General features: G+C 36.5%; 4 protein-coding genes across 14 annotated transcripts in view; 1 reads left to right on the forward strand and 3 right to left on the reverse strand.

The window, feature by feature from the left end:
• Positions 1-268, reverse strand: part of LOC103911277 (protein rolling stone) — a 19,400-nt gene extending 19,132 nt beyond the window's left edge. For all 7 annotated transcript variants that reach the window (XR_015494354.1, XR_015494351.1, XR_015494352.1 and 4 more), the window contains exon 1: positions 79-268. The gene's annotated coding sequence lies outside the window, so the exon portion shown is untranslated. The remainder of the gene's footprint in view (positions 1-78) is intronic.
• Positions 269-2,317: 2,049 nt separating this feature from the next.
• Positions 2,318-24,116, reverse strand: rbm5 (RNA binding motif protein 5). Its single transcript, NM_001100138.3, has 25 exons — positions 23,952-24,116; positions 23,017-23,054; positions 21,841-22,057; positions 21,365-21,520; positions 19,488-19,557; positions 18,847-18,920; positions 18,067-18,150; positions 16,449-16,509; positions 15,922-15,987; positions 15,377-15,537; positions 14,528-14,625; positions 14,341-14,428; positions 12,675-12,743; positions 12,525-12,594; positions 12,328-12,416; positions 10,278-10,389; positions 9,859-9,950; positions 9,610-9,777; positions 7,798-7,938; positions 7,608-7,676; positions 7,349-7,522; positions 4,694-4,768; positions 3,062-3,162; positions 2,837-2,966; positions 2,318-2,690 (listed from the first exon to the last, which is right to left on the reverse strand). Exons 2-25 carry the CDS (start codon positions 23,031-23,033, stop codon positions 2,565-2,567), a joined length of 2,508 nt encoding a protein of 835 aa, NP_001093608.3. The 5' UTR covers positions 23,034-23,054; positions 23,952-24,116; the 3' UTR covers positions 2,318-2,564.
• Positions 24,117-30,246: 6,130 nt separating this feature from the next.
• cysltr3 (cysteinyl leukotriene receptor 3) lies at positions 30,247-38,074 on the forward strand. 4 transcript variants are annotated; one of them, XR_015494345.1, is made up of 4 exons: positions 30,247-30,486; positions 35,125-36,765; positions 37,250-37,418; positions 37,847-38,074. XR_015494345.1 is itself a non-coding variant. In XM_087258218.1 (2 exons), exons 1-2 carry the CDS (start codon positions 30,480-30,482, stop codon positions 36,294-36,296), a joined length of 1,179 nt encoding a protein of 392 aa, XP_087114344.1. In that variant the 5' UTR covers positions 30,247-30,479; the 3' UTR covers positions 36,297-38,074. The 4 variants fall into 4 exon arrangements, 1 of the variants encoding a protein (XP_087114344.1); XR_015494344.1 differs by having other exon boundaries at positions 35,125-37,418; XR_015494343.1 differs by having other exon boundaries at positions 37,250-38,074.
• Positions 38,075-48,712: 10,638 nt separating this feature from the next.
• Positions 48,713-72,089, reverse strand: part of gnb1b (guanine nucleotide binding protein (G protein), beta polypeptide 1b) — a 27,768-nt gene continuing 4,391 nt past the window's right edge. Inside the window, exons 2-11 of one of the 2 annotated variants that reach the window (XM_087255367.1) lie at positions 68,647-68,754; positions 66,705-66,743; positions 66,476-66,582; positions 65,983-66,046; positions 62,657-62,819; positions 61,989-62,055; positions 60,085-60,286; positions 57,960-58,176; positions 52,848-52,963; positions 48,713-51,074 (exon numbers count right to left, since the gene is read on the reverse strand). In XM_087255367.1, the coding sequence (XP_087111493.1) occupies positions 52,857-52,963; positions 57,960-58,176; positions 60,085-60,286; positions 61,989-62,055; positions 62,657-62,819; positions 65,983-66,046; positions 66,476-66,582; positions 66,705-66,743; positions 68,647-68,703 (1,023 nt within the window). In that variant the 5' untranslated portion in view covers positions 68,704-68,754 and the 3' untranslated portion in view covers positions 48,713-51,074; positions 52,848-52,856. 2 annotated transcript variants of the gene reach the window in all.

The raw sequence follows: 72,089 nt of genomic DNA on the forward strand, positions 1-72,089 counted from the left end.
TACAGTAATTTCATCATAAAGTGGAAAGTTTTGCAGTGAAATAAATCTGAATTCCTCGTTTCCATTGCAAATACTTACTGATATTAGTGCTGTTTTCCTGTAAAACTGAGGGAACTGCTGGGTCAGGTAGAAACCTGAGAAAATCTAACATATGGAATAGTTTTATTACATAAATTGTTGTCAATATCTAACGGGTTAAACGTAAAAATTCATCGACTGAAGAGTTTGGCTGCAGACTTGCGCTCTCAAAGGCTTCATCTTGTCATGTGACGTCAACAAAAACAATTATTTAAATCGTGCTACATCTATATATGTCAGCAGTTACATCTGCTTTTTGCAGCGGAAATCGGATAGATTGCGCCGTGGTAATTAGTTAAGAGAAGATATTCGCTTATTTTGACCCTTAATACAACAACAAAGCGGACAAAAAGATGCGTTGTGGTATGAACACGCATGTTGCCATGTTCGCTGTTTTCAAGTCTGTAATTTCTTACTTGGGCTTGCCTCAAATATCAGGTTAAGTTTGTTAGTTAAATTTCATTTGTGATCACATACGAATGGCAACGTTATGGTATTGTTTCTTATATGAAAGTTTGAACTGACTAGACTTATAATGGAAGTGTTTTGTTTTTACGTTAACATCTGGCAACACAGATGAGTTAACACTTTCCCCGTTATGTACTGCTCTGTCAAACTACGCGTTGATAAAACCGAATTTATCATCGCCGTTACAAAATTTTCATACTATTTTTACATATAAAATCAAGGTTATTCCATCAATGATTAACTGTGTGGTTTTACCAGACCTGAAAGAAATGGCATCTTATTTGTTATTCTGATTGAATTGGATTTACAGAATATAGCTGTTCCTATACTCCATTGTTGTTCTGCAAACTAATAATGACATGTCAAAACTGACACCGGTTAAATAACATTTATACAATATATTACTCAAGTGCAAAAAAAAAAAAAAAAAAAAAACTCTCTCTTAATCTTGTTTGCATTGGTTGATTTGGTGTTTGCATTGACATGACGACAACTCCACCCAATCTATCAACAGACACATCACAGAGAAGTGTATTGTTGAAATAAATAAAAAATTCTCTTGAACACGGTGTTGTTCTTGCAATACTTGCAGGAAAAGTCATGCCACAGGCAGCAAGTCAACAAAACCTGTTCAACAACCGTGGTCATGTGCAAACACGCACAAGTTTGAGCAGCCACAACTTTGACAGACAAAAAAAAAAAAAAAGATATGAGAATAAGAAGTTCTTCCTCTGTTCAGCAAACCTGGTATTTCCAGAAGTGAAAGGCGTTGCGGTAAAGAGAAACTGGTTGGTCTTTTCCAAAGAACTACTTTCTTGCTTTCAGCTCATCAACTATCAGGAATCCCAGACTTGTAAATATTTGGCGTGTCCAACAAAACAACTAGTAGAAAGTATTGTGACAAACAACTCATCGAATCTCATTCATGAAATATTTTGTGAAAGACTGAGCTACGTTTTCAGATTATTAAACGGTAATGTTTTAGGGTGCTTTCACACCTGTGAATCGATTCAGTTGTTCCGAAACAGAGATTAAAATTGTTACATTGTTGCTCTTTGCTCTTGGAGCGGTTCGCTTTCACACTGCAAAGTTTCTAATCGGACTAAAAGAGCATAAACAAGTCACGTGCGAGTAAACTCTCCTCACATTGGTCAGTGTCAGGGTTTATTTTGCAGCGTCCCGCTCAGCTGTCAGGAGAGGTGGTGGTTTGGTGGTGATTGACAGGGTGTGCGCGCGTGACGTGTCTGAGGAGAGACACGGTGGGGAGGGGTGAGAAGGGTGCGCGACGATGCCTATTTGAGGACTGGGAGAGAGACGCGAGATTACCGGGAGATCATCACTCGTTTGCGGGCATCCGGAGACTCGCGAAACTTCCCGTCCTACTCATAATTCTCTCTTCATATAGCCGTAAGCCTATTACATATCCATAAAACACTGTGATATAACCGCGCTCGGATCGGACCGCTTTCTCACTGCAATCGAACCGCTCCAGGGTTCGTTTCAATCGAGCCGAGACCACCTAATTAAAGCGATCTCGGAGCGATTACTTTGGCGCGGAACAGAGCGCGATTGCCCTGTTCACATATGCCAATCGAACCGCGCTAACTGGGCAAACGAGATACGTTCCGAAACAAAAGTGTAGGTGTGAAAGCACCCTAAAACAGTTTATACCCACACATACACACACCCATACCCAAAATGCTTTGAATTAACTTACAAAAGTTTCATGAAAGGGAGTTCATTGTCTGAAAAAAGCAGCGTCGTCTCAAGCTCAGGTCATCTCATTTATTTTCTTATGTACAAAACTGAGATCATATATAAACTTTACAGTTTGAAATCTATTTTGGAAAAGCAAACGATCAAAATCAAAAAAATTTCACATTTCTGGAGGACTCTGTACATATGTACACATACACACACACATCTCCTGCTCATCAACAGTTTCTGATGTCAAAATAAATACAAACACTGCGCAGTGCAGAGGACGACAATCACCGCTCGCATGACATCTTACTCATTTACTCGATTTCTGTAAAGCGGGCAAACATGGCTTTCCGGACGGCATCCTTGTATGTGTCAGAAGCCGTGAGATTGTAGCTGCTTCCTTTAGTTCCCAAACCGGCTCCCTTCGCTCTCAACTGAGCCTGCAGATGACAAACATTCCTGTTAATAACCGCTTGATTATCAGCCCTCTGCTGAGCTGAGAGCTGGTTGCATAAACTAGCTGTTATTAGTCTGGTCATAAGATTTTAATATCAGTTTTGTAAATCAATTGTATTTATTTTAATACCTCAATAGGTGTTGTGATGCCCTGCTGGTTTCTACCCAGACCTTTGCCTTCCTTCCACCCCATAGCCTGCAGCATCTTATTGCCGATATTATCACTGTTCAGGCCGTCCTTCGTGGGCTGCTCGTAATTTCTGCAGAATTGAATAGCACTGTTATATTGACACAGCAATCGTAAACACACAGCTGACTGAAGCAGAACTTGATAAGGCAAACACTTCAAACTTACACTACAGGTGTTGGTGCGGTGTATTTCCTTTTCTTAGGCACGGGTGGTTCAGGGATGCCGTATTTCTCTCTTCTTTCAGCAGCCCTGTCCCTGTACTTCATCTGTTCAGTGATGTAAAGGGAACAAACACATCAGTAAGGGCTAACTGTTAAGGATTTTTAATAGTTCAATTCAAATGTATTATTTCTAAGCTATCTATTTTAAATAATGTCAAAACAAGCATGCCCTAGTTCTATAAATGCAATTTTTTTCCAACATAAAAAAAAAACACGTAAAAAAAAAAAAAAAAACTTCAAAGATCATTCTTTGGGTCAATTTTCTGAAATTAAGATTCATGCTTAGTCTGAAGTAGTGTTGTCATGATATTGGAATTTGGTACAAATGGATACTGAAATGTTAAAAACGTCCATTTCCTGCAAACGTTTCTGTTGAGCACGTTCTTAAACCCTGCTGTTCACGTGCTCAACAGAAATGACTGTGATTGGCCGTGAAGGTCGTCAGTTTACCGAACTCACCTCCATTTACTAGTGTAACCAGCCACGGAAATCAGCTGGTTTGTCTATAAGCAAACATACGATCGATTCATCGATGAATCACAGCTTTAAAACTATATAGCTTAAACTTTAAAAATAGTTAAGGTTTAAAGTAGTTCTAAGTAGCTTAAAGTTTCAAATTAGTTTTATGTAGTTCTGTTATAGGTAGCCTGAAGTTCAAAAATAGTTAAGCAATTAAGTAGCTTTAAGCAATTAAGTAGTTTATAAATATTTTCGAGGTTTAAGTAGTTCTAAGTTTTAAGCAGCTTAAAAGTAGTTTTAAGTAGTTCTAAGTTTAATATAGCTTAAATTTTTTAAATAGTTTTAAGTAGTTCAATATTTTAAGTAGCTTAAAGTAGAAAAATGGTCAAATAGATCTAGGTTTCCAAGTAGCTTAAAGATTAAGCAGTGAGTGTGTTCGGTGAACTGATGATCTTCACGGCCAATCACAGTCATTTCTGTTGAGCATGTGAACACAATAGCAAACCGGCACTGTAAGAACGTGCTCAACAGCACTTACAGTATTTGGTTGAGATGCAACTATGGTACACATCTGAAATCCGAGGGTTCAAATAAATCTAAATACTGAGACAATGACCATTAAAGATGGCAAATACTTAATTTGGACAAGAAATATTACTAATCGAAAATTAGGATTTTAAACATTTACAGTAGAACATTTACTAAAAGTGTAGTGTTATTATGAACATCTTATTTGTTCTGAATTTATTAATATCTTTATTACATTTGGTCAAGCATAAAACCATCAACATGTTGTAGTGCCAGTTTGAGAGTTAAGAATTTTACCATTCATTTACACACGTGTAGCTCAAGATATAGTGTTGCAGGGAGATCTCAATTTACAGTAAATGCATGAAGTTGCTTTTAGAAGCGGAAACACCATGTCATGACTAGAATGCATTTAAACAAACACTAGTGCAGAGTGAAAACAACAGCGAATACATATCTATATAGTTAAGATCAATCATTTTGACCCATACAATGTATTTTACCTAATGCAAAATAAAAAAACACCTGAGCATCATAAGACTATTATGAATAGGATAAAACACTGAAGAGTGGCTGAAGATTTTCACACCTCTGTCTCTTTTCTTTCCAGCTCCTCCAGTTCTGCTTCACTCAGTTTGGATCTCCTCATAACCTCCAAGTTTTGCTAAAAACAAACAAACAAACAACAACAACACAATTGTGTAATTATTGAAGCATGCCAAGAAATAAAAGCTTTCAGGGCATTTAAAGACTTGTACATTCTCTGCTTTGTACACAAACAGGAACTTAATTTGTACAAATGGTTTGGTTTCCTTTCACAAGGCAACATTTTAAAGTGCACCTATATTTACACCCTGCGTCAACCATGAGGCTGGATTGACAAGTTCTCTATGGCCTTATTATGGCTTTATCTGCAGCTGTCACGGCACAGATATGTAACAGTCATTCCCACTTTTTCTGATGACTCATTATTAACTAAACATGAAATTGTAAGGTGTTTTTTTTTGTATTTGCCTTTTTTGTATTTATTTATTGATATTGTTTATTTCTTATATCTTATACCCCCGTAAAGTTCTGCAAGGACCTCTTATGTGTGTTTTTTTCTCTCTTTTATTTAAATGTATTGTGTTTAAAACAAATGCAAATAAATATATTTTGGAAAAAGAAAAAAAAAAACATGAAATTGTATATACCATGATTAATACAGCTCGCACTGCACAGAGAAAGACACTAACACATCACGACTGCTTTGATGTAAAATATGTACCACAATAAATTAAAATACTGCTTTGTTTGTTGGTCAAAGTATATTTTCAATCAATCAGACCAAGATTAGGACAATATATCATTTCAGCATCAACATAGCAATGTGATCTTCTGCAATAGTCACATCACATGCTGATTCTGGATTATAATTTATCATTTATAAAGTCTTTTCTGAAGAATGTCAAAGTATGAGGATTTTAAAAGCATTTAGGCACAATAAATTGTACTGTTTGTAACCTTAAAATGAATCTTTATCAAGTTTATTGAATTGTTTATACCAGTGTTTCCCAACGCTTTTTCTGAAGGCACACCATTTCAACCTCTTCCTAATTAAACACACCTAAATCAACTCATCAGAACATTAGAAAAAACTTGAACCGAACAGGTCATATAATGGAGACATTCATAACATGTACAGGAACAGGGTTGGGAGACACTGCTTGTGGATTGTTTGTTATATTTCATGCAGATGCACTGCCCTACAAAAAAATCCCAATCAATGTTAAATGATGAACTCTTTCAAGCAATCTAGTGAAATTGTGTTTATAACACAATAATCATTTCAGAAAAAATAAATAAATAATGGGAAATGTTCGATTTTTCCAATATTGTGCAGCCCTAATTGCTCTGATCATATATACCTAAACAAGAAAATGCAGCAGGCTCCAATGTGTCAGCAGTTAAATAAGGTTAGTTTAAAACTTTAATTATAGTTTAATATAATAACAATGATTAATGTTGATGATTTTTAAGTTTATTGCCATAGCTTCTCAAGTTTAACATTTTAAAAATATTACTTTTCTATAAATATAAAAATACTTTACCAATAAAATGTAATCAACGTCAATAAATGCATATGATTAAAGACATAAATAATGATAATAATTAAGGGTGTCACGATTTAAAAAAGAAAAATTCAACAAAATCATAAACAAATCATACAGTAAATGAATAAAGATAAGTTACACACATAATTGCCACCTGTCAATCGCTTTTTCCGCGGGACTCATGAATAGGCAGTGATCTGTGTCCTTATAATGGCGTCGGTAAAAAAAGGTGCACAACCAACAGGAACCAGCCAACAGTATCTGAGGTTTTCGCTAAAATTACCAAGTACAAGTGTGAAAGTGAAAGACTGAAGCAGTCTACTGACCCGCTGACTGCCTGGACCCGCTGTCTCGAGCGCATGACAATGTGTGCGCGTCTCTGTGTGCCTGCCTGTGTGTGTGTGTGTGTGTGGTCACGTGATGTGCATTTTCAGTGGTAGTGAGGAAGGAGGGCTGCTCAGAAATGCAAAACGCCATTGTGGATGTGGATCGTTGTCGTTATAAAATGCCATTTAAAAACTAAGACCTATTAATGTAAACAGGGCCTGAGTGTGTATTTTTCGCGAGCAGATTTGCAACGGAGGCGGGGCGGAGGATCGCCATGCCGGTGTTGTCTATCGGCCCGACCCTAATACATAGCAGAGCTTGCAAACTGTTTTTTTTTTTTTCCGATAACGCAAACGTTGTCAACATAACTCACTGGAAATCCACAATACTTTCACACAAGCGACTTCATTGAAAGAGGAAAGGGTTTAAGTTCTGTTGACGGGTCTCCTGCGTCTGCAGTTCAACAAGCTCTGCAACAAGCCTGTTTTTTTTCACATGACATGGGGGCGGGGCAGCATCGACGATTCCATTTTTTGATTCGATAATCGAAATACAGCATGAATTTTGATCGATTTCGATCCTTAAAAGTAATCCTTCAACTGTTTTTAGATTATTATTTTGTATATTATTACTTTTGATAACAATTGCCCAATTCTGGAAGGATTCACATTGTAAAATATTTCATTTAAAGTCTCTCCAGCTAAAAATCATCTGATATCTTTAAAAATAGGGCATTGCACAAGTATGTTTAACAATTTGGTATTTGTTGCAATATTGACATGACGAGGGTTTAATAACATCGATTACAATCCAACTGTAATTACCCTGTGTAGGTCTGAGAGCTGCTGATGGCGAATCAGAGCTTCTTTACTGGGAAACTGCCTCCGGCACAACAGACAAGCGAGCTTTTTCCAGTCTGTCAGCTTGTCCTCTCTGTCGTCTCCATCTATAAGCTCCTCTGGTTCACTGTCGCCACTGTACGCAGCCACCAGTCCCACCTGCAGAAAACACAGAGTTCAGAGATTAGCCAACATGCCATGAGAAGTTCATTTATTTAGAAAAGAGACACAGTGTGCGCGAGACCTTTGATGAACAACTCTCTTCTTCTGCCATTTTGGATGCTTCTGTTACAAGCCTCTCCAATGCTCCAGGCTGAAATGAAAACATTATTAATCTTAATGTTACTAACGAATTAATCTTATGTATTGACAATCAATTATTATTCATTGACAATCATCATCATCACCATAAGACAATGCGATGTAAGCCGTACCTTCTTCTCAAACAGCGTGAATCCTGCATCTGCCGCCGCTGCCTCTCTCCTCTCCTCCTGACTGATGGGCTGGAAGCTGCTCTTGAAGTTTTCTTTCTGTTTGTTTAGACTCTTGGCCCAGCGCTCCATGTCCTTTGCAATCTGATGCACAAAGAGGTAGACATTTTTAATTTTCATTGATTGAGTTTTTGTATTTTCTGAGCATCCAAGTGGACAGCTTGTTAGTATAATCGCCAAGATGCTGTAAATCAGGGGTGTCAAACTCAGTTCCTGGAGGGCCGCAGCCCTGCACAGTTTAGTTCAAACCCAACTCCAACACACTTACCTGCAGGTTACAAACAAGCCTGAAGGACTCAATGAGTTTGATCAGGTGTGTTTAATTAGGTTTGGAATTAAATTGTGCAGAGTCTGACACGTGTGCTGTAAATGAATGCTACGGAGAGCCGGTTATAATGTGTTGCTACATTTTTAAGAAGCTCATTGGTTGTTTACTTTGCTTATTACAAGTCTGTACAGATAATTAATCAATCCATATTTTTAATAGAGTAACTTACTGCACTAATTCATTTACTTCTGCCCGTTTACATTTCATTGCATGGCTAAGGGCATAAATGACATGCTGTGAATACGCAATACTGTCATTCAGATTAAGAACATGCTTACACTTATTTTATTATTCTAATTTTTTTTTTTTTTTACATTTGTTTTTTTTTTTTTACATTTTGTCAAGGGCTAGCATTGTTGGGAGTGTATAAAAATACAAGTAAATATACAAATATTTACTATTAAATATACAAATATAAATATACAAGTAAACAGAAAAAGAGTCAAGTTCAAACTACTTTTAGAGCTGAAATACAGGGCGAGAAATCTTTGTACATGTCACATTCTAAGCCTTTTCATTGAAAAGAAAATACAAAATTCTAACAAAACGGTACAACTGTATTTTTGTGCAACATCTTATTTGTTCCCAGTTTACTAATATCCTCATTAAATTTGTTCAAACATAAAACCATCAAAAGATTTTAGATTGAAATTCAATAACTGTGCAAATGTGAGAAGTTTACCATTTATTTACACATGTGATATGGTGTTGTAGAGCAGGGGTTCCCAAACTTTTCAGCCAGCGACCCCCAAAATGACAATGCCAGTGACTCGCGACCCCCAATTTCCTCTCAGGTTGTTATATATACAGTGGTTATAAATGCAATGGCACACACACACACACACTAATAGACACAAGTCTATTCTTGTTTTAATTTTTTCAATGTATATCAGTGCTGTAAATGGGCCAGAAAGTTTAACCTGGTGTTATAAAATCAATCTGCTGCTTCTGACGCTATTGCTGTGTCTTTAATATAATGTAATTACCCCAGGGGTCACTTTCCAATAGAACTAGTAACTATAAGCTACTATAGTAACTATATAGTAACTGTAAAGCATATAGTATCTATAGACAACAATTTTTTTTCTCTTCAGGAGGTTATGGATAACCTATGGTAATTCTTATAGTTTAAAAAAATAGATTTTTTGAAATCACCAGGCGACCCCTCTTGATTGTCCCACGACCCCTCGGGGGGTCCCGACCCTCACTTTGAGAACCACTGTTGTAGAGTATCACAATTCACAGAACATGAATGAAGTTGCTTTTAGAAGCAGATACAACATATGAATAGCATGCATGTAAACAAACATTCACTCCAGTGAAACCAGAATAAAAAAATTTAAATAAAATAAAAAGTGCAAATCTGCATAATTAAATTACATACAGCCTTTGCAATTTGATTGACCAGCATAATGAGCTTTTATTACCTGCTGAGCAGTTTTGCTCTTAGGTTTCTCCTTCTTCTCTTTGCCCTCTTTCTGAGGAGTGGAAGTGGAGGCCATGGCATTTTGAGCGTTACTGTCCACAGCGGGTAAATACGCCTGCTTCTCTCCATCCCAGTACAGATACTGCTGAGTCTGAGAGTTGTAGTAGTACTAAAAGATAGAAATAACAAAGCTTAGTACGTTGTACGTGCAATTGAATAGCACAATTGTTGTATAAAAAAGTACTCCTACTTGTGTGTTTGGGTCATAGTAGAGGCCAGTGATGGGGTCGTAATAATACCCAGAAGACTCATCGTACTGATAGGAGGAAGTGTCTGGGACATCTGAAGAAACAGGAAAATGACAAAAGAATCAGATAATGGCCTGTAGTATTAGTTTTTCTGATAAGTATGTGTGTATTTAATAGTGGTATAATAAAGAATAATAAGTCATGTAATTTATTTTGTTTAAACCTAAAGCTCTAAACATCAAACAAACAAACGAATGAATAAATGAATATATATATATATATATATATATATATATATATATATATATATATATATATATATATATATATATATATATATATATGTGTGTGTGTGTGAGTGTGTGTGAGTGTGTGTGTGTGTGTGTGTGTGTGTATACAAAATAAGACAAAGTAATCTTACTGGCTTGATTTTCCTGAGAGGTAGATGTTGCTGTGGCTGTAGCAGAGACTGCAGAGGTTGCTGGGGCAGAAATGGTGGCAGTGGCTGTAATGCACTGGGCTTTGCCTTCAATCTTTGCCAAAAAAAAAAAAAGATTATTATGGTGATGTCAGAATCGAACAGTGGTTCTCAATCTTTTGGATTTTCACGGCCACTATTGTCAAAAAAAAAAAACATGTAAAGATATTTCAGCTGCTTCTGATTTACACAGGGTTTCTGAAGGTTGAGTCAAATTTAAGATTTTTTAGGATTATTAAGAATGAAATTGTAGACTTTTACGGGGTTAAACACTAATAGTTATTTCTAATGTCCAGGTATTATCGTAAAAAATCGTGTAATTATTTTTAGTATTCTTTCCCTGAATTCCTAAAGGATTTAATGAGAAATTTGCTGTAAAAACATCTAACAGCTGTTATGAATTGTATCTCTGCAATAAAACACTTAAACATATAAAATAAGGTTTTATTGAGGTGTATTGTTGATCCTTGGATGATTTGGACCCAATTAAGTAGCTTTAGTTGTACTGAGAAAAAATTAAGATCAATCAATCAATCAATGAATTTAAGACTTTAAGGCCTAAAATTCTGTTTTAAACCGAGCAGACACCATGTTAAGAAAATAGGAGAAACAACAGAGCGCTGAAAACGTGACATCAAAACATTATCCACTAATTCCTCAGACATTTTCCTATAGGTTTTTTTAGAAACAAATTTTTGCATTTATGAAAATAAAAACAAGGACTGTGGTAAATAAGCTAGCAATACTTTTAAAATGACACACCCAGCTTGCAAACTTGATTCTGAAACAGGTATGCTTATTTTTTAGAAAGTATCTACATGAGAACATTTGAGATATGAGAGCAGTTCATACTGCAGAATAATGCTGCTTTCATTTTATTGCTTCTCTGCATTTTTGAGTTACTAGCAATGTGGGGTCATGAAAGGGGTTAAAGGTGCAATAGGTGATTGTCTTCAGAAGCATTTTTTGTTGTGTTGGTTAAAAGTCTCTTCACAGTCTAATAGTAATGATTAAAGCAAATGATCTAAATGTGTTTATATGTATTTTTGTATTTTGGGTAAGGCATAAAACAAAAATATGTTCATCCAATTAAATATCGCGGGCCGACATCTCTCATAATTCTGATAAGTAGCCCAATCTGTCTGTCAGCAAATGCAGATTTGAACAACTACGCAGCCTTTTGTACGCAGCTTCACCGACGGTGATTGGTAAAAACCTGCTGAATCAAAACTTTTTAAAACCTGAATCAATATTGGAGTTACCTTTGCACGCTGGAGAAAGGATGACACAATGTCTGAAGGATTTCTCTTAGACAGGTAATGTTGTTTTAAAACTGTTTTAGCTTCACGCAAAGCTGATGTAACGTTAGATGTTGTTGTTACAAATGGGTCATATCTGCACAAAAGTGTTGTTTAGCCACTAAAATCTTCAGATGAAAGATTGATAAGACTATTTTCAGTTTCATAAGGGACCTTTTACACCATCAATAATGTAGATTTTAAATAGTTTAACAACAAAACACAAGTAAATACCGCTATTCCGCCTAGTCTTTCCATATAGTGTTTACCATGCAACTCTAAATATTTGCTCTGAAATAGCATGTCAGTTTGGCTTGGACAAGCACTAGTCTCTTACAACACATGAGAGAGGGTTCTTTTGCTGTGCTTGTGTTTAAGGAGGCGTGGCTCTAGACAGTATGGGAGGGACTGTGATTAAGAGATTTATGCTAAGCAGTTAGCATTGTGGAAGATCACCTACTGCACCTTTATTAATGAAAGATGTTTTGTGTTCACCTAGATGTCATTCAACCAGACTGGTTTAGGAAAGTATATGTTTTAATATAAAAGCATTTTTTAATAGTTGACATTAATGAAAAACTTAAAGTAAAAGTAAAAACATTTCAGTACTCTCACTAAGGCCTTTAAAAACAGATTGAGAACCATTTTTTTTAATTAAATAATTAAATAAATTATAATACAGCAAAACCAGTCACCTGAGCAGCTTGCGGCGACTGATAGACTTGTGCACTTTGAGAGATCACCACTCCTGTAGCAGCAGGAACTACTTTCACCCCTGGAGCTGCTGTCAATCAAACAATCAGATTTTCACTTTCAATATGCTAAAAAAAAATGCATAACATTTAAAACGTCCCATTGCAATCTAATAAACATCACACTATGCTAATGTTACCTCCAAGTATGCCATTAGCCAGGGATGGGTCTACAGCTCCAGCCTGCTGCTGGTAGTACGCCTGATACTCCTAAAAACAACAAACAATCTTTACTTGGCTCAAACAAATAAACACCATACTGCACATGTTTGCGGATGCCGTCAACTGACCTGTGAACAAGGCACATATCCCTCCTGTAGATAACTGTACTCTGATGTCGGCTCCACAATCTGCTGAGGCTGGTGAATGAAAAGTCATCAAATCAATCAATCTTGAATGCCTAATTCTGCTTTACTATGTCGCAAGAAATTAAAATAAGGTTGTTTTGAAATTACTATTATAGTTATTATCATGAGTCTGTTAGTCTTAAGGATATTTATAAGCCAGTGTGCTCCAAAACACTGACAATTTGGCATTTAGAAGATACAAAGATTGAATGCTATATTGTCACTTCCACCTAAATGGATCATTCATTTGACATCACCTAATCAAATCTTAAGACCAATCAAATGGTCTGAAGAATCTGGCCCTGCCCCCCTCAAAACACTTCTTATATGCTTTCAATCTGATGCACTGAAGATCAACCACTGTCACTGGCAGAGCTGCAGTCAACTAAATGCTATTGGCTTTTTTTTAAAGGAGGAGGAACTATTATGTGTCGCACCCTGTGATAGATTGAATGGCTTGTTTCATATGCAAACAAGTTTCTGCATCTGAAAAGGTGTAAATTGGCCTACGGGAACTCAAGAGTTGTGACCCAACCAAACCACTTGGGTGATCTCCTGGGGGTCATATCCTTTGCTATAAAGTGTCTCACAGACAGTACTTTGGGCTTAGTTACTTGAGGATGACAGGTTAACAGATGCTGAGGAACTGCACTATTCATTGTCTGCAATAGAGTCTTCTCCTCCTAAGAACATTGGTTGGTTACTTAATGTATTAGGCCCCGTTTACACTAACGCGTTTTCGTTTTAAAACGCATAAGTTTTGCTACGGTTACGCCATCTGTCCACACTACGCCGGAGTTTGAGCGCCGAAAACGGAGCGTTTTGGAAACGCTGGAGAGGCCATTTTCATTCTGAAACGCTGCTGCTCTGTCTCAGTATGGATGAGGAAAAACGGAGACATCTGAAAACGGAGGCGGGACTGCTGAGATTCGCTACCTGATTGGGGCTTTTGTGTCATTGCGTATCCTTTCCTTATTCGTCAAGCCCCTATCACATGACTATAACACATGGCTTTAACGCTAGCGGAAGACAGTACTACAAACAACAACATGGGCACAGAAATGGGAGCGTTGTTTGCACTATTGTCTGTTTTAGGCGCCATTGTGCAGTTATTCATTTGTTACGTTTAGTAACAACTCGACCTCGTCGTCCGTCCACAAAAATACCTCTCTTGCTTTCTTCGCCATTGCGTTCATTGTTCAACCGGCGTTTGTTGACTAACAATAACCAAATGCCGAGCGAGACGCATGCTTTGTTTATACTAGAACGTGCATGCCCAGAGTGCGCGAATGGTCAAGCTTTATACGTTTTTGGTGGCGTAGTGTGGACGGAAATATGTTCAGAGACGCTAGGTGAAACACTAGTGTGGACGCAGATCGTTTTTGATCTAAAACACTGTTTTAAAACTAAAACGCACTAGTGTAAACGGGGCCTTAGAGTCGTCTAATACATTGGCGAGTAACCCAAGAACGGTTAAGCCAAATACTGCAAAATCTAACACCTCATGTTTCAGTTTCAGAGTATGTCAAACATCAAATAAAAAAGAAATTTCCATTTCAAAGCACTTCACAAGACCTTTTACAGTGAGGCATGGTTAAGATGTTCATACCTGACTAGAGGACCACTGAGCAGCTGCAATGGCTGTGCTGGCAACTGAAAAGGCGCTAACACGGTTTCCATCTGGCAATAACAGATCCCTGAGGAAAGAAAAAAATTAGGATGAATTATTAATCAAGCTGGAAAAATGCCATGGAAAACTAGACCACAGCATGAGGATATGAATGACAGGTGCGTACTTTCGAGCACTTTTGGCATAGTCGACACCAATAGTCTTGCCATCCAGTTTAAGTGGCGGCTGTAGGCCCTGGAGGATAGTTAGCAGCTGTGACGCTTCCTGCAAAACACAAACAACATCAGCAGAAGGTGATTAAAAAGTCTGCAGGTTTAACGTTAGTGATTTTGCACTTGTTCAAGATCAGCTTTGATATAAAATACATTTCAAGAGTTCACACATAGCTGATGATTGCTTATAAAGCTTGTTTGGAATTCTGTCCCAGGAGAGCCCTGAGCTCTTAAGACCCTCGTGCCCGGGGCTCCCTCCCATTTGCGAGGTAAGAGGGGAGTTTAAACTCTAACTCGATCTTAACTTGATCTCAAGAACTCCCCTGCTGTAGTAGCTAATGAACAGATAGCGATTGCTCTTAAGAGATAACTACTTACTAGGAGCATGTCTATGGTGCTGATTTGAATTAGTCAACTAATTTAAGTTGCATGTTTTTGGACGGTGGGAGGAAACCTGGGGAACCCAGGGAAAACCCACATAAGCACAGGGAGAACATGTAAACTCTGCACAAAAACAGAAACTTTAGCTGGCTTGGTAAGAACTAGAACCAGTGACGTTCTTGCTGTGAGGCAACAGTGCTAACCACTGGGCCACCGTGCCACCCATCTAGAAAAGGAGGATTCTTCAAAACGAAGATGGCTGTGATATGGAACTTAGGGTATTTGTAGCGGCTTAGAAATCGTATGATTGGTGAATCATAAATTAAATAATGCGGAACCAGCTGCAAGCAATCATAAGCATGTGATCTTCTCGAAATTAGTTTATAAATAAACTTCACTTAGAAACAAGAACAAATGGGTACCAGAGGAGAAGCGAGTTGGACAAAGGCAAATCCTCTGTTTTGGCCTGTCTGTTTGTCTTTGATGAGGCGGATGTTGCCAGGCAAGAGGTTTGCAAAAGGAGCAAGAGCCCCCAGAATGGCTTCAACAGTAGAGAGAGGAGCGATGTTCCTCAAGATGATGGCTGGCAAAAAATGGAAACAGTGTTATCCTCACTTCTCCACAATTGATAAACTGTTACTTTAACCCTCTATGCTTCATTACTTTAGCAAACACTTAACTAGGGTTTTCAAATTTGAATATACATAAAATGTGAATGAGCATAACATAAAGGCCCTACATTTTACCCGCATCATTTTATTTCTTTAATAATTGTTTTTCATCTGCATTGGAAACATTGTACGAACAGGATTATGTGTAGGAAATTTAACCTAATATGATCATGATCTTTATCAGTCTAAAAAACACTTTTGGACAGCTAACATTAGAGATGATATTCATTTGTGCATCCTTGTAATTTATTAATGCAACCCAATTTGGTGGCGATGTTTTGTGGAAAAACTCTTACTATCGCCATAGTAATCTCCACTTGGCTGGGTTTCTGTGGTTCCTGTGGTGCTGCTGGATTCAGAATCTAAAAATAAACACAAGAACAAAAGTGCATTGAGCTTCTTTAAACACTGAAGCCAGTTACAAACTGTATTACTAAAAGCGCCCCATATTAAAATTCCTACAATCAGAACTTCTACACATTTTCACCATTGATTGGATATCATAAAACACTAATATATGGAGTACAGTGTTCATTATATTGGATGCCTTATCTAATACTACCTGGATAACTACTTCTGTGTTTGTTTACCTACTCCTAAAATGTAGCCATAATTTCATTTACTAGTTATTAAAATATATGTATATATTAGTGATTGAGCAATAAAAACAATCCTTCACTATCATATATTTTTAAACAAAACAGGGTAGATGATAACATCTCCACATCTTATTAGTTAAAAAAATGCTCCATGGCCATGAGTGTGTTTGACTGGATCATCCGGATGGGTGCAGACAGCGGTTTCCTGCTCAGGAGCTACTTACCCGCTTTAGCTGCGCCACACCTGAAGCACTTCAGCCTCCTCCGGAAATTGTACAGGCCACACTGCAAGCAACCGGTCATAGTGTTTTAATTGACACTTCAGCTTTGGGGCACCAGGTTACAAGCACACTACAGTGGCTTGAACACTTACCGTGATGAGTGGACCATATGAAAAACTGAGATGCCACAATTACACTACAAGCATAACTAACTTTTTTTCCAAACAAAATTGGCAAGGGATGTTTCTGAGCAGACTTTTAAAAATGTACAAGTTTCTGTAAATAATCCTCTAGATCAGGGGTGCCCAATCCTGTTCCTGGAGATCTACCTTACTGCAGAGTTCAGCTCCAACCTTGATCAAATGCACATGGCTTTAATCACTAAGTGCTCCTTCTGATCCTACTTTAGCCATGTCCATATGTACAAGGGTATATTTAAAAACATGCTTTAATTTTTTTCCGTTAAATCTCCATCCTCATGAAAACGCAAAAACGAATTGCAATGCACGTTAAGGACATGCCAAACCAACAGGGGGCGATAATGACACTTAGGCTGGGTTCATAAGTGGGGAATTAAGTAAATTGCATACAAATCAATGCAAACATAGAATAGAGGCGAATTACCATCCTGCGGCTGGAATGACAAAATATGGAATGCGTTTGCCGCGAACGTGAGAAATTCTGCCGCATTTCATTGAACCCAGACATGTTGGCCAATCAGAAAGGAGGAAATAGCGCTTTTGCTGATGTCATGAGGCTAAAGTGTCCATACGACTACACTGTGCCCAGAGTTTTGGAAAATCTTCACCCTGGCTGGAGTTTTTAGAAAGTTTCATTTTCAGTTAGCTGACACTTCGTTTTCATGGAGACAAACGGTGAAACCACGTAGAAAAAAAATTTGCGGTTTTGAAAATATTCGTGTGGACTGGGTTTTAGTTGGTTTAGTTGTTTTTGATCAAGGTTGGAGCTGAACCAGGGTTTCTGCTGGTTTCATGTAATCAACTATAAGACTTTAATACCCTTCAAAGACCATTAAGAACAAAATTTTTGACTTAAACAGGGTTAAATACTAAGGATTTTTTTCAAACGGCCTGGTATTATCATGAGGAATCGTTTAATCGTTTTTTTCCCCCTGAATTAAATTTAAGATGTTTTAAGACTTTAAGACCCAGCGGACACCCTGTGATCTCTGCAGGAAGGAAGATCTCCAAGAATAGAATTGGCCACCCCGGTTCTACATTAACCATATTTAAAATGCATTATCAGCATTATTTACTATGTTCACAGAAAGTGTTAAACTTTCTAAACAAATAAACATATCCTATATACATAAACAATGGTTACAATTTGAAATGCAATGTTTGAAGTTTCTCATGTTGACCACCAAAGCTACATTTCAATTAATAAAGATATAGTAAAACAGTAATAATGAAATATAAATGTATTAGTTAAAAACGTAATATTTGTGTGCAAATCATGTTAACTTCATGATTTTTTTAAATTTTACAAACTTTAAGATCAAAAAGTATTTTTTATAAAATTTCTAATAATAAATATTTATTTCTAAACAAAATCATTGACCATGAAATTAATAAAGAGCCAGGGAATCCATGTAACTTACTGAGTTGCAGAGCCAATCCTCAAACTTGTGACGGTTGTTGCTGTAGTGCACGACAACAGGCTTGCCTTGAACGCACAGCAGTTTCTGGAAAAGGAAGAAAATATTTGGTTATTTCCCCTCTTGTGACGTTCTTATCTTAGCCCAAGAACAACCACATTAGCCACGAGGGTTTAGGGTGAGGATCGCCCGGGAGGGTTTAACGTGTAAGATGGTGTGTGTTTGGGACCCGAGTGTCCGGATGGGGCCGGAACAGAGTGTAAAAAAAAAAAGGCACTCCTTTCTTAAATGGGATGGGGGGACTTGAGACGGAAGCATTTACTTTCTCGGCACAAAACATTTTGCTACTATAATGAAAAAACCTAATGCTGAGGTCCATTAACTGGGATGTTATATATAGCACCACACTTCACGACTACCTGAACAAACTAACATCACTTAAAAGAAAACACACATTTTCATAAAATTGCATTTACAGTTTGTGGCTTAAAACCCATTTGAATTAATTAAATCACACCATTAGAGGTGTATTACTTATTTCCCCTCTTTAAAAAGATTAAATCATCTGGGCTAACAAACAGTTAATAACATGAAGCCAGAGTGTCCATCAAATGGCTCTTCTAAGTTTTGGTCACAACACCTTGCCTTCAAAGACAGAGGATCTGGTCCATTTCAGTCCATATAATGTGCTGGGGCAGCAACTTTTGCATTTTTTTTTTCCTTTTCTACTGAAATTGCATTATCCCCCAGGGCAAAAGCTAGACTTGGTGATTAGGAAGCAACCTGATTGGTCTCCATCCATCGGGTAGCAGCTTGCAAGTGATAAAACTCCACGAAGGCGAAACCTCGGCTTATACCTAGAGAGGCATTCAGATATACAGACGGGAGGCGTGTTAGTTTAAATGGTTCAGTTGTACAACATTCAAACTCTGTCACAAACTGCTTCGTGACCTCCTTGACCCAGAGAGGCCAAAGAGATGTAGGGGGTTGCCTGGAAACTTTTTACCATAGCAACAGCACCTTTGCATAATCTAGCTAATCGATCTTACTGTGCTGAAGCAGGTTGAAACAATAATCAAAAGCAGACAGTCATAAACAAGTGGATAACCTTTGAGAAATATAACTGGCTTGAATGATATTTAACAAGTTTGTACGGAAGATATAGAAGCTACATAACTGCATGTAACTTCAATTGGCATGAATAAAGCTGTGCCAATTTTGAGACACTCAAAACCTCAACAGAAACTTACCTCCAAGTTTGTACCTAAAGTGAAACAAATGTCCTAACTCAATAGTCTGAAAGGGTGAAGCTAGTCAGATAACATGTTGCTATGGCAAAAGGCATTTGAGGGGAAGCAGGTTGGCCCAGTGGACACAGGTTTGTTTGCTTGCAAGCGAAAGGATTCGCGGTACATCAATCTCACCTGTTCTCTTTTTCATCAGCCTCACGTCCATTGGCTTGGGTCCTTCCAGCAAGTCAATGGCTGCTCGAATCTGTGAATCATAATGGAAAGTCAGATTTGTTAGGATAAAGTTCAGGATAAAATATGAAGTTACTAACTATTCATAGCTATTGACTATCAACACCACTTTAGCAATTTTCTCGACCCTGACATTTTTATGAAGTTAAAATGCAATATTTGTGGGTGCATTCAAAATATACTTTAATTTAACATACTTAATTATATTATTAAATATAGTTATTGCATTTTTACTATGCAGTCACTTAATCACTAATATTTTAAATCGACTATTGTAATTTACACCCCCAGCATAAATACCACGAAAGTCCTTCCTGTATATATATATATATATATGTCAAAAATTATGTTTTGAATGTCATTTTTTAAAAAAGGTTGACCTATTTAAACAACTATTTTAAAAGTCATGTTCAAAGAACTTCAATACAATAAGTTGATTTCAATCCTGGCAATATTAGGGTTTCTGAATTATTAATCAAATGCATCATTTGTCATAGTTCAGGTATAAGATTGAAATTGAAGATTTTTAAATTAAGAATTTCTTAGTTTTTTTTTTGTTTTAAAGTACCACTGTACAATTGTTGAAATAACACCACAGGGCTCAAAATTATATGTGCCCCAAATTTTATCTATGCAATCTCAAAATATATTTGGGAGCATTTGTTTATGCTGCAAAATGTTCACCATATGCGCAGATTCGGGAGAAATTCATGCAGAATGCATCTTTGAAGTTGAAACGTGAAACGCAGTGCTTGGGAATGGTTTAAAACAGTTGTCATGTCAACTAAAAGCCAAGTTCGTAATGCTTTTTCCGCCTTCGCGCTCTTCTTATTGGCCCACTGCTCTAGAACTGAACGCGAATGGATTGTTTAATATCAGCTGTCAATCACAATCACTAAGTCAATGCCTCCATCTGGATTGGGATGACAGAGAGAGCTACTACCGCAAAAATGTAAAGCGCTGAAGATGAGAATGAAAATAACACTGACAGATTTTGTTTTAGAAACCATGGCATCTAAAGTTATAAATAATGACACATCTTAGTAGTGATCATGTGCGGAATGTTAATCCACCATCTACACTTTTCCAAGAGTGGATAGAAGACTTCCGTTGTCTCAAGTCCGCTATGAAAAGTCTGTGGGATGGACTTTTCAGGTAACTTTTTGCCACATCTAGCACGAGAGCTTCTGTTTAATTTCTAAGTTTGTTTGCAAGTACTTTCCAGGCCTTAAATTCATGTCTAAAAATCAAGCACTTTCAAGAAGCGCGGGAACCCTGATTATGAGTCAGGAATGTTATTTATAAAACAATAACTGCTAATTACACTGACTATTATACACATGTGTGAAAAAAAAACTATTATATTTGACAAATAATAACTACTATTCATCAATAATACTATTAATAATTAATATTACTATTGTACTCACTGCAAAATTTATACTATAGGTGCTTTTAAATCCAGTCTTGAAATATTTATTTAAAAAGTAAATATTGTTATTGTTAAACTCACAGCAGAAAATGATCAAATTTAGAAATTGACAATATTTAATTGATTCAGGGTACAAAATTAAACAATAATCATTTTTTATTGTTATTATAACAACTATTATTATTTATATTAACTTATTATTATTATTAATTTATTAATTCCTGCCTAGTAAAGGTATAAAATTAATTAACTACAGATTAATTCTATTAGAAGTCACATCATTTTAAAAATATTTCCATCCAGTGAAAAAAAACATATCCTAATATTAAGGTTTGCCAATAATGTGACAATGTAAACACTGTATTTGAACGAAAAAAAGACATCTTACATCCGCCTCTGACGTGTTCATGGGCAGACCCCTGAGCATGATGGTCTTGCTCTCCTTTTCATCGGCTGGATCTCCTCTGTAATCGTGCTCAGAGTAATCACCATCTGAATGATGTCCGTCCTCTGATCCATCACTGTTGCGTCGCTTCCTCCCTCGCTGTTACATAAGGTCAGAATTATTATTTTTTTATACCATTCTGTCAAAGTCTGTTATGCGAGACTGATAACGGCAGCCAGAAGAACAAAATCTAATTAACTGTCTTGCTCGTAGACGATGTATTACAAACGCCTCGCACAAGCAGCAATTTGTTTTTTTAAATTTAATGCAAAGACGATATAATACATGCATAAATACAAATAAATGTTCAAACTTGAAAAAAAAAAAACTAAATATTAAAAACGTTCAAGGATTTTAGATGCTGATGCATCATAACAGCCTAGTGAAAAGGGTCTATGAACACAACCAGGTATTCTCACCTCAGGACTGTCTCTGCTCCAGTATCGATCACCTCTGTCGCCTCGATCACCTCGGTCGCCTCGATCACCTCTATCACCATCATAACGGTCACTGCGGCGGTCATCACTCCAGCGATGAGAGTCATATCCGCGATCATCTCGATCTCGCCGATCCCTTCGGTCATCATCGCGAGACTGTTCAGAGCCATACCTGCCGCTGCGCTCTGTACGGCTAACCCTAGTCATGACAATGTTATATGATAATCAAATTAGCCAAAGTATATTATTCAAATTAGTAAGTATATTAACCTCTAAAGGCTGATTTATACTTCTGCGTCAAGCGCACACGAATGCTAAAGCGCAGCCGACGCGTTGACGCATAGCCCTACGCCGTGGCCGTCGGCTTCGCTGACGCGCACCTTTAAAAATGTAACTACATGTCGCTCCGACGCGTGGCGCAAGCTCTGTGATTGGTCTGCTTGGTACCGCTGACGAGTCTGGGCGGCACCGAGAGCCACGCAAGCCTGATGGAGCGATTGTTTACAAGTGTGGAGACCCGTGAAGGAGCTCCGGATGGAAAGTTATGTTTTGTGTTTACCTCATGGTTAAAGTTGTTGCACGTCCGCGGGTTCCTGCCTCAAAATGAATGAGTTTGAGCCACTTGTACATGTACAACAGGAAGCGTTCAGATAAAACAAAATACCAGCAAAGAAACTCGACACAGAGGAACATTAACACCTCACTGCCAACTAGAGTTTCGGAAGTGTTAATGGAGACCAACAGAGACAGCGGCAGAAGTATAAATGCACGGCTACACGCGTTGCATGCGCCGTGGGTTACGCCGGTCACTTGAAGCAGAAGTATAAAGCAGGCTTAAGGCTGTGCAATATGATGATATAAATCGTATAGAAAATAAAGAAGCCTATCTTTTTTTTATTTGCTCAATCATTTATGTTGTTTAATACTTATTTAATCATTTGTATGCATGCACTTTTACACAACAATACAGGGACAAAGAAACATGAATAGCACTGTGAGAACGTTTAATTTTTACATTTTATTTAACAACATTTTTTAAGCATGTGGTAAATATATTCATTAAATATATAAAATAACACTGATTGAAACAACATAAAAGGTACAATATCATGATATAAATATAAGCCCTAAAAACTCAATGAATAATAAATCACTTACCGTTTATCTGCACCCATATTTATTTCCCAATGCAAGGCCTGTTGAAATAATATAGAACATTAGTCTGTTGCACATATCATAACGGTTAAATGAAATAATTGTCTTGGGCAAATTAGATTTACAATTGCACCTATTATAGTTATTATATTCACATACACTCACAAATAATAGAATTGTTAGTGGCCTAAAAATAGTATAAACATCTGGTGAGATCTCAGTAATGTTAGAAAACTGAATATGTATTAGAATGCACATTTTACATTCCATAGACCCTTACATTTTATACACTTCTTGATTTTTTTCTAGTTATTTCCAAATTTAACATTACATTGGTTTGGAATCCTTTTAGCAGGACTATCTTACATTAGCTTGTTAGAATACTCAGCCAATTTTCCTGTATAACATTATGCAACATGAACAAACCAGATTTACACAAACATTTCTTTAAGCAGCTTATCATAGGAACTATTAATGTAAAATATGATTTTTTTTGCTAAGACATTTTTAACGAGTAACGTTGTAACAAAATGTAACGTTGCTCATTTATATATGATACAATAAATTTAGGAACATTTACTGTTGACACCCTGTTTTATAGACATATTCGTTTTGGCATATTAAATACACCAAATTACTTTAAAAACAACCTAGTACTGGAATGCATTTTACAAGGTGTTAAGTAACGTTAAACGTACTTTACCAAGATAGAGATCGATGTAGTATGGTGATAATGTTACATAAATTACTGTTCTGGACACACGTAATGTTCAATGAACACGTTTAATAACACAGTACAATAGTGCAATTGTACTTTGTTTCGTGTGGTCTCCATTTAGAAGTTCACTAAGCTACAGGAAGGCATCAAAATGGAGACCGCGTCGTCGGTTTGCAGTTTAAAAAGGCGCAAAACACGCAGCAACACAACGAAAACTTACCAGATATATTTCAACGCAACGTTGAAAATAAATGTTTCTCAACTACTGAGAAACGTAAAGACAGCCAAAGGATCCCTTCTCGCCGAAAGATCACACTCTTCGTCAGGTCATTCGATGTCATCTGCGGCTAAAATGGTCTACAAGCTTCTCCTTCCCAGAATCCACTGAAACGCGATGGCGTGTTGTTACTGTTGCACGATGGGAAATGCAGTTTACTGCAACAGTTCCTATCTAAACGACTGATTTATGTTACGTAAGTTACATGGTGGACTCATTATTTTAAAGTAACATTAATTAAATTATTTTAATACATTTCAAAATTCTTTTGTTTCTCTAAATCTTGCTTATTATTCTGAAAAAAGTATTAATTTCATAGTCATCATGCTTTAATTATTTGAATCTGGATTGATTATTTACTGGTTTGTTTATTTCTAATGCATTTATTTTAATCCAATCGTTTATTATTTTATTCTTAAATATAGAAAATGTCTGAATAAATTTTTGCATTTAAAATAACGAAAAAATATTACTGTAGGCCTATGTTCAAAAACAATATTCATTCATTTTCTTTTCGGACTAGTCTCTTTATTAATCTGGGGTCACCATAGCGCAGGGGTGGCCAACCCTGTTTCTGGAGAGCCACTTTTCTGCAGATTTCAGTTGCTACCCATATCAAACACACCTGAACCAATTAAGTAGGACCTGAACACCACGTGATAATTACAGGGAGGTGTGTTTAATATAGGTTGCAACTGAAATCTGCAGGAATGTGGCTCTCCAGAAACAGGGGCTGCGTCCGAAACCGCATACTTCCATACTATATAGTACGCTAAAATATGTCAGTATGCGAGCCAAGTAGTATGTCCGAATTCATAGAATTCAAAAATCAGTATGCGAGAAGTACCCGGATGACTTACTACTTCCGGCGAGATTCTAGAGTGCGCATTCCATGCATGCTGTGCTATCCCATGATGTCCCGCAAGCGAGTTCATGAATGGGAGTAAAGCGACGCAATTGACGCAGGTAGGTCACGTGACCATGACAAAATGGCGGATGTAGTACGTCCGAATTCCATTTTCACGTTTATACAGAACGTACTTTTCAAACGGCCGAGTAGTTTGTTTAAATTCAAATGCAGTACCTACTGAGTAGTAGGCGGTTTCGGACGCAGCCAGGGTTGGCCACCCCTGCCATAGCGGAACGAACCGCCAACTTATCCGGCATGTTTTACGTAGCGAATGCCCTTTCATCCACAACCCAACACCCATATACTCTTACATTCACACACATACACTACTGACAATTTAGCTTACCCAGTTCACCTGCACCACGTCTTTGGACTGTGAAGGAAACCCACAAAAACAAGGTGAGAACATGCAAACTCCACACAGAAATGCCAACATGACCAAAAGGACAAGATCTCGGATACAAGCGGTCAAAATGAGTTTCCTTCAAAGGGTGGCAGGGTGCACCTTTATACATAGGGTAAGAGAGCTCTGATACCTGGGAGGAGCTCAGAGTAGAGCCGCTGCTCCTCCACATTGAGAGAAGTTAGATAAGGTGGCTCAGGCATCTGTTTCGGATGCCTCCTGGGCGCCTACCTAGGAAGGGTTTCCTGGCATGTCCCACCAGAAGGAAGCCTTAGGACATGCTTGAGGGACTTTGCCTCTCAGCTGGCTTAGGAACGCCTCGGGGTCCCCAGGAGGAGTGTCTGGGGAGAGGGAAGTCTGGGGTTCTCTCCTGGGACGGCTGCCCCATTGAGGTAAAGTTGGTTTTATATTCGGACATTCGCAGTGAAAGATACTGAAAAATCATACTCAAGTAAAAGTACCATTACTTCCATAAAAATGTAGTGCAAGTAGAGTAAAAGTTTCTGTTGTAAATATTACTCAGAGTATGAGTAAACGTAGACCTTTTAAAAGTACTCAAGAGTAGTGAGTATTACACTGTTAAATGCTGATATGTTTACGTCATAGTGGTAACGTCCACAAAACATCAAGCTGAAACTTCATCAGACGTTGATTTTTGGTTGGTTTTAGGTTGAACGCTGGATATTGACTTTGAGTTCTCAAACTGAATTTCATTTCCAAAAACAAGTCAACGTCCAAAGAGGTTAAAAGGGAGATTGGTAAAGTTTTAGGATACGACATACCAATGCACCCAGTATGTTTTTTGCTTGATGGCTTCCCACCTGAGGACAGTAAGTTATTTGACTTGATTTTGATGTAATATTAATAACAGCTAAGAAGATAATTACAGTGAACTGGATGAAGACCTTCTGACCTACTTTGACTGAATAGACACAGAGGCTGAAACAGATATATATGAGCAATATCACACTCGTCTCGTAGCAGTGTGATATGGCTGTATATCAGCACTGGTGGGAGGCGTGCGTTGGCACGAGGCCGCAGACCGAGTGCCTTAGTGCCCCCACCAGTGCCGATATACAGCCATATCGCACTGCTACAAGTGTGATATTGCGTTTATACAACAGTTTGACGGCATAAGTGTGTATATAAAAACAAAATCAAACATGGAGAGTCTCAAAAACCCTTTTGTATGAGGAACTACTTTCTTCCGGATTCAAATCATAAGCTGACAGTTAAACAGCTGAGCAAGCATCTTTTAAACTTTAGATCTGTAGTGTCTGCTTTTTGCTGGCTGTATGTGGGCGGAGTAATACACAAAGGGTAAAGAGGCTTTAGGAGTTCTGATATTGCAGAATATCGCACGGCTTTCAGCCAATCAGATTTGAGAACCAGACAGAACTATATATATATATATATATATATATATATATATATATATATATATATATATATATATATATGAATGAGAAAATGACTGCAGATTTGCAGTTGAAATCAGACTTTTTCCAACAGACCTGAGCATTAATCGAAACATACTTACTTGATCTTTAAAATTCTGTCAGGGGATTTGTCTTTGTCATAGTTATTGCATTTATATTGGAGTTTATTAATTAATTAATTAATTTATTTATTTATCTATTTTTCTTTTTCTCCCTTTTTTAAGCTGTCTCTATTATTTATTTATTATTATAATTTCTATCAATTATTATTTTCTATCTATTTGTTTCTTTTTTGTGTGATTGTAAACATTTTAAGTAATCGTTATTTGTATGCTATGTTTAAAAACACAGTTCAAAAAAATAAATAAATAAATAAAAAAATGCAACGTTCATGGCGTTGGGGTACATCATCGTTCTGACTTCATGTTGACGTCCTGTGCTTGCTGGGTGTTTAAGGCCAGTTCGGTCATCCTACAGTAAACATCCATCATCTTCTCATCAGTGACGTGCATCTAAACAGTCTCCATCTCATTGCCTGTAAAGATTTTGGACATCTTCTTGGACACTTTTAATGCTTTCAAACAGTTTGCTGTAATTATAAATCACCCATGTCTTGAGGTAGTTCATTATGATGAGATTTACCTTCTATGTACGATATGATTGGAATCATAGGACGGATTTCTTTAATCCCCATAGACAGTAAATAATAAAGTTATGACTGCAGGTTAAAGGAAAATAGTGGAGGAAAAGCACCGATACAGCACTAAAAATGTACTCAAGGGAAAGTAAAAGTACGTTTTTAAAACGACCTATTAAATTGCAACTCCTGTGAAAAACTACTCAATTACAGTAATCTGAGTATTTGTAATTAGTTACTTTACACCACTGGACATTCAGTAATTTTTGAACAGTCACAACTTGTGTCACTGTGTGTATATTGTTTACCATGCTACTTTAAATATTCGGTATGAAATAGCATGCAAGTATGAATTCAAAACAACATTATCACTATTTTATCGACTGTAAACAATGCTGTACTATGATAGTCATTGGCTGCTAATATGATTTCCCCATTTACAATTGGCAAAGATGACTTTTCTGAAATGGTTATTAAAGAGAAAGTCAGAATGTGCGAATATAAAGCCAACTTTACCTCAATTGCTGCCACGACCCGGGGATGAAAATGAATGAATGAATAATAATTTCTATCTCTTTCTAGTACAATAATCTGAAGTCTGGTTCAAAATTTGTTTTAATTTTGGACATAGCAGTGTCAAAAGTTGTTAAAGAGGTGATTCTTGGAATCTAAATCACTCTGTAATTCAGGAAATACTGTTAAAGTGTGAACACATAATTTTAAAGTTTGCTGTTTGTCAGTGCTGCTGAAGTTAAAATTTATGGCTCAATGCAAAGAGAAATCAATGACCTTTAAAAATATGTATTACAAGTTCAACACTGAACATTCTGTCAGCATTCATGCACAATTTCCTTGTTCCTCTCCTGTTTCATTGTCTTTATTCTGTTGAACACTAGAAGATCTTTTGAAGAAAGCTGAAAACCTGTAACCATTGACTACTATAAAAACATGTACAATGGAAGTCAATGGTTTCAGGGTTTCATCTTTCTCTGAAAGATCTTTAGTGCTTTAGTTCAGCTGAATAAAGATGATGATGATTTTTTTTATTTAATTCCATGTCAGCAAACAAGGCTATTTTCATGAAAAGATCATTTTAGTAATAAACATACAATTAAAAACAACAAACAATTGAAAACATTAGTTAACTACGTTTTTTAAATGACAAAAAAAAAAATATATATATATATATATATATATATATATGTTCCTGGTGTTGCTGTTAGAAATGTCATTGTTGAGAGTGCAATTCATAAAAATAAAGCCTTCTGGAATCATTAAAGAGCCCCTATGGGTTTTTGAAAATGACCTTCCATGTGGTGCGTAGCACAGCTCTAAGTGAAGTAAAATATCCAGCTAAGGGTTAAATCTGAAAGTGCACCATGTTTAAAACAGTTGATTAATCTATAAAAGAGTGACTAATCATGTTTCAAATTAATCGCCTTGAAAACGAGTCTTTAGCCATTTCAGCGTGACGTCGATACAAAACTTAAGCCATTTGTTGCATGCGCAAACTCTGTAAAATTGAACCCCCTCAGCCCCACCCACAAACACGGTAGTGAAGAACCAACAGATGCTGATTAAATCATGTCGTGAAGACGTTGTGCTCAGCTAGATATTATTGTAAGTGTGAGGTAAACTAAGTGTTATTTTCTCTACTCAAAGATAAAACTGTTAAGAGTCAGTGGTTGAGGTTTATTTTTGCAAAAATACCTCAGCATTATAGCCCCAGCCTTGTGCTGTTTTCCCGTCATTTTTCTGACAAGCGCTTTATCCGAGGGGATTGTTGAAATTTTGGGAGTTTTCCAGGAGAAATAACAAAACGGGAGGGCGGGAGATGGAAAATACGAGAGACTCCCAGGAAAAACGTGAGTGTTGGCTGGTAAGCTCACACATACACTGCACTTTGACAACTTCAATATTGTTGATAAGCCGTCCTGGGTATTTCTTTCTTTCTAAGGAGAGAAAGAGCTAAGGAGAGGTTTGGGAACAAATAAATCACTGAACGAATCATATGGGAGTCGCTGGGATAATTAGGTAAAAATAAATGCACATTATATGACAATGAAAGTGTTTTTTGACCTTGCATCATATCAGCCTGTTGTTGGAGACCCCCAAAACCAAAATATGACCCTTTTATTCATAATAGGGGCTCTTTAAAAGCAGTAGAATGTGTTTAACTGAATACAGACACTTACAAAGGTTTGAAACTACTTGTAAATAGTGAGTAAATGTTCATTTCTTTGGGTGAACTATCCCTTTAAATCTACAGAAACAAACTGATCAATTAACCTATGATAAAACAAACACTTTAGAGTGTTTATTAAAGATATTTAAGAAGAGACAAACATCTAAAAATAAAAATGACAAATGCATAAAACAGTTTTGCCTGCAGTGCCTTCCCTTATTTGTTGTTGCTTATTTTTAGACTATTATCTATGTACCATTTATTATGAGGCATACCCTATAATAAAACACATGCTTGGTATAAATGGGATTACGCAATTCCCCTTCCAGCGAATTACACGTTATACCTGCCCTGAGAAACATCCAAAGGGAAAACAATCCTCGAAGGTGTGGTTTCACAAGAAATATTTAGGGGGGTTCAGATTCTAATAAATGAATCGATTCGTTCGAGCTGCACAATTAGCTGATACGTTTAAATAAATCAACGTTCAAAATACATAGTTTGCATTCATATAATTTAACATGTGAAATTACGTTGCTTAACACAAAACTTTTAATTATATCACGTCAAATCATGTGTATTTTGTTTTTCTGCGATGCGGGAATCGATTCGTTTGAATCACTGAGCAAATCTACAAAAAGATTCGATAGGCGAGTCGTTTACCAGTCACCGCGACAACTATTGGAGAGTTTGGTGTACTCTGTGAATAGAGGCGACTTCAAAATTAAAGATGGGACTCACGAGCACGGAGGCAGTCCTCTTCATGAGCACCATAAAGGAAACAGACACTTGAAACTGTCGAGAGAGGAACACTTTGACATTGTGTTGCATAACATTGTGGTATTAAAATTCTGACATCAGTCCGCTGATGGTGAAGAGGAGGATGACCAAGAGAAGATGACAGGTGAGTTAAACTCGCATTATATGTTATTAAATCAACGTTATATGATAGATTTAGAGTAATACACAAACAGTATAATAATAGTAATCTTTTTTTAATAACGCATGACTTAGCTGAAATATACTTCTGAAATGTAATGATAATATTATAGTCATTAAAACGACGTGTAAGGACAATTATTTCCTATTTGTTTTTACATTAATTGATTTACTCTAAGATCTTCTGAATAATTGATCTAAAAGAAAACTAGACTTCGGACTTTACACTGTGGTGATAATCTTGAAAGTGACTTCAAGTTTCAATAATACAATAAAGTATAAAAATATGATGTAGCAGCCTACTTTTAGTGCAAACCTGGCTAAAACCAGCTACACTGCAAACTTGAAAGTAACTTCAAGTGTATGAATATTATTTCAATACCACATTAAAGAATAAAAACATGATGTAGCAGCCTATTTTTAGTACAAACCTGGTTAAAACCAACTACATTGCAACCTTAAAAGTAAATGTAAGGGAATTAATACTATTTTAATACCACATTAAAGTATAACAACATGATGTAGTAGCCTATTTTTAGCACAAACCTGTTTAAAACCAGCTACATTGCAGTCTCGAAAGTGACTTCAAATGTATGAATACTATTTCAATACAACATTAAATTATAAAAACATGATGTAGTAGCTTACTTTCAGTGCAAACTCGTTTAAAACCAGCTACATTGCAATCTTGAAAGTACATTCGAGAGTATACCATTTCAATGCCACATTAAATTATAAAAACATGATGAAGCAGCCTATTTTTTGTACAAACCTGGTTAAAACCAGCTACATTGCAGTCTTGAAAGTGACTTCAGGTGTATGAATACTATTTCAATGCCACATTAAAGTATAAAAACATGACATAGCATATTTTTAGTACAAACCTGGTTAAAACCAGCTACATTGAAATCTTGAAAGTACATTCAAGTGTACGAATACTATTTCAATACCACATTAAAGTATAAAAACATGACATAGTGTTACATTTTTAGTTCAAAGCTGGTTAAAACCAGCTACATTGCATTTCCAGTTCATCTATTAGTTTCACAATAGGATAACCAAACCAGTCTAGCGCACAAAATTAGTTTAAAAAAAAATCATATTAATAATTCACAATGGCTTGCATGTGTGTTTTGTGTTTTTCATCGAGTGTCTATTCACAGCTGTCATTTGAATATTCTTAGTGACCAACTGTTTTCATTTCACTCGCTGAATTTTCCTTTGCATATGTTTTGCATACGAACCACGGACGAGACTGCTGGAAACAACAGACTTCTTGATAAAATAACGATGTTTGATTAAGTAGGAAAAAATAACATCATCACAATTTTTTTTATACTGAAATCCCCCCTTTTTTTGTAGTCTATTCACAGTTATTGCGTTTTAATATTTTAACATTCAATCAAAAGCGATATAAAATCATACAAGACAATGGTTGCTATAAACACAGCTCAAGAAACTCTATACTGTTGTCTGTGTATTAAACTTCCATGGAAATTATAAATAAATATTTAACCTAAAAGGCCAAAGGGGGATTTGTAAACTTAATTAAAACACAGCTCTTTCCTGGTTTAGTCAGCTATTGTTGGTCAACGGCTTAACTACATGAAATACTTAATTTCTAATGTTTTGATCAGTATTTTTAGCACCACATAGGACTCATAAAAACGCAAACACATGCAAAGAGTTTTTACACAAATTTACTGCATACAACAATTCAGGTTGCGTGACCTGCAAATTTGCATTCCTAAGAGTTGCTCGAGCACAACAAACAGGCCTCTTGATTTGGTAATAAAGTTTGCCAAACAATATAGGTTTTAACATTTAGAATTGATTATATGTGTTTCATTTGCCAGCAAAACCAAATGCATTAATAATGCAGTTTGCTTTTGAAGTCATCAGGATGGCTGTAAGCACAGCTAGTGTTTTTCAACTAGCTTCCAGTGAAAGAGTAATGTGACTATTTTCAATTTCATAATGATTCTTTTACAGCATCGATGTTGTAATGTAGTTAAAATACAATCAGTTAAATAGATTTAAGCATTCATTTAGTTGTTCAAGAGTGAAACAAGATGATCAGTAGCAGTAGGCTAGCACAGAAACTCCATTAAAAAAATACTGGGGTGAAATTAATGTTCCTGTTTTAAAGAAATGTTGAGGGGGTTGATTTTAATGCAGTGCTTCTTGTACGATCTGAGACCCACTTTATATTGTATAGGAATCAAGCTGTGAAGAATGCTGATTATTAAAGAAATCAGATCTTAAACGTTGCGATTTTTTAAAATAAAGTTCTTGGGTTGGCTGACTGAAAATTAAGGTTTACACTAATACATTTAAGTTTTAAAATGCATAAGTTTTGCTATGGTTACACCTTCTGTCCACACTAGCCCGGAGTTTACGAGCGCAGAAAATGAAGTGTTTTGAAAACGCTGAAGAGCCCACTTTCATTATAAAACGCTGCTGCTCCTTGTCAGTGTGGATGGGGGAAAACGTAAACATCTGAAAACGAAGGCGTGGCTGCAGACATTCGCCTATCTGATTGGGGCTTTTTCCCTTAATATTAAGTGCACAAAGGTCAGTCTTGCATCCTTTCCTTGTAAGTTCAGAATTCCCAAGCTTGATATGGAAAACAAACTCCTGAGCCCGGTTTTTCAAAAGGTTTAATCCGGATAAAATTGATGCGGATTTTGTAATCCTTTTTTGCGATCCATGATTACGTAATCCAGCTTACTTTTTGAGCCAGTATTTCAAAGCAACATCGGATTGGATCAATCTGCTCTGGATAGGGACTTTTCAGGATCACGAAATCTGGATAACCAGTGCTCAAACAGGATAGGAAATCACAATGTAGAACTATAGATATGTGAAGAGCAACAAGTAGAATAGCCAGTGTGGGGTCAATATAATTAGTTTTTATTTTAAATAAAAACATACTTTTAAAATAATAAAATAAAAACAAGAAAAACCCCACCCCATCCTCCAGCAGTCCGCTCATCTGACCCCTACACTGTACATTGAGGATATTTATAACAAGTTTCAATATAGATGTATTGAATTAATAAAGACTCAGGGCCCTATCATACACATGGTGCAATGAGGCGCAAGGCGCGACGCAATAGTTGTCTGCTAGTTTCAGCTTGGCGCAAGAGTCGTTTTGATGTTTTACGTCATGCTGTTTAAATAGCAAATGCATTTGCGCTCAAATGTGCACCCATAGGCGTTCTGATCTAAAAAGGAAGGCTTTCTGAGGCGCATTGCTGGAGCGTTGCTATTTTAAGAAACTATAATAGTTTTTTCAATAGACCATAACAAAGCTGGTCTATTGTCCAGTGCAGAGCGCGTTAGTTATGCGCCTCGTTTACACACTGCTTAATACACACAAGATGTAGAGCAATACGCAAATATCTTTACATATAAAAAATTATTAAAATATTAAGGATATATATAGGATATAATAAGGATATATATAGGATATAAATATAAATGATTAAAATATTACAAAACATTATTTTCTAGTCTACATAAATATAAAAACCATACTTTCATGTCTTCTTCATCTCGGAGGCTTTTTCAGTTTATCCGTGACAATTTGCTTTTGTATAAGGTTTTCATTATTAGCAGTATTATTTATTAAATCCATATTTATATTTGTTTTACTAAAACAAGCTTAGATTTGTCCACCTGTCAGGTTTTAGACCATATGGGGCACAGCATGTGTATTTGGATATAACTCAGTTTTTTGAGCACACTTCGTTATTATTGTTCATTTATTCGTTTGCTGGAAATTAGAACTGAATTTAGAAATAGTTTTGAAAAATCTTTGCGCTTAACAAACAAAATTAATAATTTATAGGCTAATGGATGTCTGTGCATACAAGGTTTCCCTATCAACGAGAGTGAAAGTAGATAATGATGAAGCCTTATCTCTCATTCTCGCGCTGTAGATGCTCTGTTTAACTGTTTTCTTGCTAGTGAAATGCTCAGCTTTTCCACTTCCACTTACTTTACGTCATGTAAATAGCAAATGTGCTTATGGCGCAACGCAACTGGCTTTTAAAGGGAATGGGAGATGAGACTCTTGATTGGTTTATTCTCAAAACACACCTGGTTTAAATATTTTCCATTGGGCTAGGTATTAATGAACAGTCATACAAACATCTTTACCGAAGCCTCTCTACTTGACAGTTGATCTTATGAGTCAATCAGGTTTGTAGTTTATTTACACTTTTCATACACGTTTGTAGTTCTAATCGAATTCACGTCCAACGCGCAATGTACTGTGGGTAATATCAGCGGTTAGAGAATGACGGTTCTACACTTATAATAATAAACCATCCGGGAAACTTTGGCATACTCTTTTCAACATACTACGATTTAGGAAACAATAATTCTATTTTCAAATAATATTTAGGATGGATAGTATGCGGATTGGAACGCAGCATGTGATCTATTCAGAAATGCTAGGTGAAACGCCAGCGTGGACATAGATCGTTTTCATTCTAAAATGCCGTTTTAAAGCTAAACCGTATTAGTGTAAACGAGTCCATGTGCATATACCTCATTGTTGATTTCTAAATGTGAATCTCTTTTTTTTTGTCTCCAGCTGCTGCGTTCACACCAGAACTTACTCTGGGGCTCAACATCACCCAAAACCCTTGCAACAGAAGCCAGAACTGCGGGGAAAGTGAAGACTTCAAATACCTGGCGTACACCATTACATACAGCATCGTATTCCCGATTGGATTCATCAGCAACTCTGTGGCTCTGTATGTCTTCCTGTGTCGCACCCAGAGGAAGACGGCCAATACTGTGTTTATGATTAACTTGGCCATTTCGGATGTCGGCTTCTCGTTGACGTTGCCCTTCCGTCTGGTCTACTACTTTAAGGGCGCTTTGTGGGAATTCCCAGACTGGTTTTGCCGCTGGTGTGTGTTTTCCTTTTACCTCAACCTTTACACGAGCGTTTTGTTTCTTACAGGCCTCAGCGTGCTACGCTACCTAGCCGTGGTCCACCCCATGCGCAATAAGTCGCTGATCACTACACGGCGAGCTGTCATAGGATGTTTAGTGATCTGGATTTTTGTGGCGCTCTTATCTACGCCGTTCCTCATGTCAGGTACTTTAAAACGGGATAACAAGACGCGCTGCTTTGAACCCAGAAACAGCAACTCGTGGAATCGCTTATTTATTTTGAACTATGTGGGGGTTTTGTTTGGATTCATCCTTCCGTTTATTACGATATTAGGCTGCTATGGAAGCATCGTCTTCAAACTCGTCAATGGACCGCAAAGTAAAATGGGAAATCGAAGGAACAAGGCAAAAACTCGGCGACGGGCCGTGTATTTGATTGCAGTTGTGCTGAGCACATTCCTCCTGTGTTTCCTACCATACCACGTCATCCGCACCGTCCATCTTCATGCCAAGGTCGTATGCAAGCCCTGCCAGGTCATCAAGTATCACCTACAAATCCTGGTCGTCTCCCTGTGCATGGCGGCATCCAACAGTTGCTTCAATCCTCTACTCTACTACTTTGCAGGGGAAACTTTCCGCACATCCTTCCGCAAAGGGTCTGTACGAGGGATAGCCAGTTCATTTGCTCGGAGTAGTTTTAACCCATCTTTTCGACGACGGAGCCAATCCGGCACCTTGCAGAGGACAAAGGAGCAAAGCATTACCTTAATACGCAGAGCCTCTTTTTGTCACGCAATAAAGAAAAAGACGCCTCACGATTGCATGTCTGAACAGAAATCCACACCGACTGAAGAAAAGCGTTGAAGACGGCATTGATGGGGAGTACTGAAAGACCATTGTGGTGGAACAAATCAGAGTGTACGGATGCTTTTGTTGACTTGAATAAAAGCATGTCTTTGTGTTCCATTTAAAACACAGAAATATGAAAGGAAAAATGGCTGCTGCTTTGATTATTTATGTTTTCAGCAAAGACTTTTAGCTCAAAGCAAGACTTGTTGAAATTCAGCATAAGCACAGCTAGTAGCTGCGTCCGATATTGCATACTTCCATACTAGATAGGAGCTAAAAACAGTATGCAAGTCGAGTAGTGTGTCTGAATTTATAGAATTTGAATAAGAGTATGCAAGAAGTATCCGCTTGACCGATACACTGCTCGACGCAGAGCCACTTGGGCTCCAGTGATGGGGAGCTTGAGCTCTGACTCCTCCTCTGACTCCTCCTCCTATAAGCTGTTTTAATGCATACGCCACCCCACCCCTAACCCCAACCCCCAGTGACATCACTTGTAGAAGAAGTGCAAAGAAGGAGGAGCTGGAGCTCAGCTCTGCCCAAGTGGCTCTGCAGTGAGTACCACTTGGGTTGACCTACTACTTCCGGTGAGATTCTGAAGTGCGAATCAGATGGACACTACCATTCAATGATGCACTGCGAAAGAATTCATGAATGGGAGTAAAGCGATGCAACTGATGCGGGTAGGTCACTTGATATCAAAATGTCGGATGTAGTAAATTCGAGTTCCATTCATACTACACTCTCAGAAATAAAGGTACTTGAGCTGTCGCTGGGGTGGTACCTTTTTCGAAAAGGTACAAATTTGTACCTAAAAGTCCATAATAATACCTCAAGGGTACATATTAGTACCTAAAAATATGAAGAGGAACAGTTTTGTACTTTTTAGGTGCTAATATGTACCCTTGAGGTATTAACATGGACCTTTTAGGTACAAATTGGTACCTTTCGAAAAGGTACCACCCTAGTGACAGCTCACTTACCTTTATTTCTGAGAGTGTACTGACATTCATATTGCAGAGTACATATCTTTCTAATGGCCGCGTAGTACGTTTGCATTTAAATGCAGTTTCTAAGTAGTTGGCGATTTCAGATGTAGCCAGTGTTTTTCACCCACCGATAAACTGCCGGTGAAAGGTTAACATAGACTGACCATGTTCCGTACACATTTTGCTATTCAGCACACTCAAATGACCCCTACTCCGTCATTGAATGCCAGATAAGCATGTTTGTGTGATCATTCTCTTGGTGAATACCTATTGCACAATCCAAATTTTGATCGATGTCTTTTGGACCAGTAGTTTTAGAGAAACGATGGGAAAAGTACCGCCTACGCATGTGTATGGAAGATGATAGCTATTACCGGTGTTCCATACACGATTAAATACTGTATATCGCATATAACTTCACTTAGCAAACTTACTGAATTGTCTCGGAAACATAAGGTAGTAGGGTCTCTATTGTGCTGCAGAGTTAGAAATAAAGATACAGATATATAGCTTTTAGTATTTATTCAGAGATTATCGTTAAAAGGTAATCTGTACGGAACATCGTTGTGTACGGAGCATGGTTAGTCTACGTTAATATGACTATTTCCAGTTGTCAAAAAGGTTCCTTTTACAGCATCGATGTTGCAATGTAATCAAAATATAATCAATTGAGCAGATGTATTGCATTGATTCAGTGTAAATCGAGATGAAAAGCCGTTTAAACGCAAGTGCCATAAGGAGCAGCAGGCGATCACTAAAACTCCATTAAAAATACTGTCTTAAAATAAATTTTCATTTTTTAAAGACATGGTGCAAAACAGTGGAATTTAATGTAGTGCTTCTTGTACAGCCTGAGACCCACTTTATATCGTGTAAATCAGTCAGACAGTGAAGATCATTGATGTTTGAAGAAATCAGATCTTAAATGTTTTTACAATCGGTTTCCTCAAATGGTTTGAGTTAGCTCAACGTTTTTGGGTTTACAGTGTAGAAATAGTTTTACTGCAAATGTTTATTTCCCAATAAACACAATATGTTTACTAGTGCTGAAATCTAATAGTGACAACCGTCTTACGATTTTTCCCATTATTACTAAACTGTAACTTAAAATCATGAGTAAAATAATGATTAAGAACAAATTTTAGAGTTAAAGCTAATGTCAATAAAAACAATACAATCCATTATCCAAAATGAGCTATGGTTTAATATATTTAAGGAATAGTAAAAATATTTGATAATGTAATTATTACTATTTTATTAACTATTTTACAACTAATAAAAACTTAGACACTCTAAAACTGTGACTCTTAGGTAAATAATTAAAATAATTATTATATTATAACTACACTGTAAAATCCAACGGTCAACTTTATAAAATTAAATGAGTGTAGTTAACTCAAAATTGACTGAAAGTTAATTCTACTCATTTGAAAAGAGTTTTTAACTCAGGGTTGAAGGTAATAAGTAAATTAAATACCTCATTACTTCAACGTAAATGGATTAAGTTCACAGTGCTCATATAGATTAGATTTTGTAATTATTTTCCTCAAGCGGTTTGAGTTGCCCTAACTTATTGGGTTTTACAGTACTCACTTGGTTTGAGTTCTCTTCATGTATTGGGTTTTACTGTGCTCAAATGGATTAAGTTCACAGTACTCATTAAGATTATTTTTTGATGAATTATTGTCTTTTTGGGTTTACAGTGTACATATAGTTTTACTGCAACTGTTTATTTCCCAATAAACACAATATGTCCACTAGTGCTAAAATCTAATAGTAACAACCGTCTTACGCTTTTTTCCATTATTACTTAACTGTAACTTAAAATCATGAGTAAAATGATGATTAAAAACAAATTTAGAGTTAAAGCTAATGTCAATAAATACAATACAATCCATTACCCAAAATGAGATATGGCCTAATATAATTTAATTCAATTATTACTATTTAATAACAAATTTACAACCAATACAATTGTTAAACTATATTGTTAGTTCTGCAAAACCCTGGTGAATTGGTCGTTACCATGGTTTAACAATAAAACCATTTCATTTGTAGGGAAACCATGGATAATTCTCATTAGGGTGAGATGAGTAAAGCATATTTGCAAATAAACCATAAACATAGCTAAAACAAGATAAGACTAAATTAAATGAGAAACCCTAAATAAAGGCATAAATGAACAACACAGAGGAGCAGAGGAAACACGGTAATGGAAGTGTGCAGTCTCAGTGAATGTAGAGTCAGATTTAATGTTCAGTTTCATCATAAACCAGATTGTTGAGGTTTGTTGTAGAGCAGTGTTTCTCAACCACGTTTCTGGAGACCACAAGTTCTGCACATTTTCTACACTGTAAAACCCAAAAAGTTGAGGTAACTTGAACCATTTGAGGAAACCGGTTGCAACAAACCATTTGAGCTCAAAAAATAATCTTAATGAGTACTGTGAACTTAATCCATTTGAGTAAACGAAGCAATTTGAGCACAGTAAAACCCAATAAATGAAGAGAACTCAAACCCACTGACTACTGTAAAACCCAGTAAATGAAGAGAACTCAAACCAACTGAGTACTGTAAAACCCAGTAAATGAAGAGAACTCAAACTGTTTGAGGAAACCGACTGCAACAAACCATTTGAGTTAAAAAAAATCTATATGAGTACTTACTCCATTAAGCTGAAGTAATGAGGTATTTAAGGAACTCATTACCTTCAACACTGAGTTTAAAACTCTTTTCAAATGAGTAGAATTAACTTTCAGTACATTTTGAGTTAACTACACTCATTTCATTTGATAAAGTTGACTGTTGGGTTTTACAGTGTATGTCTCCTTAACCAAACAATGCTCATCAGCTCATTAGCAGACATTGAAAGACCTGTAATGGATGTGACAGACCAACACAATCTCACGGCAATTCGTAACTTTTTAATTTAGTGGCTAATTCGTACAAATTCGTACGATCTAATTTGTACATTTTAGTACGATTTGCATATCCCCCAATGACGGTTGGGTTTAGGGGTGGGGTTAGGTGCCACGCCTCCTTTTTAAAATCATACATTTTCTTACGACTGAACTCGTACGAATTCGTACGAATTAGCCACTAAACTGCCAAAACGTAAAATACTTACGTTTTCTCGTGAGATCAGGCTAAACAGACAGAGGAGACATCCAAAACCCTCCAGGAACGTATTTGAGAAACTACTTGTAGAAGATATTTGATAGTAACAGTTTTTTTTTTTTTAAGGACATTTCTTAGGAAAATCACTGAATTAGGGCACTGGAATAAAAAAAATCTGCAGATGTCTGTGATTAAAAGTCAGAGATTACAGATTGAACTCCCACCTATCATAATAAGCTTCTAAGACTAATTTATCTAATGTATAATGTCTTAAAGGGGACCTATTATGCCTCTGTTTTACAAGATGTAAAAATAAGTATCCATATGTAAAGTTTCAGCTCTTAATACTCTATTAATCATGTGTTATAGCTCTTTGAAACTGTCTCTTTTAGGCTTTGAATTGTGGCAATTTGGCGACTGTCACTTTAAATTCAAATGAGATTGTGCTCTTTTCAAAAGAGGGCGGAGCTACAAATGCCTGTGTGTCAGCATAGTGGCAGAATCAAAAACAAAATTCACTTCTTATGCTAATGAGGGAGAGATAGTCACTAGTGGGTGGGGCTTTCCCCCTTTTATGACACGTACAAAGAGAGAGTGTCAATCAGTGTTTCTGCAGACTGTTTTTATCAAATGTGATTATAAAAAATAAAATTAATACATTTTTATAATTAAAAGCTGTTATATTCATACTTTTGCCACACAACTTAAGGCTGATTTATACTTCTGCGTTAAGCGCACATGTCTGGCGCAGCCTTCGCGTCGTCGCATACCCCTTGCCTTGACTAATGCTGACGTACACCTCTCAAAAAGTGACGCAACGACGTGTAGTGCGAGCTTTGTGTTTGGGCGGCTTGGTATTGACCTTATTCTAAAATGCGGAAGTGCGCCTGTTTTCGCGATTGTCTTAGAACTTCCGTTTCAGTCGCCTATGGGAGAAATGACAAGGAATAATAAACGGCAAAAAACGAATTTTCGAAAAACGAAACGTTTGTTCGGCAAAACAAACAAATGTTTGCATGACTATACAGACCAAGTAGAATAATATAACAAGGAAATATCAGTTTGCAACATCAAACAGCGAAACGAGCAGTTTTTAATGTCTAAAAATGAATGGAAGTGAATGAGACCGGAAGTCTCGTGCCAAAAAGATTCAAATGGCAGCGCCCGCCTGTCTGCGGGGAATAAGGTCAATAGGTGACGAATGTGGGCGGTGCTGAAAGCCACGAGCCCAATGGAGCGAGTGTTTACAAGCGTGGAGTTCCATGAAGAAAAACATGGGAAATGCTTGCTGGGCAGCCTTTACAAAAGTGACTTTCGCATTATAGATACCCTTTAACGAATAGTAAGAGCTGTCTTGGTGTCTTTGAACAATTCCAGACCAGAAATGGACCCATTTGAACAATAACGTCACAGATTTAGTGCAGATTCCAGTCTTTCCATGGAAGTTTGCAATCTTTGAAATGTTAATCAGCACAATCAGATATTATTAACTGTATCATTCGGTCATATAAGTCCCGAAAAAGACTTCAAAGTAACTTTAAAAAAGAGAAACTTGATCTGAGGAATTTCAGTGGAACTTCTGTTGCCTCTGCGGCCAATGTGATTAAAGACGGGAAGAATGTTACATATACGACTTGTGCTTCAAGGTTTGTTTTTTCAGACTGCTTTTATATTCCAGGTTCATCGTTCTTTTAACTCATGTAAATTATTGCGTACTGTTTAGCATTGGTCATTTGCAGACTATACAGTGTATTTATTTGATCTTTCTCACTGGATAAGAGCCAGTATTATCTCTGTCCATTCATGAAGACCTTTTGCCATATTTCATTATTCATTACAGTTTTTATTGTTTGTTTCCGTTATAAAAACTGCTTGTAAAGTCCGTTTATGCAGCTCTGTGCAAGAAGCCCATATGTGAAGTTCGTTTCAATAAAATAAAAAGCAATATTTGCCTTGTTTTATTATTGTGAGTATACTGTGACTGTTAAAATAGTATACAGTGCACAGCATATACGAGTACACGCCTCACAAATCTGTCTTTTAAATTCAGATTTTAATAGGAAGCTATACAATATTATATTTGTGCATATACATTAGATTAATCAGTAGTGAAGCCAAATCTGGATCTAACAAAATAACTTATGATAATGCTCCAAAAACTAATAGAGCCAAATTTATGTTATAGAAAAATATTAAAATACAAATAAAAAAAGAGGAAAAATCAAGATGAAATTTAATTTTGTAGGTTTTTTTTCAATATTTATGTTGAATTTACTATTATTATCTTTCAATTTTTAAATATGTTTGATGATTAAAATATTATTTTAATAAATATATCTGTTTAATAAATCTATTTTGTTTAAATACACTGCCTATATTCACTGAGAAATGGAGGAAAATATTCATTTTCAGAATGCGGTGTACTAAATAATGCTGAGCACTGTATGTGTCATTGAAAATAGGCAGGAAAAACTATTTTTGAAGAAAGTTTGAAGTCTGATATTTGAGAAATTATAAGGGACTTTATATATTCATAGTTTTTTTTCTCAATCATTCAATCTGTTAAGTGACAAGACTTTTGTCTAAGCAAACTCTGACCTTAATGTCCTAATTAAATCATTAAAAATCAAGATCATATTTTATTTAGTTAAAATAAGTGTGATCTAAAGGCCTTTGCCTTTTAAATAAGCCACTTATTGTTGATACCAATATATGTTGATACCAAATAATCAACCAGAAGTCAAGTTATTAATTATTGTTCCTAAAACTTGGAGAGGCGACAGGACTTTTGTCAGGTAGTGTTTTTCTTTTAAATAATATGTGCTGTTTTAAGTAATTGTAAACAGGAAGTAATTAGCATCATTGTCTCATAAACTCATCTGTTCCCAAAGGAAGTCTCTTGTAAACCGAGGCTTCTTCCAGAAACAAGGTTTGCCCTAAATACGAAAAGCTGGAATAGATCTGATAAGGAAATAATTGGACGAAAATCACTTCCTTTAGCAAAAAAAGCAGGAAAAACAACAAACCAGGAAGAGAAAGCAAATATCTGGCGGAGTTACTGAGGCAAGCGGCTCGTATCTAAACTCATCTAAACATTCTTGACCACCTAAGAACATGCAAATGAAAAGCCATTTGAGTTTGTGCACCTCACATTGATTTGTCATCACACTTATGTTTGACTTCTTGGTCAACATCTGAGCGCTTGATTGAACGGTTCGATCTTTGCATTAATGAGCAGATGTGTTTAATCAGTTTCACCTGTTTCTCTGCTTTTCCTGAAGACGAGGCCAAAAATTGCCCAAACGCAGACTGGGTTGCATAATATAGGCTGTAAAATGAGCAGGAATGCATTGTTGTGGACACACGGTCAAAGATGAGATGGTTTCAAATTCGCAAAACAATCATAATCATCTCTGCTGATCTTTACGCATTTAATTCATTCTGATCATTTATCGATTATTTTAGATTTCTGTTTTGAGAATATTTTGTTCATAATTATGTTTAAAAAGCATGTAAACAAGAGACAGCTCTCCCAGAAATTAAAAGTCTGGCATTATTTATTCATCCTTTACTCGTTTCAATCCTCTTTGGTTTTCTTTTTTCCTGTTAAACACAAAAGAAAATAGTTTGAAGAATGTTGGTGTCCATTAACATCCATCCATAGCTTTTTTCCTCCTATGGATGTCAAGTTACCGGTTTCTAACATTCTGTTAAATATCTTCTTATGTGTTCAACAGAAACTAGAGTAAAAAAAGAATATTATCAATAATAATAGTGTATATATATATATATATATATATATATATATATATATATATATATATATATATATATATATATATATATATATATACATACATATATATATACACACACATATATATATATATATATATATATATATATATATATATATATATATATATATATATACACATACATACACTGTAGAAGTCAGAATTATCCCCCCCCTCCCATTTTTTTTTATATATATATATATTTTTTTTTTGGGGGGGGGACGGTGGCTAATAATTTTGACTTCAACTTATATTGAATATATCAACAGGTACACTTGAAGTCAGATTTATTATTACTTATTTATATATATATATTGTGTTTTTGGATATTAATATTCATTAACTTTATTCTATCTATATTCTATCTATATGAGCAACTTTAAAAACAATGTCATGTGATAAATGCATTTTACATTCCACATGAATTTATTTCAGAAGATTATTCAGCTGAATTTAATTACTTTTTAATAATTAAGCAAATTTCACAAACATTGCACATTCATGGCGACAAATACAACAAAAATGAAAAAAGATACACACACACACACACACACACACACATGCATGCCTATGTATGTAAGTTAAGACAATGCTGTATCTTTTGAGGATAATTTTTTCTCTAAATATGTTGGTAACACTTTACAACAAGGTTCATTAGTTAATGCATTTACTAACATGAACAACACATGTACAGCATTTTTTAATCCTAATTGAACATTTACTAATGCATTATTAACATCCAAGTCCATGCTTGTTAACATTAGTTAATGCACCATGAGTTAACATGAACAACTGTATTTTCATTAACTAACGTTAACTAACATGAACAAATACAGCAGTAAATGTATTGTTCAGTGTTTGTTCATGTTAGTAAATGCATTAATTAACATTAACTAATGAACCTTATTGTAAAGTGTGACCAATATGTTTGACACCTAAAGGTTTTACATATAGTTCAAAATTGACCATTTCTTTTTAAATGGTTATATCTTTAAAAATAAGCTACATGTAAAATAATTAGTTTTTCTCCCTTATTACATTTTAAAGAAATTTATTTTTATAAACATCCAGTCAGAGTCAAAATGAGCTGCGAATATATTCTTCACAAATCTCCATTTGTGTAACAGAAATTCTGAACATGTTTGAACGTGTTCATGTTTTAGTGAAGACCAACATCGAGATTCAAAGTCAGATAACAAGGGATAAAATCAGCATGACAGAGAATAATCCATAAATCATCTCTATTTCCAGTGAAATTTGAGGAGCTGCAGAGATGAACAGCTGCTTCATACATACATGTCATTCCCAAGAACACTAATGTGCCCTTACAGACAGCGCTGGAGTCCTCAGAGTTAAGTAGGCTACCAAAAAAGGAGACTAGAAGCATTTTAGCCAAACCAGTCGCATCATAATTCAGGCCAGAACAGAAGATCCTCCACCCGGACACAGCACTGATGTTTTCACAGGAGCGACGTTTGTTTATACAGCTATGATCAGAGTTTATGTTCACTTAATATTTCCTTTCATTTTTCTGTGTAAACAGCACATTCTCTTTGCTGTTGTTGACTGAAAGCATTTCGGGTGATGGATCTTTCTCCTTTGTTAATAGATAACGATTTTTTGCATTTAACTAAAGACACATTCATGGTTAGTGGAGTTTTTCCAGGCCTGGATTTTACAACGCACCAATAAAAAGAGGAAGGAGGAAATCTGCTCAACTCTTTTTTTTTCTTTCTACAAGGAATAAATTGAGGTAAAGTTGTTTTTAGATTCACACATTCAGACAGTCTCCTTGATCATATAATTTCAGAAAAGTATTCTTTGCCAATTCAAAACAGGTAGCAAAGAATTCTGGCCCAGATTTGGCATAAATCTGCATTCGGCCGACACTGGCATGTGGGCCAAACATGGCCCGGGTTTGGCAGAGGTGGCTCCATCTTTAAGGCTGTACATAAGATTTAGGCAAGATATCGAATGTTGTATTTGGCCCAAATTTTAAAAAAATTATATGTGGGCCATGCAAGTTTGGCTGATCTTGACCCACTTTTAAAATATAGTTAAAATATTTTTGAGAAAAAAAAAAAATTCTACCAATCAGGTTGCTTCGAGGAAAAGCGCAGGCATAAAGCGAAATGCTCCATGGGTTTATCGAATTCCTTGCAATCATGACATACCAACATATCTGGTCCAGATATGGTTTAATAACTTGACCGAGACTTGCTCCCTCAATGCTTGGCCCTTGTATGGAAGCCAGACTTGGCCCAATCATGTACAAAATTTTACTACGGCTTGTCGGCCAAGCAAAAGCTGATAGTGTTGCTTTTACATGTCGTTGCAATGTGAAGTTATATTTTTTGAGTGGTGCATGTTTACGTCGGCGTCAGCTATGGCGAGGACTATGTAGCAGCACGAATGCTGCACCAGAGAATACGTGTGCGCTTGACGCACAAGTATAAACCAGCCTTTACTTGTGTTATGTTGTCACTGAATGAATGTGCGAATGTAAAACCAACTTTACCTCAATAAGGAAGGTCATATTTGTTATATAAAAAATCTCAAAAATAATACCGTGTGTGCCGTTTATGATAACAGCGTCACACTCTTATTAGATTTCAGGTTTGGTTTACCAGAAACCAATGAAAAACCAAAGATGCTATTAATATATTGTTTTTCCACATTCCACAGAGCAGTTTTATAACAGATAACCCAGGTCACTGGACTAAGATAATTCGAAACACCAAGGTCATGTGACTAGGGTAAGTTGAAACACTAAGGTCACGTGACTAAGGTCATTCGAAACACCAGGGTCATGTGACTAAGGTATTTCGAAACACCCAGGTCATGTGACTAAGGTAGTTTGAAACACACAGGTCACGTGACTAGGGTACTTTGAAACACCCAGGTCACTTGATTAAGATAATTCGAAACACCCAGGTCACTTGATTAAGATAATTCGAAACACAGAGATCATGTGACTAAGGTAAGTTGAAACACTAAGGTCACGTGACTAAGGTCATTCGAAACACCCAGGTCATGTGACTTAGGTAAGTTGAAATACTGAGGTCACGTGACTAAGGCCATTAAAACACCAGGGTCATGTGACTAAGGTATTTCGAAACACCCAGGTCATGTGACTAAGGTTATTCAAAACACCAAGAAAAGTGACTAAATTGTTTCGAAACACCCAGGTCATTTGACTAAGGTAATTTGAAACACCAGGGTCATGTGACTAAGGTACTTCAAAACACCCAGGCCATGTGACTAAGGTAATTTGAAACACCAGGTCATGAAACTAAGGTAACTCGAAACACCCAGGTCACACGACTAAAGTGTTTCGAAACACCCAGGTCATGTGACAAAGGTAATTCAAAACACCCACGTCACGTGACTAAGGTAATTCGAAACGCCAGGTCTTGTAACTAAAGTGTTTCGAAACACCCAGGTCATGTGACTAAGGTAATTCAAAACACCCAGGTCACATGATTAAGGTAATTCGAAACGCCAGATCATGTGACTAAGGTAATTGAAAGCACCCAGGTCACAATATTAAGGTAATTCGAAGTGCCTGGTCATGTGACTAAAGCGATTCAAAGCATTGATAATTTCAAAAGCGTTTCGAGACCTGGCAAATCTGCGATTGACCGGGTCAGTAAAAAAAAAAAAATTTCCATCTCATGTAGCCTAGTGGACCGTGCATTTGCACAGACTATTTCATTCGAATGTCAGACCAATGTTAAATTAAAACATTACAAGAGTAATTAAAAATTAACATCTATAGCTGTATCACTCTTGATTCTAACCCATTTTCTCGTCATGTTAATCTGAAACTCTCACCGCTTCACTAAATCACTTCATATCAACTCTACAACGTTGGGTTTATTACCTCAATTTGCTGAAGTGTTTTTTTGCTGAAGCTGTTCCAGAGCAATACATAAAGAACCAGTAGGTGTCACTGTACAGACTAGTTTCATTAAGCCTTGCTTTGCCCACCACTAGTTTGTGCAGCATTTTTCTCGTTTCACTAGAACAGTTTTCAAAATGCGCCTGTAGTGAACAAACACCTTCTAGTGGCATAAATTACACACTGTACCTTTAAAAAGGATCTTTCACCCAAAAATACAGATAAGATGTACCATTTACTCTCCATTATGTGGTTTAAACCTTTATTTAAAGCAAACCTGTAACTTGGAACTACTAAGTTGACAATTACTTTATAATTATATACAGTTCATTTACTCACTCAAGTTTACTATTTTTTTTTAAGGCAGCTAAACAGCTTCGTCCAGTGTATATAAAAAGAAATCCAAGCCTAAATTTCACAATGCACTGATAAAAAGGAAAGGGGAAACTAATGAACTCATTTTCATCCGCAAGCACAGCACACATTAGACTGGAAATAAACCAAGTATCACATGACGGCGGCATTATTAACACCAGGAAGTCTGAAGAATGAGGAACTTCCGTGGATCTTTATTACGCTTAACTTTCTGCCGTCTCGAACTCTCTAGCAAATCATCAGCACATCAGAGACATCTCAAACTTGTTTTATTACATCTTAAATAACAGTACATTTTAATATAGTATCTATGTTGCATCCAGCTTTCTGTGGTACACCGACAGACTGAAATTAAATACAAAAGGTGAGATAGGGAGTGCTGAGATCTACAGTTATTAATGAAGAGAGAAAATAAGGGGAATCCATTTTAATTGAACTGCAATTAATCTTTACTGGTGGCAGCACACACAAATACATCACAATTATTGTACATTATCGCAGAGAAAGGAAAAAACAAAAAGATTTTTTGTTTAAAAAAAAAAAGAAAAAAAAAGAAAGAAAAAAAAAAGTCACAACTATTAAAGAAAGTGCATCTGTTTACAGTGGAAAAGGAACAGAAGACTCTGCCATGTCAGATGCCGTTTCAAAACGTTTAAAGAAAAGCCAAAAAGTGATTTCCGATGCAACGTTTTGACTTCGGAAAACCTCGAGCGGGACATTTCGCAAAATTTGGAACATTTTCAGGAAGCATGGCCATATTTTACAGGTCGTCTGCAGGAAATAAATGTGGTTTCTCCCTCACAGGTGCATAGCTTCGCCAGTGAACGTAAAGGATGTATGCACAGCATGTCTTAAAAAAAACCCCACGCTTCAATAGTCACAAATTTCGCAGTTTCGTAATCGGTTTCGTCGTCCCAGTGGAGGAAAGTGGGCCTAAAGACGTCAGCGCCTGTTTAAGCAAATTCTACAGCATGCGACTACGTTAATTCATGGCAGATGAAATAAAACGCTTAACTTAAAAAAGTTCAGAATCATCATTATTTTCAGACATTGATTTGTACAACATTTCATTCACATAGTAGTAACTGTATTTCCAAGCACAGACAGGGCTATCTGTTCTCTTTCTGGAACTGGGCTAAAAACAAACGAACGAAAAGGAAAACGCTTTGTTTTGTTTGTTTTTTTTTCCTTCTTTTCTTTCAACCACCAATCCCGACACCACTGGAAAAAACAAAACATTACCCGGCCAACCTCCCGCTTGCCCGACCAAAACAACCTCCCACCCCCCGACAAAACAATCGTAATTAAAGCTTAAAGCTTAAAACAAAACAACCGAGGAGAAAGTAGAAACGTAAGACCGGAAGATAAGCTAAGGGGTTAGTCTGAACAGTTTTTAATCCAATAAAAGAGAGGATCGTATTTTTTGTGTATTTTTCACCTTTTTTTTTGTACTTTTTTGTGCATTTTCTACATTAAAATTAGCATTCAATGTGATTAACGGCATGTGCTTGGTTAGTTAACGCTTAAAAACGTTAGTCAAGTTTCTTATTGTGCAAACAAAGCTGTGACGAGACTGGAAAGAAACATTAGCTAGGATATAATGCTGCATTCGCGTGCAAGTCGGATACCCATATTTACAACGGCCATTCGCAGATAAATGAAGCGAGTACCTCGGACTCTCAGAAATGGCAAAGTATTTAAAAGAGATATGGCATTTTTATGGCATTTTCTTTTTTTCTCGAATGACAAAGGACCAGGATTCACACTGAAAAAAAAAAGTTAACCAATGCACAGATCATGATTACATTTGTTTTTAGAAAGCCATGGCTGTTCTTATTCGCCCAGCCGATGGGGAAAAAAACAGAGGTGAACGCCGTCTGGGGGCCAACAATATATGAAGATTAAGCTTTCACAGGAGGGCGCATAAACATTTTTCCTCATTAATGAAAACTACACAACCTCTAGAGCAACCTAGTGCACATTAAAAGAACAAAACGCATGATTGGCATCTTTAAAAACAAACCAACAACAAAAAAAAAAAGAAGCTGCTCTTCCATCCATCCTGGTCTAGTTTCAGCATTTTATACATGACTTTTCTCATTTTCACATGGTTTATAACAGGATTAAAAAGATTTTACTAATCAGAAACGCATCTAAACAGAAAAAAAACAAAAAAACAGACGGGAAGAAGATCTAGAAGATGAACTATCAGAATAAAGGAAAAAAAATAATAAGAGTTAAATAATTTGTACAATTACACTCCAACGTTTGCTTTCTAGACACATGGTACATAAGCGTGGGATGATAGTGTTTTGTGTTTTCTCTTACAGGGTCACACAGAATGGTCCGAGAGGGAATGCAAGTTATTCATTTGATACCACAGGAATTCTTCATCTTTTTTTTCTCTTTTCTTTCTTTTTTTTTTAAGCTGGGTGATAAAACAAATTGTGCTCTTCTTGGTGTAGGAAAGGCATTGTTTTCCCTTAGAAGTTTTATTTCTTTTCATGGTGGTGTCAGTCAGTTTTATAAGGTGTTTTGTTGTTGACGATGCTGTGAAATTTAACATTCTAAAGTTGGAATGGTCTTCCAGTCAACTTTGGAGTTCAAATGATATCTGTGGAAAGATGGAGAAAACCATCAAGCGGATATTCAGACATGCCTTAAAAACAGTGAATATGCCTTAAAAATACACGATTTTACGTAGAAATACATAAAGGTAAATAATAAAAATGTTTCTATTAAAAATGGTATAAATATATGTACATAATAAAATGGAGAAAATGATTAAGCAGATAATCAGAGAGCCTTAAATGTAAAAATACATGATTTTACGAAGAAACACACAAAGATAAATAATAAAAACGTTTCCATTATAAATGTTAAGAATTTAAGTACATAATAAAAATGGATAAAACAATTAAGCAGATAATCAAACAGCCTTAAAATGTAAAAATACATGATTTTAAATGATTAATGCAAATCAGTGTTGGGGGTAACGTTGGTTATGAAATATTCCTTTTTTGCAAATAACAGGTAAAGCAACGCATTACTTTAAAAATAATAAGTAATAATATTGGAGTTTGAACATTTGAAAATGTAATGTTGTCTGTAATACCAACGAAATGTCAAGGAGAAAGTGCTGAACTACTAAAATATATTTAATACTTTATCTAAAAGGCTTGTTTGGTGAAGACAGCGTAAAGACGTCTCACATATGAAGAATGAAGTCACATGCATTGCTCAGGTGTGAGTTTTTCCACAGACTTCAACAGTGTCAAAATCTTGATAATTCTGTGGGTCTCGGCTATCAAATCTGAGCTTAATTTGTCTTTTCTATTGAAATCGAGTCTGGGCTGGGCCATTTTACAGCTTGATTTTCTTTCTCTGAAAGCATCTAAGAGTTTCCCTGGCTGTGTTTTGAATCATTGTCTTGCTGAAATGTCCACTCTGGTTTTATGTTTATCATGCTGACAATGTAGATCTTGGACTGAAGCAGCTGATATTTATTTACAACCAGGAAGGGCTTAGGGTTGCTGAGAGATTTCAGCTGCTGTCTGGGCTTTCACTGCCTTGCTACACCTCCCTTTCTTCAAGTGTTCAATACTTTTTGCCCAAGTAATTTCATTTTATTACACAACTTCATTTGTAAACCATTTAGATTTGTTTTCTTTGCATATTTGGATTTATTTGGTTGTTACCAACATCTGGTGAAAATTTCAAGTCTACAGCACCTTTAGAAATACGTTTTGTGAAAAATTATGGTGTTCAATACTTATTTATTTTGACCGCTGTAAATGTAAAAGTACATCATTTTACAAGGCAAATAATAAAGACGTTTCAATCAAAGAACATAGAAAATAGATGTACACTAAAAAAAAGTCAGTTGTCACGTCTAAAAACAATTTAAAAAAACTGATGTAGAAATCTAATTATTTAAATAGATAAACTTCATATAATAATATGGTCCAAATATACAAAGAAAATCAACTAAATATATTTCAATTATATTAAGAAGATTTTTATGACTAACACATTGTCTGTCATAATTTAATAAATACATTTCTTTCATTTCTTAGCTGTTTTAATTAAATTTCACAAAAATAAAGTGAAAAACAAACAAACATTCGAACAGTCATTTAAAGATCTAAACGCATATTTGTAATTTGAAGTCTGCAAATATACAGCAACTTTATGTGGAGGGTAAAATGTTGAATACGGGAAATTAAAATGTGTGCATTTTCCATATCGGCCTTCTTATCTTGTGGCAGGGGTGGCAAAAGGACATATTTAAATGGCATGTAAAACAGAGCATCTATTGTTTGCGTTTAGCTGGTGCTGATGAAAGAGGCTGACTCTTACTGTATCGGACATGTTGTATTGAAAGCACCTTCAGCGTTCAGTTCCAGATCTTGAGGAAACTGTCCCAGGACCCTGTAGCCACTGCCATCCCATCATCGGTGACACCCAGACAGCTTACTCTGTTATCGTGACCCGCCAGCACACCTGAAACAGCACAATTATCAATAAAACAACATGCTTAACTAGATGACGAGAATACGGTTTAAATTTAACATTCAAGTTGAAGTCAGAGTTATTTCTTAACAATTGTTAAGTCATAACATCGTATTAGGGCTGAACGATTTAGCAAATGCTGTAATTGTCTTGCATATAGAGTTAACATTATAGTGGTTGCATTTCCCTCATCCCAAAAGTCAATGGGTTTTTTGAATGGGGTTTCAGTAAAATCACTTAAATAAGGTCCGTGGCTAACTCAAACTCAAAATACCTTCATGTTTTGTTCTATGACATAAAACACATCGGTTACTTCACACTCTTGATTTTTATATCAGTTATGCTTCTTTTAAAAAGACGGTTGCTATCAAGTTGCTAAATGGGACTACAGGTGGTGTCGGAGACATTATACGTCATCGAGCTGAACTGGTCTGGAGCGCAGCTCGCTTGTGTTGGGCATTTGGATTTGTCTGTGATTTAAGTATTTCATGAATAGTATTGTATAGTTTGTAGTATTTTTTCTAATTTGGGAATTCATATTGTGTGTTGATAATGCCTTCACTTGTAAAGACTGTCAAGACAGATTAGTTTTTTGTTGATAATTTATTTAATTAAACGGTATCATGAAGATACTGCTCACCAGTGCTGCCTGTCTCTTTCCTGCAGTAATGCAAACGTGTAAATAAATGTGTAAAAAAATACACACATATTAACTGTCATTTTCAAGTGATTTTTCGTCGTTTTTTTTTTCATCTGAACACATTTAACTCTGTCATAACTGGAATATTTACACACCTACTTAAAATCGAAAGCAGATGTGACTGTATGGGCTGCTTTTCGCCGTGACAAAGAATATTGAATGTTGTTCTGTATCCATGATGGAACTTGCAGGCATTTGAACTCATTTCTCACGTCTCATTTCTGTCACCTGTTAAGGTAAGCAGGCTGTGTGCTTGCGAGCAATACACTTATTTAAATGTCTTTTCATTATACTATGTAGGCACGTTTATACATACAGTTTTTAAACTTTTACACCAAACGTAAAGCAAAACAGATGTATTTTCCACGTAAGACGGTGCAAAAGGCACGTAGGTCTGTGTTTTTGCGTATTTATTTGTTTATAATATATAGTGTGGATTATAATATAATAAACAGAGAGATTAATTCTTTGTCATGGACCAGATTTCTAAAAATAAGCTTGAAAAGTCGTCTGTAGCTGGGTGGTGCTGACGTCACAGGCGAGCGCCCGAAGGCACTGTAGTCCGTGTATAGCCTAATGTAAGCTTTTCAGTTCTTGCGTTTGCATTAAAGATCCAAAAGTGCTCAAAATTTTATTATTGTGTGAGGATTATCCAGCTGGACAAAACGTGCAAGTGTAATGAACAGTGTTGGAACACTGAGCTTATTTTTCGCAAGCTTCAAATAGCCTATTTTATCGAGGGAACCAGTTTTATGCTAGCAGCCAATTAGCCTACAAGGTGACGTCATAGTTCCTTCACTCTATAACGCGAGTAAAGTATGGTGATGAGGTAAAGCATGGTAATGATCAGTGGTAAATTTCCTCCAAAGGCCAGAGGGCGCTTTCTTGCACAAGTCGCACAGTAAAAAACAAATATGCCCCAAAGAAAACCAGGAAAAACGTAAGATAAAAAGATATAACTGCTTTTATTGAATTCAACGGGATTAATAAACACATGACCATGACAACATATGGTTTATCTGATTTCTTCTTCTTATAATTTATCTGGCTATAAAGTACGTAATGATGCGACGAATTTCTCACTGCTTAGAATGCTATGATAAAATATGTTGTGCTTTTTTTCTGCGCAAGTTGCATAATTTCACAGAAGAACTTAATTTAAACACTCGACTGAAACTATGAAGTTGAGCAAAAACGTCATTATATGTGGTATTTGCACATGCTTTCAGGTTTAACATGAGCAACAATTACATCAAAGGGCTGTAGTTCACCGAGAAGCTAGGCAAACAGCTGTAAATATCGCAGAATGATTATTATAACAGATCGTTAGAACACCAACATATAGATTAATGCGGACGACAATCACATGTGATTTATCATTCAGCCCTACTTGATATTGTACGATCTTAAAATCAAAAGGTTTTAGTTTAATGTCATTAGTAACCTAAATAACGACAGAAAATTTGTTTTACACAAACACATAATTAAGTTGTAAATTCGGACAAAAGAAAAATGTTTAAGTTCTCATTATGCTGCCAAGGAAATAAATAAATTAACTTTAAACTACAATCAAGATGTATGCAAAATCTAGACATTAAATAAACTAAATTAATTAAACGACAAACAAAACGAGAAACCTCTTAAATTTGCAATCAAAACTAAATGCACTGAAAATACCATTTCAAAAATCTTACATTTAATTCAAAGGATTACTGGCCACTGCTTTGTGATTATTTCTGAAGTTTTAAAAATTGAAATTGAAATGTTTAGGCCTTCGACCAACTATCTTATTACCTATTGCTATTTAAATCCATGCACCTTTTATCAACAGAACGTGTCTGTATGCAAATTAGACAGACCATTGAGGCCTTTTAGAAAGCACAAACTGAACCATATGTAAAACACCACCCCTGCGTGTGTGAACGCTTGTTTTGTGACAACAAACTAGTATAATGACATGGGTATGACACAGGTGCTAAAATGAGGTTATTATTAGGAATGTCAACATTTCTTTTAAAAGATTTCTAACAAAGATATTTTCAGAAAGTAAAACACTGCAACCTGTAAGGAGTAGGGTGAGGTTAAGTAACGTTTGTAAAAGTACAACAGAAATTAGTTTGTACAGTAAAAAACAATAGAAGTATATATGTAATTTCCCCACAAAAACAAACCTGCGTGTGTGTGCGCCTGTCATATCTGTTATTCTAACAACAGGGCTCGAAACTAACCTTTTTGCTTGGTAGCACCGGTGCTCATAACTTAAAAAATGTAGGCGCATCAGCCAAAATTAAGTCGCACCCACCAATAACAAGCACCGTTACTAAAGTTTTATACAAACATATTTATTGCATTTGAAATCAACACTAATCAAACTAACAAACAAAAAAATATATATGCATGCGTGAAGGAAATATGTCTCAACGAAATCCCGTTCTCACAAGAAAATACATTTTTATAACATAACTGAGTGACCAAAAGGTACACGGAGCGCTCACCGGCCCTGCACGCACTGCTTAACATGAATAAATCTGTTAACGATATAACTGTGCTGTTCTCACGGGTGGTGTGTGATATTGCACTGATGCTTTTGACATGTACTGTACCTCATTATATGCATACGTCATGTTAATAGCAATACCGGTCTTTTCATGAGCAGCGATATTAGTTTACTCAGTGCAAGCCCGTTTGCAATGGTGTACGTGGTGTTCAATTTCACATATAGCTGCCACTTGCACGGCGGACAGCATCTGGCGATTATATGAAGGATTAAACAGAAGCTCTTGTGCTAGATGTGGCCAGCAGTTACCTGAAAATTTTATCCCAAAGACTTTTCATAGCGGAATTGAAGCCAACGGAAGTCTTTTATCCACTCTTGGAAAAGTGTAGATGGTGGATTAACATTCAGCACATGATCACTAGTAAGATGTGTCATTATTTGTAACTGTAGATGCCATGGTTTCTAAAACAAAATCTGTCAGTGTTATTTTCATTCTCATCTTCAGCGCTTTACCATTTTTCGCGGTAGTAGCTTTCCCTGTCATCCCAAGCCAGAAGGCATTGACTGAGTGATTGACAGCTGATATTTCAGTGCTAGAGCAGTGGGCCAATGAGAAAAGCGCGAAGGCGGGGCAAGCATTACGGACTTGGCTTTGTTTACTGCAGCAAGTTGACATGACAACTGTTTTAAACCATTCCTGAGCGCTGCGTTTCGCATTTCAAGTGCAGACAAAGAGCTTAGAGATGCACTCTCCGTGAATGTCTCCCAATTTCCTAAATCATGTGCTGATCATTATGCAGCAAAAACTGGTCACACAACAATTTAATGCACTCGCACAAATGCTCCCAAATATATTTTGAGGTCGCATAGATAAAATTTTGGGTGCATTTGCGACCAAAATTTATTCTATGCGACCTATTAATATATTTGGGAGCATTTGTGCAACTGCATATAATGGTTGTAGTGCGACCTGTTTTTATGCTTTATAAAAACGTGCTGAATCGCTCTTCCCTGCCGCTGTATTGGTTCATATTACCTGTCAATCACTCAAGTCTTTCCACTGTTATTTTACGTTAGGAGCAACGGTGCTACCAAGTAAAAAAGTTCATTTCGAGCCCTGTACTAAGTTTTCAAGTAGGTTTATTTAAAGTACAATTTTTGTTATTGATAAACCATTAACTATGAATTAAGTCCCAGCTCTTAGCAGTTAAGAACCCTTTTCACATTTCTGGGTTTATGAGCAGCAGAGGTCATCATATTTGGGTAAACTTATAGCATGATAAATGAGAGAGTTCAACAAATTACTTTACAATCCTATTTGCTGAAATAATAAAAGAAAATGCCATAATGATATCATCAAGTCTTTCAGAAAAAGGAAAAAAAATAACACTAATAAACAGTAACTTGTATATAAATAAATATAATAAATAAATAAATATAACAAACATGAAAAAAGACTAATAAAGGCAGCCAGAAGAGAGAAAAACATCAAATTTACTGACCCGCCAATAGACACTGCATTACAAATGCCTCGCACAAGCGGTTATTTATTTTTTTATGCAAAGATTACATAATATATACACGTTCATTAATTAAATATTTAAAACTTTCAAGGATTTAAGATGCTGATGAACATTACCTGCATTATGTAAAAAGGGTCCATTAAGCTGGTTTAAGTAATAGATAGAATTAGGAATGTAGAGTATGTACTTTATAAGTACTAATAAACTGGTTCTAGTTCACTAGTTAATAATGAAAACCGGTACTTAAGTACTGATAGCATGTCTCACCAGCGCGGTCGGCCTTTAGGGTGTCCCAAACGTTGCAGTTGAAGTCGTCGTAGCCGGCGAGCAGCAGGCGACCGCTCTTGGAGAAGGCCACCGAGGTTATACCGCAGATGATGTTGTCGTGAGAGTAAACCATGAGCTCCTGGTCAGCGCGCAGGTCAAACAGACGGCAGGTGGCATCGTCAGAGCCAGTGGCGAAAGCATTGCCGTTCGGGAAGAACTACAACAGGACAAATATACATTGTTTAATAGATCATATTTTTTAACGAAACATCATTTAATGATGTGACCACTCATTCCTTAGACCAGTGCTTCTCAATTCCTGTCCTCAGGCCACCCGCCTTGCATATTTTGTATGTCTCTCTTATTGGACATAAAAGGATCACTTCATGGATCTTTCCGTTAATGAACTGACGATCTGAATCAGGTGTTTTCAGGTAAGGAAGACATGTTGCATCTGAAATCACATACTACCATACTATATAGTACGCTAAAAACAGTATTGCGAGAAGTACCCGGATGACCCATTCCTTCTGGCAAGATTCTAAAGTGTGCATCAGATGGATGCTTCGCTATCCCATGGTGCACCATGGGAGAATTCATATATGGAAGAGAAGCGATGCAACTGACATGGGTCACATGATAATGACAAATGGTGATTGTAGTACATCTGAATTCATTCATACTATATAGAACGTACTTTTCTAATGGTCGTTTAGTAAATTCGAATTCAAATGTAGTACCTACTTAGTCATCAGCAATTTCAAATGCAGCCATACAAAATGAGAACTGGAATTGAGAACCACTGCCTTAGCTTCTAGTTTTAATCCAGAGGTGTCAAACTCAAACATGATTGAGGGAGAGAAAATGTCCCCTTGAACTGACTAACCGTGTTAAACCTTAGTTTCCTCACTGTTATTATTATCACAATAATCACTATTTTTCCACAAAGAACATGCTAGCATGCAGTTTGGAGCTGTGTATGAAGAGTTCAGATGTAAATTCCTCCAAGTGCCGTCTGACATGTTCTTTAAAATGAGCATTTTTCTCAGTCTCCTATGTTAATGTTCAATTATTTCAAAGCAATTAAAACAACCTATTTATTGCCATGAAAGTGAAATGACTAAAAACACACACAGAAGCCTAGGAAAAAAGCTCAGTTCAGAAAAGAAAAAGACGGCACTTGAAAGCTTTTAATAATAAAAATTTACCAACACAATCACAATTTTGTCTAATTATCAGACAGACTTTTATTAATATTATTATTATTATCAGATAATTAAAGTCTGTCTGGCATTAAACAAAATCATGAGTGTGTTTCGGTTCTGGTCTTGGCTGGTTTAGAGGGTTAAACATGACCCTCAAAACCACCACCAAGAAGTGGAAAAACCCTGTCAATGATTCAATGTCCATTTAATTCAAATGATTAGTTCAAAATGGCCGATTCATTTAGAAAAGAAACAAGACATTATAAATGGATCAATTAAATCACTAGCTCAAATGATTCATTTAAAACGTGTAAGTTTCAGAACCAAACACGCACTTTTTTCGTTTGCAACTATTTTTGACAGCACAATCCAGCAAAACTTGAATATTATTTTAAGTCTATTAACACTAGTTTTTGTTTAACACTTTAACTACCCCACCATGATTTTGGATTGCATTTCTTAACTCTTAATGTCACTAGTTAACACACTCAATGCATCTCATAATTTGGGAACATGCACTCTTGCTGATCTGACACTACAGCAAATAGCATAAATACACAAACAACAACATAAACAAGGTATTTTTTTGCATGAACTGGACTATTCTCCTGACTACATATGAATAGTCTTCATGCTGCAATGCATGCTTGTTTATTGACATGGGTCTTGCTCACAAACATTAATAAAAATTAATTTTGGTATTATAGCATCCACTGTTATACAAGATACTACACATTCCTATCTCTCTCTTACTTTTTCATTCTAAAACTTCAAAAGAGTCTTAAAATAGCACACCAAATGCACTTTTTTCATAATTATTGAACATCTAATTTCCTCTTGGGCCACATTAGACAAACCATTTAGTCGCTGTATGTTTGGCACATGTTTTAATCTTGTCTAATAGTGAAATGGACACTCACACAGATGGCGTTGATGTCAGACTCGTGGCCGGTGAAGGTCTGTCTGCACATGCCCTCACGGATGTCCCAGAGTTTAGCGGAGGCGTCGCAGGCCCCGGACACAAACAGCCTGGTGTCTGGAGCCAGAGACAGACTCATCACATCTCCAGTGTGACCCGCAAACGTGGTCGTCTGCTGACCGGTCTCAATGTCCCAGAGAGCACTGCGGGGCACACCAAAACATCCACATTTAGGCCATTTTCACAACTATAGATCAGCTGGATTGTAGCAAAAGGACACTTTTTTTTTTTTTTTAAATTGGTATTTAATAAGAACATACATAGTAGTATATAATACAGAATAAGAAAGATTAGAGACTGTCTTAGTTTTCTTATTTTCCCACTATCACTTCAAAATAAAATAAAATTCATTAATAAAAACAAACACATCCTCAGAGAAAGATTTTTTTTAGCAAGTTTACAAATAAGAGCAAATACTAGTAAAAAAAAAAAAGAAAAAAAAAGGAAAAGATCTCTTTAAGAAGTCAATATTTCCTCTTTCCAGTTGTTTACTGTGTTTTAGAGCCAATATCAACAGAACAGGGTCAGCCTTTGGTATGGTCTAAAACAGGATTCCAGGTCTGGTAAAATGATTTGACAGATCCTACAAGTAAAAAGGCCAAATTTCTAAACGGACCAAAATATGCGAATGAACAAAATTTAGATGTGGGTAAACTGTAATCTCACTGGGCCTGATTACACCTGGTCGCTCCATGCATTTTCTCTAATCAGACATCTAAGTTCTGAAAATCATCTCCATTTACACTTGACCACTGTTATGTTCGCTTGCATTTTGGGTATATGTGTGTGTTTGTTTGTATGTTGATGTGTTCTTTTACGCGTGTGTTACAGGTGCAAACAGCATTGGAGGATCTGCATTTCATGCTGATGATGTTGGCCGCTGATGCTGGATTTGCGCCACCAAACGGTGGTCGGCGAAGCATTTTAAAGCCCAGCCCAAACGACAATGGCGATCTCTCTCTCTATCTCTCTCCATCTCTCGCTCTCACTCTTTCTGTGGGTCTCTGTGAGAACAGTCTCTCTTGCGAACGGCTAGTCGGAGAGAATGTATTTTGCTTGTGTTTAATGCTCTTGTCTAAAGTTTAGAGATCTTAAATTGCAATTTGTTTGTAAACTTGTCCAGTTAACTGATACCTGTTTGAGTGAAACCTCGGAGAGGGTGTAGGAGTAAGTCGCGTGATATACATATACAACACGAGATTCATTTTTGTAGTAGTTCATTAGGTTCAGAAGAGTGTGCTGCTTTGTGTATGTTAGTTTTTAGTTTAATTAAGACGTTTGGTATGTTGGAGATGTTTCTTTTCAAGCTTTTCTTTGATGGATTGTTGGCGATTCTACATGTGTTACTGACCAGATTGGGTAGCTATACATGAACAAAGAAAAATTAAGACCTGTTAAAAAAGACTTAAGACCTACAACACAATATTTCAGTAGATTTAAGTCTTTTTATTTAAATGTAGTGTTTGACACTTCTAACATTAAGACTTTAAGACCCCGCAGACACCCTGATTTAAGTATTCTTTGTAATTAACTTAAAATATTTGAATTAAAACGTTTAACAATTCCATTGACTTACTCGTTTCAAACATAAAATATTTCTAATATTGATATGAACAGCACACTCCAAAAATATTTTTGCTGCTTGTTCAAACTAATCATTTAAAAGAAGCTGAAATTCTGAGGTTTTTTTGGGACAACTTAATTTTTACAAGTTTAAGTGGATTGAACAAAAAAACAAAAAACAAAAACATGTTAAATTAATCAGTTTGTGTTGGGACAACATGAAGGGTTTGTGTGGAACCCAGGACTTTTTAACATAGCTTTGATGCAGTTCCTTTAACTCACCAGGTGGTGTCGCCAGAACTTGTCACAATCTGGTTGTCATCAAGGAAGCGGCAGCAAGAGAGGTATCCTGTAGATGAGAGCAAGCTTAATACACACCTCCAACAAACAACATCTAAAGAAATGAATTATATTTTGCTTAAATGCAAAATAACCATGAATAAACAAGACATCATTGGATGAGGATGATCACTGTACACTGAAAACAAATATTTTTGCTAAACTGCAAACAATGAATGTGGATTGAAACTAAATAAAATTAGTAATGTTTAACTAAACTTGTTAAATTCAGCCCAAATAAATGAAAAATAATTGAGCAAATTTAATGAAGAGTATTTTCAGTGTATTAAATAAATTCATAAAATGAATTTCAAGGTAAAATTGTCTTAAAAATAGTATAACTTGTAAAAAAAATCTTTTACTGGCCCTAAAATATCTGTATATAAACATAAAATATTGTTTTGCCATTTATCACTTGATTTAGGGGTGAGAATGACCCGGGCTTCACCCATAGGGCAATCAAAGAGAATGAAAGTGCATTATGTAATCACTGCTGTCCTCATTAAGGTCAATCAGATGAGACCCGTTTAAAAGGATACAAAAACACCAGCGCAGATACGCTGAGTAATTACAGCTCTGCCAAACACCAAACCCTGTGACGAGTCCCATACCTGTGTGTCCGGCCAGCTCACGACTGACGCGCACGTTCCCCTCACGAGTCTTGAGGCTGTAGATGGAGCAGATGTTGTCCAGGCCTCCGCAAGCGACGTAATTCCCTGAAGGAGCGTAGGCACAGGTCATCACCCAGGAGGAGCGCAGAGGAATGGCGTGGACCTGAAATACAACACAACCATGATGAAGAGGAAAATATTTGCAGCAAAGAAAACAACATTCTCACAGATCTTAATCAGTGGCAAGACAAGTTCCTGTTAAAGAAAAAAAAAAGTGCACGGTATATAACGAAACTAGATGTCTACCCAATGTAAATGCTAGCCAAAGGTATTTTGCAAACAAGTTTCAGTCAAGGTGTCATTTTCAGTTTCAGCCTGGACAAGCAACAATGTTTAACAGTTTTCCTTTTAGTATATCCGAGTAATATCAGCAGCTTACAAACAGCGATACCAGTAAATATCTGGAAATTTTCAGAACGACTTCACCTGTAAATTTAAGTTTGCACCGTTCACACAGACAAAGGCATTCCAACATTTTCCCACAAAGGATCATTCACATGTCCATTTCAAAATATTGGTAAATTCTGACATGATTAACTAAAATTGACCTCTAAATGGCTGTGCTTTTAGTAAACAACTGTACATCTAAAACTTCATGAAGTCAGATTTATTGGGCCTCCTTATTAATTAGATTAGGGCGTGCTCACACTAGGTACAGTTGCCTAGAACCGTGCTGAACGCGATTGTCCCCCCCTTCCCCTCTCCCCAGACAGCCTGCACTCATACTGCCGCTTGTCTTCCGAACCCGAGCGCGCTTACATCATCGATGATATGCCTGTTCAGTTTAACAGGAAGAGACGTGCACTCACTCTGAACAATGGCAATTGCTTTAGTTATATCGTTTTAGTCGTTTGGGATTCAGTGACATGCAGTCAAGTCTTTAGCTGAACAGATCCACAACTTTTGACCATCATAAATGTTCATAAAGTCCTTGTGCTGCAGGTATTAGGACGTTTGTTAAAGGTGCAGCTGATGTGCAGCGAGGGGTTTGTGTCTTTAATAAACTATGACCAGTTTGTGCTCATTAAAAAGTGAGAATGATTCATAAATCCTTATGAAACTCTCTCTTAAAAATGACAATGCATCTTCAGTTTTGGGCTCAGGCACTCTTTGCACTCGCACTACAAACGTACTGCGCCAAAGCCCAACTGAGCCACGCTCTGGCACACCTCTTCCAACCGGGTCAGGGTTGGCCAACTGAACCGTGCTTGAACCTGATTTGGATCGCTCACACTTGTCAAACAAACCAGGAAGCGCGTCTGGGTACGCTTCAGATCGCATAGTGCGAGTATGCCCATATTAGCCCCCCATATATATATTTTTTCCCCCATATTTCGGTTTAAGAAAGATTTTGTTACACATTTCCAGACATAATAGTTGTAATATCTAATTTCGAATGACTGATTTCATTTATTTTTGCCGTGATGACAGTAAATAATACATGACTAGATAGATGTTTTAAAATACTAGTATTCAGCTTTAAGTGACATTTAAAGGCTTGACCAATTTGTAATTAGGCAAGTCATTGTATAATGAGGGTTTGTTCTGTAAACAAAAAAAATTGCTTAAGGGGGCTAATAATATTGACCTTAATAAAAAAACATAAAAAACTGCAAGCCAAAATAACAAACTAATTTATCCACAAGAAAAATATATGACAGGAAATACTGAGAAAAATTCCTTGCTCTGTTAAACATCATTAGGAAAATATTTGAAAAAGGAAAAAAAAACATTCACAAGAGGGCAAATCATTTTGACGTCAACTGTATGTGCAAAAGCAAGCAAGACCAACAAATACAAATTCACTCATAAGTTAAGACTGATTTATACTTCTGCATCAAGCACACATGTATGGTCTGGCGCAGCCTCCGCAAGATCGCATTACCCTTGCCGTGGCCGACACGCATCCCCCAAAAAACATTTGCTCTATATCAACAACATGCATATAGCGCAAGCTCTGTGATTGGTTAGCTTGGTAGCTGTGACAAGTGTGGGCAGCGCTTTTATAATGGCCATTATTGATTATTAAAACTGATATTCAGAAAAAGAGAGGGTATGTTTCCTATTTTCAATGAAAATGAAAAGAGCCAGTGTAATGTTATAGGCTCCGTTTTGTTATAGATATGCATACAGTGAAAATGAACATTTTTTGTGACTGTTAAGTTAATATAAAAATGAAAATAGGCAGTTCCTTATATTATGTTTTCATTTTATTGTTAACAAAGTGAAACAACGTAGCCAGGGTGACGTGAAAGAGGCTATAAAGTACACTGTTCCCTGAAGATGTCCTCTGGAGTTTGTTTTCAATATTAAACTTGCGATGTCTGAACTTACAAAAAGAGGATGCAAGAAGGAACTTTGTTTAGGCTACTTAATATTGAAGAAAAAGCCCCGATCAGATGGGCAAATGTCTGCAGCCACGCCTACGTTTTCAGATGTCTCTGTTTGCCCCAACTCACACTAACACAGAGCAGCAGTGTTTTCAAACTAAAACGGCCTCTCCAGCGTTTTCAAAATGCTCCACTTACGGCGCTCGAAAACTCCTGCGTAGTGTGGAGGGATGGCGTAACATAGCAAAACTTATGAGCTTTAAAAACAAAATGTATTAGTGTAAACGGGGCCTAAGGTAGCATTCAGGAAAAAACAAAACACAAGTGAAGAAACAACACAGAGAAACACAAAAAACTACTGTCAGCTAGCATTTGGGAAGTGTTATAGCAGAGCAACACAAACTGCTGAAGTATAAACACACAACTAGACGTAAAGCTACCGCCATGAATCATGGCGATCACTCGACACAGAAGAATAAATCAGCCTTCAATATTCACCAATAATTTGTATATTTTTATAATTAGTACGAGACATTTATATTTAAAGTATTAACACCATTTTTTAACTTGTGCAATTAAAAATAAGTGGTTTATAGAGAACATCCATAACTGCTTTTGTTAAATACTTATATATTTTTTTTCTGTGCAATTTTGCATGTTTTTTAATACAGTGTGTAATGCAGGGGTCACCAAACTTGTTCCTGGAGGGCCGGTGTCTTGCAGATTTTAGCTCCAACCCTAATCAAACACACCTGAACAAGCTAATCAAGGTCTTACTAATGTAACTTAAAACACTCGGGCAGATGTGTTGAGGTTAGTTGGAGCTAAACCCTGAAGGGACACCGGCCCTCTAGAACCAAGATTGGTGACCCCTGGTGTAATTACACCAATTCAAACATGTCAAAACACATGATGGTAAATCAAACAATTTCATACCTTATTTGTGGTATAACTGTCCCAAATAATGAGTTTTCCATCCTGGGAAGCACTGACAAGCAGCCTAAATAAAAAATACAAGAAAACAGCTGAGTGAAGTGTGTTTATGGATGCAAAAAACAATCAGAACTGTCTCCTAGCACAATCTTAAACTATTCCCAGCTTAATTTGTCCAAAATAAATAAATAAATGGGAAAAAAAAAACTTATGGATTTTTCCTGGCTGTAGCTATAATAGTAACAACATGCTTAGTCATAACACCTACTTACAACCATCATTTACCACCTACACAAACACAATAAAAGAATATGATTCAATGTGATAGGGATTGCATGCAGTGGCCACCACAAGAGCCGTGAACCCATCCACCTCCACCGCGAAAGGGAAACCCCTCAGTGCATCTCAGCATGATGTAGAAGAATGTTTTACACACTGAAAAAGGTCAAGCAGTCATGCAAATAACGTGGAGCTTTTTTCCCAAAGCACACCGTACCTGGAATCCGTGCCCCAGTGCATGGCGTAGATTTTAGCCAAATGCCCTCGCAGTGTTCTTCTTGTGCGCATCTGGATTCGGCCAACAGGGTCGATGTTGGCTGTGATCTGAAAGCACACGCACAAATTAAAAATACATAAATAAAATGTTCGTGTACAAACTGTTATAGATATTCATCTGATCATTTCAATTAGGTTTACTTAAATGATAACAGAAATTAGGTGGTTACCTGTGATAGTGTGGCATCTGCACAAGCTTTCCTTGCATCCTACAAAAAAAAAGCAGGTAGAAACAAATTTAGACACTGTGGGTGAGGGTATTATTTAATGATTTTGTAATATACAAAACATTTGGACATCATGATTTGGTTATAATAATGCAAGCCAAACTAGATTACATCATCGACTTCTTGCTCATATAGAGAATCCTAATTTGTAGAATTATTATGGTTAATTTTATCATTGATTGATTGATTTTGACTAAAAGGTTAAAGATTTGACACACATTATGGGTTATTAGACTAAAACAGAACAGAAAAAACAGAATTGGTGAACAAACACATCTCTAAGGTGATATGCAAAGCATCCTGATGGAGATTGTATCTGCTACTTACTGGAACGCGGTGAGGAATGAGAACAGTACAGTTACAGTAAAAGTATTTCCTGCAGTGTGTAAACTATGTAAATAACCACCCTCTGTATTTAAATGTCTTTTGTTTATGCAAATATTCTTGAGTAACAAGATACTACCAGGTAAAAAGGCAGCGAAAGATAAAAATAAACATACGGCTCCGACACGCATGTACATTTGCGACAGTTTTTGAAGCAGGTCTATTTTTGATAAAACCAAAGTGATTAAAGTTTATATCTTCATTAATAAGACGTGATCAGCGAAAGGCCAAAACAAACACACACACATACACACACACACACACAAAACAAGGTTACAGTCTGCATTAATCCACATCTAAGAATACTATTTGATAATGTCTGATTGTTCACTCAATATAAATATACATTTATTCATTTAGTAGATCACTTATTCCAAAACAACTTTAAACTGAGGAGCAAGTTAAGCAGTTTGTATGGTTTCAAGTAGTGATGTAACTATACTGGAATTGGATACCAATCAGTACTGATATTGTAAAAACGTTAATTTCCCACTAACATTTGAGCGCGTTCTTAACCAGCGCTGATTTGCCATTGTGCTCACGTGCTCAACAGAAATGGCTGTGATTGGCCATAAAAGTAATCAGTTCACCGACCTCACTGCATCTTTACGGAGTGTAACCACAGATACAGGGGCACTGAAGCGTTTTAAAGCAGAGAACAGTCGATTCATTAGCGTGTCGTACACATGTCAGCCTATAAACAGACTAGCTAATCTTCACGGCTTCAAAATGCTCCAGTATCCCTGAATCTGTAGTTACACTCAGTAAACAGCAGTGAGTTCAGTGAACGGATGACTTTTACGACCAATCACAGTCATTTCTGTTGAGCATGTGAACACAATGGCAAATCAGCGTTGTTGATGAATGCACTCAACAGCGCTCAAATGTTAGTGGACAATGCACGTTGATTAAATCTCAGTACTGATTGGTACCGAATTCCAGTATCGGACAACACTAGTTTCGAGTTAAACTTGGTAAAAGTGGAATGGCCTTACATTTATAAAAAACATTTAGCAATTGTAGTCTACCGAATATTACATTAGCCTTGTTGCTGTGTTACCATGTTCCTGTAGGAACCACACATTTGCAACTTCCGCCCAGGTGGAGCTTTTTCTACCTTTTTAAGCACAAATATACACATTTACAGCAGTCATCCCACTGAAAATCTGAAAATATTAATCATATGAAGAAAAAAATAAAAAAACATCCCTGAAAAACATGAACATTATTTTTTTAATAATATTTTAATTAAAAACAATGCCGTGATAAACTGAATAATGAGTACATATTTGGCAATTTTCTAAGTATTAAGACTGGTATCAACCTAGCAAAATCTGTCATCCATTAAGATTATTCAGAATTGATATTTTCAAACTGCGATCATACCATTAATGCCATTTTACCAAAGTAGTTGCATTATAACATATACATTTAAACTATTCACTGTGCTACAGATATGGTTTTGGGAAGCAGTCGAGTTTAATATCAGAGAGGTGCTCACTCTGATCTGGTTCTTCAGCTGCTCAGCCTCCTGGCGTAACTGGTCCAGTTCACTCATTTTCCTCTTCTAAAGCTCTGCCTCTCTCCTACTGCCGGGACACGTTCTGATCTGCAGCACAGAAAGAGACAGAAGAAACATTTAGGATCCAATCCCGATCAATGCACAGATTAAAAAGGAAGATATCTGGTCAGTTTTAGATGACGGACTAACAAATGTTTGAACTTTAATGTGGATTTTGTTTTAAGAATGAAAACCAAGCAAGCATCAGATTGAAACGCACATCATGCTCACCAACAGAGGGAATAATCACTGCATTTAGCATGTCGTGTACCACTGGTTAATGGACTGGCCAGTGGATTGTTTATCAATACATGAGGGTGTAAAGCCAAGATTCCGCAATCCCCCCCCCCCACCCAACCACCACATTAGCTACTGAAAGCAACTAAAGAACCATTTCCTCTTGTGGTGAAATTAGTTGTTGCTCCCTAATGAAAAATGCAGAAGTAAAGGGAACAACAGCACAAGCTGTGATTCTTTCTTTGAATTATGACAATATTTAGCAAGATGAAATATATACACCTCATCCCAAACTCTAAAATGCCATTTTACCACCATAAAGTGGCATATTACTAGAGTAACCAGGATATTCAAAGAGAATATAGGGCAGGACTCGATTTTACCCATTGGGAATTGATTGGATGATGAAAACTGGGCGCTACATTCAAGAATGGGGTCATGCGGTTGGAGGGAGGGGCTGAAAAAATTAGGGGGGCTTGATGACATCAGCTAAAAGGGAAAGAGACGTTTCAAAGGCGGAGCATTTACAAAAGACGACGTGAATGTGAATTAGGAACGTTAAAACTGTGAATTTCATTTCATACGTAAGACCAATGGCACCTGAGAGCTAGCGTTAAAGGTTAAAATGCTCAACAAGGAAGCTAGCAACTCTTCTTCAGTCTAATCAAAGTGCTGCTTTCCCATGCTGATTCCAAACAGCGATTCCTTTATAAAAATAACCCAACGCACTGTGAAACCCTTAAAGCCTGTCCATTTTAATCTTGATTTAGTGCAAACACACTCGACCGACAACAGCGAGTACTTCTAGGCCAGCTCTCATCCTATTAGCGTTCCCAGCCCAGAGCCGTGTTTTCACACCTCGCTCTCTCTCTCCACAGTGTCATTGACATAATCCTGGGACACGCTTGATTCAGCTCCTTCAGGCAAATCCAGTTAAGACACACCGGGGACACTGATCGGAAGAGCAGCACCTATCCTGCTGACCCAAATCCTTCATGCGCTCAGACAAACGGCTGATGAAGGCAGCTGTTTTAATGGGCCATCGGAGTGTGCGCATTTAACGCTGGAGAAAGGCAGCTAATGACGGGATTAATTTTAGAGATAGGTGAAGAGCGAGGAGAGGATCTGCAAGAATGCGATGACGAACAGCAAACACTTCAAGTTTGATGCATGTATTGTGCAACGTGCACACACACATAGCCAAGAATTCTGCGTTATACTCAGATTCTAAAAATATATTGAGGAAGATTTGGATGAGCAGCTAAGGCCAAGTTGCATTCATGGACATTTATTGATGGTACTTTAAAGTGCTGGAGCATGCAAAATTATTGCAGGGGTTTTGTTTTGGCCAGCTAGAACATGCAGAAATATTGATTTCAATTTATTTTTGGCAGGCAATTGAATTACTCGATCTAACAGCCTAAATAAACACACCACTTTGCATTGTCTTCTCATGTACTACAAAAACGTTTAAGAATTGACCATTCTAGGCCATCGTCATATGACCTACTTAAAAAAGGAGTCAAGCAAAATGACTTTCAATTCAAATGTAGAACAATTTGCAGCTGCGCAATATCTTGACTCTCAAGCAGCCGTCATCTTTTTACATTAGCCTGATCTCAGTTGTCAGATTTGAGCAAGATGAATGAAGGTTCAAGCTTGAGTTAAGAAGAACATCATCTAGGCCAGGACAGGAGAAAGGATGAAGAAATAGTGACAATCACAACCTTTTTCAAGCTCTATGGGTCAGCTGAGGACTGTGAAGCAATTAGCAATACTTCTGAGTGATATTAGCACTATATAAGAGGGAAGCCACACATATGCTTGTTACTCCCAGATGTCTGTGGTCAGGCAATCTAACTGGAGCACTACAAATTTGGTTGGATCCATTTCCTGTAATTGCCATTGGCCTCTGGTGCATTATGCCATGTCCTAATTGTGAAATCAATGGCTCCATGTTTGAAAAGTGAAAGTTAACTGCATAAATGAACTAAGCTAATGGCATATTGGAAGAACACAAACATTTTTGGAGGGTTTTCATGAACACAACCCAATGAAAGGATCAAGCATTCAATGAAGGTGGTTTTCCTGGCGATCAAAACATTACAAATGTTTAGAAATTCACATGCATAGCAAACACCGCAGAAACTGACAAAGAGTGGTAACAAGGAAACAAACGAAAAAATTTAACAAGTCTAAAAACACGCTTTAAATCTTACAGATAAAATATTGAAAGTATGCTGAAGACAACGAGCGCATCTCCCTCCAGCTACATGCGGAGAAAATCTTAAGATGCTGGAATCACTGAAACATGGCCAAAACCTTTAAGTTCCTTAAAGTTTCAGGTTATACTTCAAAATTCTTACCTTATGCGGCTCACACAAGGCTCCTTGTGTTTGACAGCCAGAAAATGTTTCTCTTGGTCAATGTCTTATCCTTTCCTATACTCTTGCCTGTTCCTGATTGGCTGACCTCTTAAATGGACCTGTATCAAGACAATACGCCTAAGTCCTCTAATCTTGCTGATCAAAATGACATGGTTACAAAAGGTAAGTCCCTTACCTCACCTTCAGTTCTCATTTACAGTGAAACCCAACATGAAAATATCCATACTGAAATTCTAGTAGCAAAAAATTTAAAAAAAAAAAAATCAACAACTACATCGCCAATCCAAAAGTACAATTTATATTTAAATTTTTTAGGGAAAATAGATGCATATAAAGAATGTATAGCTTTAATAATTAAAAAAAAATCATGTGTACACAACACTAATTGTACAGATTTCCAATATCAAACTATCAGCATCAATATCAGTGTAGTCAATAACCCCCCGCCCCCAAAAGTATGCAAAATATGTATTTACTTATGTCTGAAAAAACAAGAAAGGCTACAACTTTAGCTTTAAAAACAATCCCTTGGCAATATACATCAAAAAAAACCTAACATGACCAAATTCTTTTTGAAATGCACACTACACATTTACGAGCAGAAACACACTCTACAACTTGAACTGCAAAGTTAAATGCCTCCAAAACTAACCTACTGAGACTGATGCACATAAAAAAGGATAAATAAATAATAAAAAACAACACTTCTCACTTTATATTATTTAAAACCTGGAAAAAGAGCCCAAATAATACTTATTT

This window comes from Danio rerio, chromosome 6 (genome assembly GCF_052040795.2).
Source record: "Danio rerio strain M-AB ecotype USA chromosome 6, GRCz13ab, whole genome shotgun sequence".
Lineage (NCBI taxonomy): Eukaryota > Metazoa > Chordata > Actinopteri > Cypriniformes > Danionidae > Danio > Danio rerio.

Bases quoted from the DNA above. Each gene is read 5' to 3' on its own strand.
- rbm5 (NM_001100138.3), bottom strand. The intron at 15,988-16,448 runs GTAAGTAGCTCC...GTTTATTTTTAG, and splicing joins GTGTGGCGCAGCTAAAGCGG to ATTCTGAATCCAGCAGCACC. The intron at 12,595-12,674 runs GTCAGTTGACGG...TGTTGTTTTTAG, and splicing joins GATATGTGCCTTGTTCACAG to GAGTATCAGGCGTACTACCA.